The sequence below is a fragment of the Brassica napus genome, chromosome A9, assembly GCF_020379485.1.
Source record: "Brassica napus cultivar Da-Ae chromosome A9, Da-Ae, whole genome shotgun sequence".
Lineage (NCBI taxonomy): Eukaryota > Viridiplantae > Streptophyta > Magnoliopsida > Brassicales > Brassicaceae > Brassica > Brassica napus.
This window is the reverse complement of record NC_063442.1, coordinates 44,032,145-44,099,606: the sequence shown is the minus strand read 5'-3', so window position 1 is coordinate 44,099,606 and position 67,462 is coordinate 44,032,145. Positions and strand designations below refer to the sequence as shown.

At 35.2% G+C, this 67,462-nt stretch overlaps 13 protein-coding genes and 4 pseudogenes across 15 annotated transcripts; 3 read left to right on the top strand and 14 right to left on the bottom strand.

Annotated features, from left to right (window-relative positions):
* The window catches only part of LOC106369233, a 2,894-nt pseudogene extending 2,207 nt beyond the window's left edge, over positions 1–687 (bottom strand).
* Positions 688–2,610: 1,923 nt separating this feature from the next.
* Positions 2,611–5,186, bottom strand: LOC106369232 (receptor-like protein 54). Its single transcript, XM_013809354.3, has one exon. It carries the CDS (start codon positions 5,184–5,186, stop codon positions 3,468–3,470), a length of 1,719 nt encoding a protein of 572 aa, XP_013664808.2. The 3' UTR covers positions 2,611–3,467.
* On the bottom strand, positions 2,611–5,245 carry LOC106420048 (receptor-like protein 54). The gene has a single exon (XM_048741954.1). The coding sequence runs from the start codon at positions 3,447–3,449 to the stop codon at positions 2,829–2,831; it is 621 nt and encodes a 206-aa protein (XP_048597911.1). The 5' UTR covers positions 3,450–5,245; the 3' UTR covers positions 2,611–2,828.
* Positions 2,611–6,939, bottom strand: LOC111200791 (annotated as a pseudogene).
* A 7,457-nt stretch (positions 6,940–14,396) lies between these two features.
* On the bottom strand, positions 14,397–15,924 carry LOC106363855 (glycine-rich cell wall structural protein 1-like). Its single transcript, XM_022692159.2, has one exon. It carries the CDS (start codon positions 15,717–15,719, stop codon positions 14,601–14,603), a length of 1,119 nt encoding a protein of 372 aa, XP_022547880.2. The 5' UTR covers positions 15,720–15,924; the 3' UTR covers positions 14,397–14,600.
* A 656-nt stretch (positions 15,925–16,580) lies between these two features.
* On the bottom strand, positions 16,581–19,942 carry LOC106369231 (annotated as a pseudogene).
* Positions 19,943–20,382: 440 nt separating this feature from the next.
* Positions 20,383–22,010, bottom strand: LOC106420053 (50S ribosomal protein L6, chloroplastic-like). Its single transcript, XM_022708480.2, has 3 exons — positions 21,783–22,010; positions 21,256–21,558; positions 20,383–20,916 (listed from the first exon to the last, which is right to left on the bottom strand). Exons 1-3 carry the CDS (start codon positions 21,815–21,817, stop codon positions 20,580–20,582), a joined length of 675 nt encoding a protein of 224 aa, XP_022564201.2. The 5' UTR covers positions 21,818–22,010; the 3' UTR covers positions 20,383–20,579.
* Positions 22,011–22,708: 698 nt separating this feature from the next.
* Positions 22,709–26,944, top strand: LOC106369228 (glutamate receptor 3.4). Of its 2 annotated transcripts, XM_048741952.1 has the most exons (6): positions 22,709–22,957; positions 23,504–23,602; positions 23,689–24,059; positions 24,131–25,449; positions 25,520–25,829; positions 25,896–26,944. In XM_048741952.1, exons 3-6 carry the CDS (start codon positions 23,753–23,755, stop codon positions 26,780–26,782), a joined length of 2,823 nt encoding a protein of 940 aa, XP_048597909.1. In that variant the 5' UTR covers positions 22,709–22,957; positions 23,504–23,602; positions 23,689–23,752; the 3' UTR covers positions 26,783–26,944. The 2 variants fall into 2 exon arrangements, with proteins under 2 accessions (XP_048597909.1, XP_048597910.1); XM_048741953.1 differs by lacking the exon at positions 23,504–23,602 and having other exon boundaries at positions 22,711–22,957.
* Positions 26,945–26,988: 44 nt separating this feature from the next.
* LOC106369229 lies at positions 26,989–27,972 on the bottom strand. Its single transcript, XM_013809350.3, has 3 exons — positions 27,724–27,972; positions 27,377–27,456; positions 26,989–27,213 (listed from the first exon to the last, which is right to left on the bottom strand). The coding sequence occupies exons 1-3, from the start codon at positions 27,832–27,834 to the stop codon at positions 27,138–27,140; spliced, it is 267 nt and encodes an 88-aa protein (XP_013664804.2). The 5' UTR covers positions 27,835–27,972; the 3' UTR covers positions 26,989–27,137.
* A 398-nt stretch (positions 27,973–28,370) lies between these two features.
* On the bottom strand, positions 28,371–34,352 carry LOC106369226 (homeobox-leucine zipper protein HDG2). 2 transcript variants are annotated; one of them, XM_013809342.3, is made up of 11 exons: positions 34,101–34,335; positions 33,702–33,756; positions 32,395–32,672; positions 32,171–32,288; positions 31,245–31,433; positions 30,597–31,007; positions 30,412–30,513; positions 29,945–30,320; positions 29,585–29,856; positions 29,171–29,266; positions 28,371–29,092 (listed from the first exon to the last, which is right to left on the bottom strand). In XM_013809342.3, the coding sequence occupies exons 3-11, from the start codon at positions 32,640–32,642 to the stop codon at positions 28,745–28,747; spliced, it is 2,160 nt and encodes a 719-aa protein (XP_013664796.2). In that variant the 5' UTR covers positions 32,643–32,672; positions 33,702–33,756; positions 34,101–34,335; the 3' UTR covers positions 28,371–28,744. The 2 variants fall into 2 exon arrangements, with proteins under 2 accessions (XP_013664796.2, XP_013664795.2); XM_013809341.3 differs by lacking the exon at positions 33,702–33,756 and having other exon boundaries at positions 34,101–34,352.
* A 2,405-nt stretch (positions 34,353–36,757) lies between these two features.
* On the top strand, positions 36,758–38,503 carry LOC106420046 (peroxidase 1-like). The gene is made up of 4 exons (XM_013860881.3): positions 36,758–37,105; positions 37,182–37,367; positions 37,680–37,839; positions 37,914–38,503. Exons 1-4 carry the CDS (start codon positions 36,770–36,772, stop codon positions 38,318–38,320), a joined length of 1,089 nt encoding a protein of 362 aa, XP_013716335.2. The 5' UTR covers positions 36,758–36,769; the 3' UTR covers positions 38,321–38,503.
* A 1,829-nt stretch (positions 38,504–40,332) lies between these two features.
* Positions 40,333–42,117, bottom strand: LOC106420072 (annotated as a pseudogene).
* A 1,601-nt stretch (positions 42,118–43,718) lies between these two features.
* LOC106420069 (peroxidase 1) lies at positions 43,719–45,336 on the bottom strand. Its single transcript, XM_013860900.3, is given in 5 exon segments — positions 43,719–44,321; positions 44,434–44,593; positions 44,689–44,816; positions 44,819–44,873; positions 45,019–45,336. Coding segments are annotated over 5 exon segments (1,008 nt in total). The 5' UTR covers positions 45,277–45,336; the 3' UTR covers positions 43,719–43,914.
* Positions 45,337–48,158: 2,822 nt separating this feature from the next.
* Positions 48,159–49,804, top strand: LOC106420000 (peroxidase 3). Its single transcript, XM_013860837.3, has 4 exons — positions 48,159–48,446; positions 48,530–48,718; positions 48,802–48,964; positions 49,232–49,804. Exons 1-4 carry the CDS (start codon positions 48,234–48,236, stop codon positions 49,645–49,647), a joined length of 981 nt encoding a protein of 326 aa, XP_013716291.1. The 5' UTR covers positions 48,159–48,233; the 3' UTR covers positions 49,648–49,804.
* An 81-nt stretch (positions 49,805–49,885) lies between these two features.
* LOC106419791 (traB domain-containing protein-like) lies at positions 49,886–52,568 on the bottom strand. The gene is made up of 9 exons (XM_013860624.3): positions 52,084–52,568; positions 51,524–51,571; positions 51,383–51,442; positions 51,190–51,273; positions 50,998–51,102; positions 50,767–50,880; positions 50,555–50,655; positions 50,278–50,389; positions 49,886–50,194 (listed from the first exon to the last, which is right to left on the bottom strand). The coding sequence occupies exons 1-9, from the start codon at positions 52,450–52,452 to the stop codon at positions 50,066–50,068; spliced, it is 1,122 nt and encodes a 373-aa protein (XP_013716078.2). The 5' UTR covers positions 52,453–52,568; the 3' UTR covers positions 49,886–50,065.
* A 795-nt stretch (positions 52,569–53,363) lies between these two features.
* Positions 53,364–56,038, bottom strand: LOC106419792 (traB domain-containing protein-like). The gene is made up of 9 exons (XM_013860625.3): positions 55,588–56,038; positions 55,230–55,277; positions 55,087–55,146; positions 54,605–54,688; positions 54,418–54,522; positions 54,194–54,307; positions 54,007–54,107; positions 53,791–53,902; positions 53,364–53,709 (listed from the first exon to the last, which is right to left on the bottom strand). Exons 1-9 carry the CDS (start codon positions 55,936–55,938, stop codon positions 53,581–53,583), a joined length of 1,104 nt encoding a protein of 367 aa, XP_013716079.2. The 5' UTR covers positions 55,939–56,038; the 3' UTR covers positions 53,364–53,580.
* Positions 56,039–56,276: 238 nt separating this feature from the next.
* Positions 56,277–60,217, bottom strand: LOC106420068. The gene is made up of 5 exons (XM_022708251.2): positions 58,836–60,217; positions 57,747–58,158; positions 57,399–57,635; positions 56,849–57,142; positions 56,277–56,652 (listed from the first exon to the last, which is right to left on the bottom strand). Exons 1-5 carry the CDS (start codon positions 59,234–59,236, stop codon positions 56,533–56,535), a joined length of 1,464 nt encoding a protein of 487 aa, XP_022563972.1. The 5' UTR covers positions 59,237–60,217; the 3' UTR covers positions 56,277–56,532.
* Positions 60,218–67,462: the final 7,245 nt, after the last annotated feature.

The following is a 67,462-nucleotide window of genomic DNA, read 5'->3' as shown; positions in this document are numbered from 1 at the left end:
GGCTACTATTGGCACTGAGTCTGCCACTGAGACATGCACCACTTAGGTCTAGATTCGTCACTACACCAGTCTCGTTCGTTATCAAATACAACTCCATCAAAGGACTTAACGTCTTTGCTGGTCCAAGATTTTGTCTTGGGTTCTGAGAAAGGTATCTTTCTGAAGTCGCATTTGAGGGTTGGAAACTCGTTCTTAAGCGCCATAAGGATTTCAATTTGGTCTTGACGAGGAAAGGGTAGAGAAACAAGAGTGTTTACAAAGAAGCTGAAGACAAAGAGACAACAGAAGTAAGAGGAGACTGAAGAAACATGGAAGCTTGGTTTCACCATTTTGAAGATAAAGATATTGAAGAAGAGAAACTTGGTATATATGAATTGGTTTTGCAGACAAAACAACTTAATAATATATAGAGTATAACGCATAACGATGATAAGAGTTAAAGTTACGTTGCTTGACTTTTCAATTGTGGAAGTTTAGTTCCACTGTGTGGCTCACAATCTTTATACTGAAGAACGATATTTAGCTAATAGAGATAAAAACATGGAAGATATATGAAGAAGAATTTGATTCGACCCAGCAAGGAAGAAAACAACGGAGGAGTCATACACATTTTTGGAATCCTGCTGACAAATTGGATGTGAATAGTCTTAGATGGAACGACCCGGAGAAGGGCTTACCATGGCTAAGACGTGTTTCTTTCGTCCATTTAGCCAGACGTGATTCTTACGTTCATTTAGCCAGACGTGACTCTTACGTCAGTATCTCTCTTAAAGGGAATGACTTATGACGGTGAATGCTCTCGCAACCAAGACATTTGCGTAAGCTCTCAATCTCTCATGTCTCATGGTCGTCGGACTCGGAAACCTTTTTTTTTTTTATATGGATCATAATTTAATTTTAAAATTATTTTAAAATAATACTAATCTCATATATACTCTTTTGCCATTATGGCCATCCGACTCCAATAGAAACACTGCAAACTAATTAAAAAAACTTTTTGTCATACAAAACTACATCAACCTTTTTAGCAAACATTAAAAATTGTTACAATCTTACAGCACAATCTGATACCATTACAAGATCTTAAGGGTTCTATTTACCGCTTCATTGACTCCATGTTAGGCCTAAACAGATCTTTGCCTTTCGTTCTTATGTCATCAGCCTACCAGAAACAAAATGATAACATTCAAGAGCAGTCAAGCGAGTTTACATGTGTGAATCTAAAATATTTATCTATGAACAAAGAAACATCTGCAATCTTACATTACGCATGTTCCAAAAACCAAAGTGGCTGATCCAAAGACGATAACAGTAGCAGGTGCAGATGCTATTCCAACTGCAGAAACCAGAAAACCAAAGGGCTCAAAGGTTAGGCAATAAAATAGGTTTACGATTCATACCAAAGCTCAGCTCTGTTCCTATACAAGCAAGAACAAACACCAAGGCTTTGCTCTCTAGACATACCAGAGGCACATAAAGATACTCCCAACTAATAAAACTATAACCAAAATTGCCTGATGTAAGTTTTGAAAGCCTGAAAGTAATGTCGGTTATCTCGTTAACCGGTGAGTCAAGCTTGAGAACCCGAATAAAAGGACTCTCTCACAATTATTTCTCCCACTAAACCGAGTATTCTGACACACCAACCAATATTATCTTAATAGGATTTCCACATACAAAAACAAGACATATATTGGAGTACAAGCAAAACTTTACCATTTCAATCCTTCTCACATGCATTGCTCTTGCTTTGTACCTCGCAATTTTCCTCGACCGTTCCATCAAAACGTTCTGCTACATTGCTTTCATCTAATCATAAAAATAGAAAACAAGGAGAGAGAACTACTATGGAACTTACCGTGCACGGACCTTGTTAGCTTTCTTGATGTGTCTTTTCAAAAGATCCTTCCCTGATAATTCCTTCATAGACTCCTCGTCCTAAGAGTTGAAACAAGCATCGGTTAGTAACTGTTCATGAGCTTGGATTAATGTGTTCTGTTCTGCTCTGAGAGAACTTTATGGTTCTTGAAGAGAAAACACAAACCTCTTTATCTTCATCAGTTGGTTCTTTAGCAGGATCACTTGGCGCAGCTGCTTCCATCACATCCAGAGGTAACGGCTTTGGTAACGTTTTCAGTGTCTCGCTCCTTTGCGACTGTCAACAGAGAAACTACAAGTTAGAGTAGTAGTCCCACTAACGCTGAGATTATAAGACCCAAAAGTACAACCCATGATTTTTTAACGTCAATAGGAAACATCTAAGAAACTTAAAGAGTAGAACACAAAGTGATGGCGAACCTGAATTCCTTCATGGGCACCATTTCTCAACCAAGATCGACTAAGGGAATAAAGAGAAGCTCCGTCAGTGATTCTAACCTGGAGAAAAACAGCAAGGTAGCTAAGTTTCTCTAACAAACTTGACAAATGTCTTTTCCACATTTTCAATCTAACAAACAGTTCAAAAGAAAATGAAAAACAGAGATTAAGTAGTAGGCATCCCGCTTTCTAATAACATGGAAAACAAAAACAGCAAGGTAGCTAAGTTTCTCTTCGATACTATCCGTGAAACAGAGAGAGAGAGATAGATAATATCAAAGTAGAGAAATTAAATGTTTCAACTGGTGTTTTTATTCCTTGGGGGAGGGGCAACCTACGTACCAAAATTTACAAAAATTATAAAACATATCACATACATATCTATGTTGATATCACTCACTCACACACATACATATCTTTCTTTTTAGAACACACACATACATATCCATGTCGAAACGGTTACAAAAACCCTTACAACTTATTTCAATAAAACCGAAGGCATAAACTTCACTTCAGAGACGAAACAACTTGTAGAACAACACCGGTTTGTACGCATAAAAGAAATGTCCAATCGCGAGTCCAAACAAGACTCCAGGGCCATATCCCATTACTGCTGCTTTCCAGTTCAACACTTGTTCTTTCTTTGGAGGTTCTGGCTCTTGTGCCTCTGGTGTTGATGGTGCCTTGTCGCCGAAGCAACTCTCCTCAAGAGGAGGACCACAAAGATTGAGATTCCCTTCAAAAGATGATTTAGGCTGTCCTCCCATCTGTGTGCCCTGTGGTATCTGTCCCGTGAGTTTGTTATGTGAAACGTTGATGTACTCCAAGAACGAGAGAGTTGCTAGCTCCTGAGGGATTTTTCCAGTAAGTTGGTTCCGAGATAGGTCCAGTGACTCGAGCCTTGTGAGATTAGCCCAAGAGGATGGAATTTGACCAGTGAAATCATTGTTGGATAGGTTGAGCACAATAAGCGACTTCAAGAGGCCTATAGATTCTGGAATCTGTCCTCCAAATTTGTTTTCGGAGAAATCAATGGCTGCGTAGGTCACAAGGATCTTTTCCAGCTCCATTTCTATTCCTTTGTTTCTCAAATACATGGAAGGGTAATTATTGTCTCCGTAACTAGATGACATGTACAGTGGTTCTGTTCCTTACTCTTCGGAAATACTGATCAAGGGTGTACTCCAATTGACAAAGTAATCATGTGGTAGACTTCCGGTGAATTGGTTACGCGATATGTCAACCATCCGCAGTTGTGGAAATGATAGAGGATGTTGAGGAGAATAGATTGGACCATGGAACATGTTTGATCGTAGGACAATTACTTTTAGGTTTGGTAGATCCTTCAGCCAAAAGGGAAAGGTGTCAGCGATTCTATTGCCCTCCATCTTTAGAACCTCTAGGTTTTTGCAATTGGTAAGAGACCTTGGAAGCTTCCCAGTTATTTGATTGTGGCTAACGTCAAGTGTTGTAAGTGAGCCACTTTTGTTGAGTATCTCGGGAAGTCTCCCAATGAGATTATTGTTTCGGAGATCCAAATGTTCTACTGATTTACTCAAGCATTTGGGAATTGAACCACTGAAGTTGTTGTGCCCTAAATCAAGGACACGTAGGGAGCTTTGATTGCACAATGAAAGAGGTATGTCTCCTGTGAAACTGTTATTTGATGCAAGCAGGGATTCCAACGTCGGTGGAAAAACAGGAAGAGATCCTCGAAAAGCGTTGGAACTCAGATCTAATAGGATAAGCGACAAACTAAGAAGCCTTATTGGCGAGCTTTCAAAGCTGTCAAGGGAATTGTCAGACATATACAATGCATTCAAAGAAGGCAGACTCCATAACCATTTAGGCACCTCTCCTTTGATTCTATTGTTTCGCATGTACAATACCTCCAGATTCTGTAGGTTTTTAATAAATGTGGGGAACTCGTTGAGGCTGCAGTTATTCAAGTGTAGTTCCCACAAATTTGGTGGTCCGATATTAAGCCTTGATATAGCATTTCCCGAAAGATCCAATATCTCTAAAGATTTGAAGCCCAAAGAGACGAAGTTGAATGAGTCGGTTGTGTTCTGAAAAGATAGGTACAGGTACGTGAGGTTGGTTAATTTTGAGAGAGGCTCAACGATTCTACCACTGAGACGGTTATTGCTAAGGTCTAACCATTGAAGCTTAGGTGATGAAGAGCAATTTATGGTTTCAAGAGAGTCGATGAGATGGTTTTGTCCCAAACCAAGATATGACAGGAAAGGCAGGGTGAGTAAAGAACAAGGAAAGTATCCAGAAAAGTGATTATCGGAAAGATCTAAATGAGAGAGCTTTGATAGATTGAGTAGAGGTGCAAAACTGCCGAAGAACTCGTTACGTAAAAGGATCAAGTCCGTTAAACGGTTTAGGCTACTGAATGAGGATGGAATTTCACCGACTAAGCCCATATTATAAAGATTCAAGTACTCTAAGTTTGTGAGTTTGGCAAGTTCGGGGAGGAATGAGGAGGAATCAAAGTGGTTGAAAGAGAGATCAAGGTACCTGAGGTGGTGTAATCTGAAAAGGCTACTATTAGCACTGAGACTGCCACTGAGACATGCACCTTCTAGGTCTAGTTTCGTCACTACACCAGTCTTGTTATCAAATTCAACCCCATCAAAGGAGTTAACGTCTTTGCTGGTCCAATATTTTGTCTTTTGATCTGAGTTAGGCCACTCTAAGCTGCATTTGAGGATTGGAAACTCGTTCTTAAATGCCATAAGGATCTCAATTTGGTCAGGACGAGGAGAGGGGAGAGACACAAGACTGCTGACAAAGAAGCTGGAGACCAAGAGACAGAAGAAGAAAGAGGAGATGGAATCAACATGGAGACACGGTTTCACCATTTGGAAAATAAAGATTTGAAACAAAACAAAGATATTGAAGAAGAAACTTTGGTACGTATGATTTGGTTTTGTAGCCAACGAAGTTAGTATATATATAGAGTATAAAGCATAACGATGATAAGAGTTAAAGTTACGTTGCTTGACTCTTCAATTGTGGAAATTTCCACTGTGTGGCTCACAATCTATATTCCGAACAAGATAGGTAGCGCTTACTAGGGGCAAAACACGGACCATTTAATTGTGTGTAGAGAAGTCAGTGGTCAACATATAAATACAAATGTGGCAACCGACAACTATTCAAAACCAGAGTCTTTTGCATCACTGAGTCAATCAACTTTGATCTCTTGGTTTTTAAGTTTCAAAGAAGCTAACTTTGGACGTGGATTGTTTGACAGAAGTATACATCTTTAGACTAAGTCTGATGAAGTATTACTAGGAAGATTCCATTTGCAGAATTTAAGATTTGTTGGTTCCCAAAATTCTCGAAAGCTCCTTAAAGATCGGTTTCTCCTTAATAGTATGCCATTGTTACTCTCAATATGCCACTTCTTCGACATGTCTTTCGGGTTTAGTATTAATGATTATGACCCTAACTCTGTTGCAAACATATGATGATGCAAATTAAGCATCTGTTTTAAAGCATTTACCCGAGTTCTTAAGGGTTCTACTTTCCATCTGTTTGCAGTAGGCATTGATCATCACATTGCCAGTGAGAGAACATTAGGTTGGTGTTATCTCTTGATGCCAATCACTTTGAATGTGTTCTTTTTGCCTCCTTAAAGTTAACCTTATTTGGAGTAACTATTGATCAAATTAGTATAAGTATCACGTCTCTATCAATCATCCTGAACGATCACTGCTTTGCCTTTAACAAACTTGTGAAGTTATTATAACTAAAGACATCAGCTTGAAACCACTTCTTCTCCATCACATTATAAATCCTCAATGCATCATCAAACTGTTGAATACCACTTGAGTGATGTTAAGTCCACCGCTCTACATCTCTTTAACCAGTATCACAGCTGCACTAATGCCTTAACGCAAACGCAACGGCGTCGTCCCATGTTGAAAGTTGAATTATTATTTATTTACGTCAACAAGAAAACTTTATAAGAGAATCGACTAATTACGTTTTTAGTCAAATCCGACGAGATAACCATTACATTTTATTTTATTTTGCTAATTAACCCAGTACATTTGTTCTTCAACTGAAAAAATATAGACGATGAACTAAAGCTGGATGTAAAATATCGATTAACGCACGCTCTATCATCTTATAAACATCTAAGTATTGAGAAGAGAATTAAAAAAATTGGATAAACCCTACATTAATGTATATTATGTGTAGTAGATATACATATGTGATATATATCTCTGTGGTTAAGAAAACAAAGAAATAGATATAAAAGTGTTTAGAGAAACTAATTATCTGACTTTTTCCTCATCGCTTATTATGCAAAGGATTTGATCCCGTCTTCACCTTCCGTTTCTCCGGTAAGATATCTCCGGCGCCGACGACCGGCAGGGTGGGTTGAGAAGGAAGAAACCCTCTTTCTTGGGTAGAAAAAGGTTTGGAGGAGAAACATCTTCTTTCAACGTGAATTCTTGAAGCTTCAGATGAGACAACGAGGAAGATAAAACCAATGAAACAAAGAAGACGTCCTGGATTCATATTCTAACTTTTTCTTATTATGAGAGAGATAGAGGGAGTATGATTATGAGAAACAAGAAGCTGTGATGCACAAACTTCCATATGTGTTGTTAAGAGCGTTTATGTTTTGCCTTTTATTTACGGAACTAGGTGTGTAAACATACAAGGTCCACTTCATAAAGTTTCTTCTTTGTCAACATTAATTTGTATAAGTAATATTTAATGCGAACTACTAAATTTTCTTTATTTTTTCCCACAACATTCATTTTACTATTTGTTTTATCTCACAAGCATTCTACCTAGGGCTGGACAAATAAACCGAATCCGAAAATCCGAACCGAACCCAATACGATAAAAATGAATCCATTTAAAATCACAAAAAGAACTTCTACCAAATATGATCTTAATTCTTAATATGTATCCAAAATATTTTAAAAATATTATTAAACTTCTAAAATAATTGTCTATTACATGAAAGTTGAAGGTGGAATGTGACGGTTGAAGCCTGAAGTTTTTAAATTTTGGTTTTGGTTTCATTGAATAATGTTTTTTATTTCATGAGAACTTAGTTTTTGTTTTATGATTTCATTTATCTGGTTTTATTTCTATCACTAACTATGTTTATCTTTCTCTTGATTTTGAATCGATTTTACTTATGTATTTTAAATCCGAAGAACCGATTTCATGTATGTTTTAGTTACAAAATATGTACAAATCATATATTTTTAAATCGAAGAACCGATTGAGACCTGAACCCGAAAATACAATGGATTATACCGGTTCTTTGAAGATTTACTAACTCCGACCCGAACCTGATAGAACCCGAACAGATCCCGAACCAAACTTTTATATAACCCGAATGGGACTGATTTTAATAAACTCAAAAAACTAAAACCCGAATAGATAAAACCGAAACCCGATTGGGACCCCGAACGCCATGCCTAATTCTACCCTAGCAAAGTCTATGTTAACGTGTCTTTTACCTTTTTTGTAACCATAGTTTTAACCAAAGATAGAATATAATGTCAATTAGTATCATTTTAGCTTTACTAAAACTAGAAAAAAAAATTAGATTGGTTTATACATCAATATTTACAGTTGTATATACAATTTACACTCAGATAATCGATATGTATATCCGGATAAACAAACAACATGCCATATGTGCGAGTAGTATACGTTGATCTATAAACCAATCTAATATTCTACAATATTATTATTCTTATTTTAAGAGGACAAATATTTGTGGAACTGACAGTAATTTGTAATGGAGAGGATATGATAAATACAATGGTGAACGATGAACCCCACTTCCCACCTAAAAATGGCCGGTTTTAAAAGTGAGTATTGATTATAGATGCAACGATTTGAAATTCAACTCAAAAGGAAAAAAATATCACCAGTACGTGGCCATAAATGTGGAAGTGCCACAAATATAGTGATCCCTATTGATTTCTTATTAATTTTCGCATGTGAAACGTAAAAAATTTCTTTAAACATATCAGACTTTGCTACTTACGCGTGAGTACAATGTAGCTTTAAGGTGAAAAGTGTTCGTATGCAGAATGATGAAGCTTTGAATAGCGACATGATTTTGTGTAAATATCATAATCAAGATATCAAATACAAAGAGACAAAGTGACTTACAAAGTTTAATTTTTCTATTGACCTTTTGAGAAACGAGACCGGAAAATAACCTGCCTTCTTTTTCTTCAAAGACTTAATTCAAAGTCATGATTATCACTTATAAAATATAACCTATCTACGATTTTAAATCGCTTTTACTTGTGAAAACGACCTTGGTCTAGTGGCATAGTATATTTACAGCCTAATATATCTTATGTTTATATCAAAATTCACAACATCTCATCATGTCAAATATTGAAGTGTTCGTGATGGTTAGTTATACTGTGAATTAAATGTCTATTTTCATAGTTTGCGGTTGATTTAATATTATTTTATGATTATTGAATGTTGCCAACCATGAATGAGTTGAGTATATGACACTGGACCAATCTAGTGGATTTGGGGATGTAAGAAATCTGGCCCATCCAATCCAAACCTGAACCGGATATTAGTAACCTAATCCAAACCTAAACCGACTCAGTAAGTGATGACATATAAACAGTTGCAAAAAAATTACTGTTGGAGCACGCTTTGTCAATTAACTCTGGTACAGGCTCAATCGAAACGAGATAAATTGATAATAAACACCTGATCTGTTGGGAATTTCAGCCATTCCGACCAAAAAAATATATTTTATAGTTCAAAGTAGCGAGCTCTGAATATATGACTAAGACCATCATTATCGGGAATCCTTAATGGAGTCCTTAGATAAAATTGATGATTTAATTAAATCAAAATAAATAGTATTATTTGAAAGACTGAGGCTCTCTCTCTCTTTTCTTTAGAGAGAGATAATTCTCTCTTTCTTTCCCTGTTCACAAACTCATATCTTTCACAGGGAAAAAGAGATATGCCTTATGTTTTAATATAAAATAACTCTTCGATCGAAAGATCGATTTGTTTTGTTCGCTTAGGCGATTATGTTTTCCGATTAGCGGATCAGTCTTCGCTTTGGCGATTTTGATGTTTCGCATAGGCGATTTTTGTTGTGTCTCCAAACTCAAAATCAAAGCTGTTCTTCATGGATGTTCTCTTTTCTTTGATTTTTTGGGTTCAGTTTTAAATAAAACTCTCCTCTTTCGCAAACTATTTCATATCCCGTTTTGTTTAGCGTTGGGTTATCTTCTTCTTCTCAGATACGCACCAACTCCTTTTATGGGAATCAACCTTCACCCTCCTTTGAGGTGGGGCCAGTAGATCGGCTTGGAGTGAAGTACCCTTTACGAAAGGAATATGTGGTAGTGGATTAATCTCAGTTGTTTTAGTTGGAGATTTAGAAAAGTCAGCATCTTTTATAGTGAAGATGGTCTGATAAGGTCTCCTCTTGAAGCATCTGAGTTCTTCCCAGTTTTATCATCTGATGGTGGATAGAAATTCTGACCAAACGAAACGGCTTGGGCGAAAGTTAGGAGCTTTGGAGTCGGTGAATGGGGCATCTACGTCCATTACAGTGAGGCTTTCAACCTTTACGGCGGTGGAGAGACAGAGATGGAGGAGCGGTTACAGAGAGAATTGCGGCAGTGAAGCTTCTCGGCGGCCGTGATTGCCGTTCAATGCATGAACGACACGTGTGAGAGACGTGTTATTGTTTTGTGCGTTCTGAAGCTTCGATTAAGATACGTGGAAGACAAAGCTTTTCTGGATCGCTTCTTTTATTTAAGTATGATGTTGGGCCTTTCTCATATTTCTGTATGGGCTTAAATTATGTTTGTAAACCGATCCAATTTGTCCTGTTGGACTAATGAAATGAACAAGTTGACAAAAAAAAAAAAATTAAATCAAAATAAAAGAAAAGGGTTGTTATCGATCCTTAATGGGGTATTTTGGTGACCGGTTTTAAGTGTGGTTTTTCAACCACGTGTCAACACCATATTTTCTTCTTCTTTTTTTTCATTTTTTTCTTTCTCTCTGCTTTGGTCATCGTCTTCTTGTTTTCTCCGTTGGAGCTCTCCTCCACGATCCTCCGTCTTCAGGTCGTCTCCGTGGCTGAGCTCAAGTGGTGGTATCTTGTCCCGAAGCTCCAGAGTCGTCGCTTCTCCGTTACCAGCTCGCCGTCGCGTCTCACATCCGCCTTGGGTCTTCTTCATCCTTGTCGACTCAGGCTTGGCTCGTGGTGGTGATTGAGTTCGTCTTCAGGCCAGCAGCACCGGACTCGCCCTCTGCAACTCCGGTCGTCATCTCCGGCCCTCTTTTTCTTCGTCGGCTGCTGCTACCAACTCTGAGACAATATAGGTACGACTTCAACATAAATTCTCAGCTTGAGCATCTTCAAGCTAAATATGTTGGAACTGGTCATGCTGATTTGAGCAGATTGTGAGTTTATCTTAATCTTCACTTTTGTTTTTTTTTTAGATTTTATTTTCTGGGTTATGTAAAATCTAAAATGTCTTCTTTAAAGAAAATTGTGGGCAGAGAGTGGGCTGTGAACATTAAACGTGATAGCTATGCTTCGTACATTGGCCACTACCCAATGCTTGCTTACTTTGCTATCGCTGAGAACGAGTCCATTGGTCGCGAACGCTACAACTTCATGCAGGTTTGCTCCTTTTTGTTCTGTTCTTGTTACTAGGGAATCATATTCCTAAAGTTTTGTGTTTATTTTGCTCATTTTTCCTGTTTTCATTCTCTTAGTGATTCAAGGATTTGAATTTATGATTCTGTGGCCATGTTGTTTAGGAATGTATCATTTGGTTTATCTCTTTCATTTTCTTTAGGTTTCAAGACTTATCGGTGTCTTACTTGTGTTGTCGTTGTGTTATTTTGATCAGAAATCGTTAGTGTTATTATATGGCCTCACAAGCATTTGGTTATGTGATAGTGAACTAGTATATATATTTATATATATCGTTTTTATTTTGGAATAATCCAAAAGCTTAATAACGGAGAAGTGAAGAACAAATACTGATTCATGTCTGGTATGCATTGGAATATATATGATCGAGTTTGTATATGATAGGGTTTATGGGATTTGTGTCTGTAGAAGTATGAATATGTTAGAGTTCTTTTCGTGTGGTTTGTGTAAAGTGTTTGTTTTTAACTGTGGTTTGAATATGTTAATCTGAGAGGAGGAGGCTTTGGCAATCAAGGCAGCAGGGAAGGCGTGGTAGCAGACTATGATCTCCGACAGTGACTACACCGAGTTTGAGAGTTGAGGTAATCGATCAAAACTTTACTCTTCTTCAACTCTTTCTTTTTTATTTACTGCTCTTGTTAATAAATGCTTGTTTGAGTTAGGTTGTGGTTAGGGAAAACGTGTTTGAGTTAGGTTGTGGTTAGGATTGTTTGCTTGGTAATAAATATGTTAGATTCATGTCAAAATGTTAGGATTGCTTGCTTGTTTGAGTTAGGTTGTGGTTAGGATTTTTATTTTAAGAATCCTTAATTAAGAAACTCCCATTGGAGGCACAAAATCGAATAGTTTCTTAAGTAAAGTTCTTAAGTCCACTAAAGTACATTTATATACTTAAATAACCCTTAAGAAACACAAATGGGTTTCTGTGGATAATCATGCTCTAACAACCAAGATCCAATCAACTCGCGGTCAAAACCACATACACAAATAATGAAAAACTATAAGTATTGGTACTTTTCACAGAGATTGGAAAGATATCTTAAACCCATATATTCCAGCTTAACTAATTCATTCTTTATTTTCTTATACCTACGTGGACTATACAGCAATATTATTATTTTTGCATTTGTAAATACATCAATCTTATCTTGAAATAGAAAGGCTAACATATTTGCAAGTTTTGGTTTTAAAAAAAAAACATCTTTCTTTACAAGACGGAAAAAATCAATGTTTCTATAGTTTACATCGTTAAAATAATTTTTGGTCAGTCCTCCATTTGTTTAGATATATGAGTTCACATTACTAATCTTACACATGAAAAAATGTTCCACACGTTGTTCCTTTCTCCAAATGGCCTCCTCCTTTCAATCGATGAAAGATTTAGCATTTGATTTGGTTGATGTTCTTACTGTTGGAAGTAACCATGAGGTGTTATTTCATGTGTGAGTGTTAGTCTTTAAGTATTGGAAGAGAAGAAGAAAGACATGTACAGGCGGTTGAAGCATGATGACATAGATATATCAAAAGGCCAAAAACACCACTAAAATATATTATCTTGAGGTTACCACCCCGTGGATTGGCTTCAGGATTTGATTTCTAAATATCATCGAGGACAACAACGGGTCATAGATATGAACCCAAATAGTTTAACAACAAAAGAGTTATTTCATGCATGATTTATAAGGAAGTTTACATGTGTTACGTTGTGAACGTTAGACATGTTGATCTCGACCAAAATCGGATTTCGTGCAGTAAATTGACTAAATATTGGTAGCCATGTGGCTATAAAAGTTAAGTTTCGGATAATGTTGGTTTTTTTTTTTTTTTTTTTGAACAAACCTTACTTGCATTTCAAACTCAAACAGAGTTAACAAAGTTCAACAGAGCTCCCTTAGCTAAGGCATCAGCATCCATATTACTGAGCCGGGGAACGTAATGAAAAGAAACAGCATAAAATAGAGTACTTAAATGAAAGATATCATGCATCACGCCTTGAGCTTCGATCCTTCTCTCATGTGATGAGATTGCTGTGATGAGAGACTGTGAATCTGACCATACAGCCAGCGTTCGTAGTCCCAAGTTAACTGCTTCCACGAGTGCAGTTTTAATCGCTATAGCTTCTGCAGTGAAAGCAGAGCCGACATAGCAGCGATTTGAAGAAAATTGGGCGAGGGTCACCGTGTTGGAATAGTTCCTGAAGATACACCCGAAACCTCCTCCCCTTGTAGTTGCATTCCATGCAGCATCAACAAAGCAGTGAGTGGTCTCGCTAGAGAAAGCCTTCTCCACTGCCACAGTTCTATTTTTCGGCACTAGCTTCTGTTGTTTTTCCCCTTGAGCAGCCTGCCATATTCTTGCCTCTTTCACTGCCAGCGTGGCTACCTCCTGTTCATTTAGGACCTGGTTGTCAAAAAGAAGTTTGTTCCGGGCTGACCATAAGTACCAGAGGACCCACGGATATAGTGCAGTAGAGCTAAGGCCTGTAGGAGGAAGGTTTATGATACGGGTACAGGATAGGAGCAGTGACGCTGGTGTGGAGATCGAGTTAGGGGTAGGTTTAAGGGATGCAGGTATTAGTTCCCAGACCCGTGTTGCAAATGGACATTGCATGAAGATATGTCTCTCTGTTTCCAGCACTCCACATCTCATGCATCTCCCATCCACTGCCATTCCCCTGCGCAACAGATTCTCTCCAAGCGACAGCGCCAAATTTTTGATTTTCCATAGGAAATGCCTGAGCTTGGGAGACGTATTAACGTTCCACACATTCTTCTTCCAATCAAAAGTCAAGTCCGCAGGTCCATCGTTTAGTTTGCAGAGGGCATAACCCGATTTCGTTGAATAAGAACCTGACTTTTCAGGTAACCAGACGATCTCATCCTGCATCTGGAATTGACTAGGAGTCAAAGTTCTGATCTGGACCTCATACTGAGGTAGGTGTTCTCGAATAGCTTCTACATTCCATTCCATTGAATTCGCCTTAAGAAGATCTGAGACACGAAAATCCTTATTGTGTGCAGTAGGAGGACCAATGGGGACCACAGGTGATTCAGTTGATAACCAAGGTTCTGTCCATATGTTGATGTTTGTACCTGAGCCCACTATCCAGCCAAGTCCCTTAAACAAAACCTCTCTACCCGCCAAGATGTTGGTTAGGTGGAGATATATCTGACGATAGGACCTCAAATCTGAAGAAGATGGGCCTATCTACATGTAAAACGAGTTTATTCATTGTAAAGTCGTATATTACTTCGGAGAGAAATAAATTGTGGAAAAATGTTTGATGTGTTCCGTTTAGAAACTAGGCCAAAAATGCTGTTCCTATTATAATACTTCGTATTTGCTGTAAAAACAAAAAAGATTAATCCATATTCAATATTTTTATTGGTTTTCCCAAAACATTCTTACACAAAAATAAAAGAAAACACATCTTGAAATGAAAAATGATTTAGCATACATTTTGCTTTGTTTTCATGCATGACAAAAGTAGAATCACAAGTACGTCGACGTCGTAGTAGTTGAACTGTCGAGTGCACTAAAACGCGAGTGTTAATAAGAGCTCTGATTAACGGTGTCCGCCACCGGCACTACCGCTTCCGCTGCCAAACCCTTGACCGGAGCCTCCACCAACCCCAACACCGATTCCTATTCCAATCCCAAAGCCTCCTCCTCCGCCATGTCCTATCCCATGACCTCCACCAGCGCCGCCACCACCACCTAGACCACCGCCTCCCCCAACTCCTCCCGCTCCACCACCAACTCCCCCTCCAGCTCCAAAACCACCACCATGACCAGATCCACCACCAGCACCACCGCCGCCTCCACCGCCGCCACCACCTCCACCACCACCGATTCCTCCTCCCGCTCCAAATCCACCACCATGGCCGGATCCTCCCCCAACACCACCGCCTCCACCCCCGCCAGCTCCTCCACCACCACCAACTCCTCCACCTGCACCAACCCCACCACCAACACCTCCACCTGCTCCAAATCCACCGCCGTGACCGGAACCACCGCCAATACCTCCGCCTCCACCAGCACCACCTCCACCCCCGATTCCTCCTCCAGCTCCGCCACCAATTCCTCCTCCAGCTCCAAATCCGCCACCATGGCCGGAACCACCTCCAACACCTCCTCCTCCACCACCACCAGCTCCACCTCCACCACCTAATCCTCCACCGGCTCCGCCACCAACTCCTCCTCCAGCTCCAAACCCACCACCATGGCCGGAACCTCCTCCAGTACCCCCACCTCCACCGCCACCAGCTCCACCTCCACCACCAATTCCCCCACCAGCTCCTCCACCAACTCCTCCTCCCGCTCCAAATCCTCCGCCATGACCTGAGCCACCACCAATACCTCCTCCTCCACCGCCACCAGCTCCACCTCCACCACCAACTCCCCCTCCCGCTCCGCCACCAATTCCACCGCCAGCTCCAAAACCTCCACCGTTCCCTGCACCACCCCCAATTCCGCCACCACCACCTCTACCTCCACCTCCTCCAAAACCTCCACCACCACCGCGTCCAAACCGGCCACGTCCACCACACCTCCGACCCCACCTACAATCATCGTCCCTATACCTCACAGGACCCACCACAGACCCATCCCCAAGAACACATTCCACACTCAAGTTAAGCAAAACTAAAAAAAGAATCAAACATGTAACACTCTCGAGTTCCATCCCTAAGAGAAAGAAACTGTAATGTCTCCTCTCTTTTTTTTTCCTGTAGTATCAGGTACTGGAACTAAACATTGCCTTTTATAGTAGATAGATGAATCTTAAGAGTGGTAAACATTAATAAGCAAGTGGATGAAGAAGCCATTAATATGGATCCCCATGCATGTTACGTTCTACGCGTTTGGGGCCGTTGGGCCATTGCCGGGAACCATTTAATAAAAATTGTGTTCTCTATAGTCAAAGTAGACCTACACCTACTATACTTAGTTCAAACTCAGACTCTCATCAGTAGCTTTCGATTTCTAATTTTGCTCATTAATTACTTTTCTATATTATCCAAAACTTGTTGACATTTCAAACCATATTATTTGACACTTGACAGTTGATGACCCTAATATCCGAGAAGTGCTAATCCTTATATTACAGGAAATAGTATAAAACCAGAACTAGTCTCTTTTGGAATTTTTCTGATGTGGTAGTTAATAACTCTAATGTTATGGTTTCTTACTTTTGTTATTTTGTTTATTTTTTTAAATAGTGCTTTGTTTTCACTCACATTTACCATGGGTAATGTGAATATTACAGCCATGATGTATGGTCATGGGAAAGTTAAATTTAGGACAACTAGTAAGAGTCCACGATGCCGACAAAGTCAACGGTAAAATCTAGAGAGAAATTAAATATCTCTCACATGCATTTGTAAGGTGTACATGTCTAAACCTTACTATAGATATTTAATGTTTACTATTTCCCCAACTAAAGCCACCAACCAGTATTCACTTCCAATTAATCATATATGTAAATTGTATACATACATGCATGCTTGAATATATGCTTACATCTTAATGAAATGTTGTAATCTCAATGGGAAAAGAGAGAACCTAAATCGGATAAGCTTTAGGCACATAAATCCAAAATCAAATAACAAAAAGAACCGAACCAAACCAATTAGTTTTCTCACGTCTCTCATCTGATATGCTAAAACAACATTACGCACTCTCTTTTCAACAGTTTGTATCTAAAAAGATATAATAAAACTAACGAGTGAAGATATTCTACAGTGTCAATAACTGAGACTTGTGATCAATGCCATTGAAGATGTACGTCCCCAACATCGGAACAAACTGTTTTGTGACAAGCTGCAACACAGAGAAAGACAGATACACACACACACACACACACATACCAACAAGTTCAATTATCTCTTAGAGCTAGTGCTTTTAAGCAATTAAGTTCAGGGCAATAAGAAGGAAATATGAACCTTAATGACTTCTTGAGATGTGATGCCTCCAATAAAGGCAGCAACCACATGAAGCTCTGAGGCACCAAAGCGACACATCTCATTGATAAGGTCATCAGGCAGCACTGAGCCGTTACAGACCAAGTCGGTAAGAAGACTCAAGGCAGTAGTTTTTAACCGAGAAATATCCTCATCCATTCCTCTACAGAAAATAATATTGCATATTAATGATAGCTAAACAAAGACCAATATTCAGAAATAGGATTTAGCTTGTTTCCATAATGAGTTTCTTACCCATCAAACTGGCCAGGAAACTTGTTATAGTTGGCAGCGAATCTGTCCACAGCTCTAAGAAGAACATAAAATCCCATTGCACCACTGCCACAGTAAACAATATTAGCATAAGAGCTACATAGAAAGGTAATCTTTCAAAATTTGATGCTTTTGTGTTCATATGAAAAGGACTTGGCACCTGTAATCCTCGTCGGCTAAACACTTTTGAATTTCGGTTACAGAAGGATTGCTGAACTCGTCTTCTACCATACGATATCTGCATACCTACAAAGCACATATGGCAGCTAATATTTTAGTCAAAATGTTTATGATCCTGATTCAACAGCAAAAATAAACAAGTAATAGGTAGACCATTGGCATTAGAATACATATTAAGTTCGTCAGGAAGTTTAGTATTCTCACTTTAAGTTTTCTTACATTCTTGCAGAAGCTCTTGATTGCTGGTTTTGATATGCTGCTCGGATCTCGACCGATTTTCTTTAAAATATTTTTAACTCGTTTCTCCATGACAAGAAAGTCAGCCTCAGCTTTCGCTTGATAGATCTTCTGCAAATTGATATAGTGTCTGCAACAATGCAGCTACATTATTAGCAATCTGAAATATAGACTGCGGATAAAACTCAGTGCTATCGAAGGAGTTGCACTAACTCTGTTGAAGATGTCATATCTGGTATAGAGCCTTCAAGGGGCGCCTCTCCATCACCTTCGTTTGAGATAAACTCCTGCAGGTGGTGATGTATAAGTATTATGAACAAATCAACATGAGTTGCAATGAAGGAAACACAGATTCATTGAAGTAGAACTCCGAACTATTTATCAACCCTAAGTACTTGCAATTCTTAAAAGAACATGAAAGTATGAGTTCCGCAGAGCAATTTTGCTAGTTTCAAACCTTCAGAGCCGCTACCATCACCCAAAAATCTGAGGAATTTGAACTCAGTTCAGCACAAGTATCATTGCAAATTTGTTGAATCTCAGAGCCTGTAACAGAAACCAAGAATACTGTGATTTGAGACCCACAGCAAAGTTTTTGTTAGTTAGCACACCACACGAGATATCAACTTACTGATTCCACGAGGAGCAAAAACTTTGAAAGCGGCTTCAATAGCTTCTTTGTAGTTATCCTCATCCATAGATATCATCTTGGACTTAACCAAATCCTATGTTTTGAAGGATAAATATAGATTAGAAAAGCAAGCTAGTTAATGAATTTGCAAAGTGGCAATAAAAGAGCTAAACCTTAAACTCTTTCTTCTCTTCCCTGGTAGAGGGAAGATTACCACTATGGGACTTGAGCCCACTCATCAGCCATCTTCACAAGAATGACAACGTATGGAATGTGCTTATGCGCAACGGGATCTGATACATTTAGATCAATAGTCTCCACAAAACTGCAGTTCAACGAATAATTGAGAATGTCACATCACACAGTCGTTAAAGGATGCCCAAAAAAACGTAATGAACGAGAATATGAAAGCAGTGAACCTCTTGAGTTCAGGCCATGGATTATTCAAGCGAAGGTCATCAAGAAAATGATCAGGCTTCGAGTCAATTACGGTGTGCTCCTAACAAACAAGGAAACAAAAATTAAAAATAGAAATACAACTTAGCATATTTTCAATTGGGCAATCTCCTAACCATTGGCAATACTCATAGTAATCAGTTAGTTTCATTAGAAAATATTGGGTGAAGAAAGGTAGTTTATCTTAACAGAGACACGAAGAAAGCCAGAAAGGCCATAAGAGCGAGCAAAAACCAACATGACGTTTGCTTCTCGACAGATTCTATCAAGCTTCACCATTGAATCTTCCACCAGCTACACACAAGGCATGACAAAAAAAAAAAAGACTAAAGCTTTGCCTGGAAAGGCACATAGGTAAAATCTAAAAACATTGAATAGAAGGCATCATGAGTCATATCTAACAGTTCCCCCAAGGAAACAAATAAAGATTAAGGCTTTGGCTGGTGAATACTAAGACATGACAAGTAGAATACTCAATAGTGTACCTGTGTAGCTATAACAAGAGTGAACTGAGAGAAGAAAGATGCGTTCGTGGTTATCAAAGTATCTGGATTCTCCTCAATAAACGTGGCCTTAACAGAATCATTAAGCTCTTGAAGAAACGCACAAACAGACTTAGCTTTTGATTGACCAACACTCCTCTCATCAACTTTCACATGAAACCAAAAACAAAATCAACATAAGCTACAGGAAACTCAAAGAGTGGCTATAAATAGTAAAATCGAATACCCATGAAGTTGTTTCCAAGGTCACCAAGCTCGACTTTAGATCCATCAACGACGGTGAAGCTCCCAACTCCACCGAGGACGAGATTCTTCAAGGCTTCGGAGCCGGTGGGGCCGCAATGGAGCAAACAGATGCTCGCTTCTTCCAGAGCAGCTTGCCCTAGCTCACCCCATATCCTGCGGTTTTTCGAAAAGATTACTTCTTCTCATGAGAAGAAGCCTTCGACGAGTGATTTGAGGAGGAGGGGTAGTGTGTGTACCTGAGTTGACGATCGTACTTGGTTTTAGGCTCTGACATTGTTGCCTCTTCCTTCTTCATCGGAGGCATGGTGGTTCGCTTCGCAGCTACGCAGAGAAGGAGTTTGTTTGCCTCCGGTTAAACTGATTCCTAATCGGTTTATAAGCCATTGTTATATTTGGAATTAGAGCGGGTACCGGTTCATTTGGTTTTCAGTTTTCCGTATTTAAAAGAATTTACTCGGTTGCAGTTCAGTTATTTCGATTAGGTTCTAGCTCAGTTATTTCGATTTTTGGTTCAACCAAGCTAATTTTGAGTTTAATTTCGGTTCTAATTTTTTGGTTAATTAAGGTTAAATATCAGATATTTTTTTTAATTTTTGGATATTTCAATAAAAAAGTTTTCGATAATTTGATTTGTAAAGAGTATTTTTTTTCAAGTATTTGATTATTTAAAAATAAATATAGTTGATATAGGTAGGCATAAAGAGTATATTATATAAATTTAGTATCCATTCAATTTTTGGTTCGATTTAGGTTTTTTCGCTTTAAACATATAAAATCCACTCGGATAATTTATAGTATCTAAACCCAAACCAAACTTCACTTTTTTGTTTGGTTCTTAGGTTCGAAATAAAACATGTGTCATTCAGTTCAAGATGTTAATAAATTGATTGGCCATCTTTCAGTAGGTCATACACATAAGTAACTCTTCACAATTCAGTTTAAAAAATCACCAGAATCCCAAAACAACACATCTTCAATCTTCTAAGCAAATTTTGAGCAATACACACATCAACATTGAAAAGAGACAAGACGTAAAACTGTAAATACATAAAACAAGATCACTTCTTCTTTCCAGCTTTGCCTTCTTTCCTCCTCACAATCTCATCTGAGTACTTCACTCCCTTACCCTTGTACGGCTCCGGAGGCCTCCACTTCCTCACCGTCGCAGCAAACTGCCCTATCTCACTCTTATCGTACCCACTCACCGTGATTCTCGTGTTCTCCTCCACTTTCACTTTCAGACTCTCTGGTATCTGCATCTTAACCGGGTGTGAAAACCCCAAATTCAAAACCAACTCTTTCCCTTCCACGGTAGCACGGTAACCAACGCCCACTACTATCAACTTCTTCTCAAATCCCTTTGATACTCCCACTACCATGTTATCCGTAAGCGTCCTAACACAACAGTTACAAAGGGCTAAGCAACAAGCACAAAGTTCAAGGTTTATAATAGGGCGAACCAAACTAACCAAAATTTTCAAACCAAACTAACGACGTAATCGAACTAACCAAATTTAACCAAACCTATTCGGATTTATAACAAAATTTGACCAAAATATAACCGGAATCAAAAAAACTTCTGTACAATTTTCAAAAGCCAAACTAACCACCAAACCGAACTATCTTTCGGGTTAATTCGGTAAAATTTATGTTGAATAAAAAAAACGAACTACCTGAACTCACAGGCCTACTTTGTAACCAATTAATATAATAAAGGTTAGAAACTTTGCCAACCTGAAAAGGCCGTGCATTTGGTTAGCTCTTCTAGTTTCGACTGTTTTCTTGACTCTCAAGAAACCGGAGTCTTCTTTGAGGAGCTCAACTTCGCGTGGGTAAGTTAAAGCCAGCTCTCCTAATGGGCCTTTGACTTTCAAGTCTTGACCTTCTAATGCGATGGTTACATTGGATGGTACAGAGATAGGTTGCTTTCCTATTCTTGATTCCTTGCACTCGATGGTCTTGCTGGAGAAACCCACTTGAGTAAATGGTGGTGTTGTTGAGACCTTGAACGCGTTTCTATCTCCCAAAAATGATGACCTAAACAAAGGCAAAGTATTCTATCTTTCTTCAGACAAAACCAAAACCAAAACATTTCTAGAAAGGTAATAGCTCTACCAGATATCTAAATCATAAATGAACTGAATTGGAACCAGGATAATGTAAGATTAAGGCAGAGATACATTCTAATAAACTTTCAATTTCCACCCTAGCGAAATGAAGTAATCATAGTCAGCATAATGATTTTAGTATGTCGGCATTACCTGGGTTGAAAAGAGGATACGACTGAGGACGCCATTGCTGGGATTGATGAGAGACGGAGCTCTGCTCCAGAGGAGAAGAGTGTTATTTATCCACAATGACTGATCCACCGTTCTATTTGTTTGTACATTTTTGAAATGATTGCTCTTACGGCCCATTAGAAGACCTTTAAAATCATTTGGGCCCATTATCAACAGCTAAGCCCAATCAAGGTGGATGTGAGATGAATTGAAGTCGATAAACATAGACATGGCTGTACTCTAACTAGACAAATAAAACACGAGGAAGATAGAAGAAGATGATGATAAGGGCCCTCACACTCGTAAAAATCCAAACAACAACTTGAGAAAATTTGACTAAAAGTAGGAAAATCTAACTATATATTCTACTGGTCTAGATTTCTTTTCGCCAAATGCTTTTTGTCATCTCTGAACAGAAATGTTCTGTTGGGGTTCAATAGTTTGTTAACTAATAACAAACTAAATTTAATATTTCAACTAATTACAGATGCATATCTGCTTTATAATATTCCTTTATGATTTATGAACTATATACTAAAGACAAAGAATACTCGCGTCCATGTGCTTCATGCACCTTTTTAACGTATGAAAAAATTCTGGTCCTAAAACCAGTTGTATAACTAACTTTATCAATAATGGGTGAGAATATCTCTTGTTTGACCAAGGCTGCCCCTCCAACTAGGTTGTTACATTGACACTTATAAAAGTTTTTGCCATGTGGGTTAGCTTGATATCAATATGGAAAACATGGTTTAACACGTACGGCCTAACAGAAGAAAAGAACGGATCAAAATGAGAAGGGCAAACAATTAACAAAATTAAAATTAAAAATACAATTTGATTCTTCAATAGCATGAATAAATTATATGGGATACCCCACATCTTGGCCTACTTCTACTAGACTACTACACTGACCACACAGAAAAAACATTGATAACAAAAAAAAAATTAATAAAATAGAAGAAGAAAATGAGATAATATTTTAATTATTCTTTGCGTGAGCTTGAGTAAACAGTTCTTCTACTCCTGCTGCGCTTCTTCTTCCTCTTTTCTTTGTCTCTCTTTTTTCATGCTCCAGTCGAGTGCTAACTCACTCGTTTACTCCAGAATAATATATCGATTTCCGATTCAAGCTTGTTGCTCGCACTTGTTCCAAGGTTGCTTCTTCTTTTCTTTGTTACAATTGCATTATTGTTCATTTATTTTTGTTCTACATATATTTATTCACAAGAAGAAACTATACTTCAGCTGGTTAGAAGTACTTGAATTTGAGGATTTTATTTTTTTGCAAAGATCTCAAAGAAATCTTCTTTAAAGTATTTTGAAATTTAACATAATTTTTTTCATATACAAATTTAGTTAAGTTTAATTCAATAAAGAAAATCGTCTAAATTCAGATATTTACATGTATGTACTTTTGACATCATTCGTTCTTCAACCACTCACTGGCCACTGCCATGTTCTGCAGAATTAAAATCTTTTTATTTTATTCAAGTTGGAATATAACCGCTATTATTAGTTACTTTATGTTCCCTTAATTATTTGGTTTGTGTGAAGAATAATCTTTAATTAGTTGACATATCACTGCCATCACCGTATTTATCCTCTGTTCACTGAATTAATCACACTTTTTTGCTTCTTTTTCCTTTTTGCAAACCATCTTTAAGATGGCCCTCTTACACTTCTTTTATTTTCCATTCTAGTTTCACATGTAAGCACCTGTCTCTACAGAATCCAAAAGCTTCATACAGACACAAGTGTGTATCCACCAATCTCTACAGAATCTAACTCCTGATTTCTTGGTTTGTTTGCCTTCTTTCACTAGATTTTCTGAACCATTTTATCCCTTTTGTGTATGTTAAATCTCAAGTTTTGATTCATGCTCCAGGTGTCATTTCAAATAAACAAATGGTTACATAAGCTCAAGGGAAGAAACAATCAGTGCTTTTTTCATGATGACAAGAGGAGTTTCCATTGCGTTGTTATGTGTTTCTGTCTTGCTGGTCGTTACACAGGAATGTGCTGGTGAAAGTGTTCTCTCAAGAAACTCTTCTACTTCACCACCACTACCTCAGAGGCCAAGCTCTGTAAACGTTGGAGCTCTGTTTACTTATGATTCCTTCATCGGAAGAGCGGCTAAACCTGCGTTTAAAGCCGCAATGAACGATGTAAACGCTGACCAGACCGTCCTCAAGGGTACCAAGCTCAATATCGTCTTTCAAGACTCCAACTGCAGTGGATTTATAGGCACTATGGGAGGTAATAAAACTACTTCTCCTCTCTTAAAACTTGTAACAAAAATAATCATGTTTCTTTTTCATGGTTTGTAGCTTTGCAGCTGATGGAAACACAAGTGGTAGCAGCCATCGGTCCACAATCTTCAGGAATCGCTCACATGATTTCCTACGTAGCCAACGAGCTTCACGTACCTCTCTTATCATTCGCAGCAACGGATCCAACTCTCTCCTCTCTACAATACCCTTACTTCCTCCGCACCACTCAGAACGACTACTTCCAGATGCACGCCGTCGCAGACTTCATATCCTACTCCGGATGGAGACAAGTCATTGCCATATACGTCGACGACGAGTACGGTCGTAACGGTATATCTATCCTAAGCGAAGCATTGGCCAAGAAACGCTCCAAGATCTCTTACAAAGCTGCGATCACGCCCGGCGCGGAGTCCACCTCCATAGAAAGCCTTTTGGTCTCTGTTAACCTGAAGGCCTCTCGTGTTTACGTTGTCCATGTGAATCCTGACTCTGGTTTAAACGTTTTCACGGTGGCTAAGTCGCTTGGGATGATGGGAAACGGTTATGTGTGGATCGCGACGGACTGGCTACCAACATCTTTGGATTCTATGGAGCCTGTGGGCTCGGAGACGATGGATCTCTTGCAAGGAGTGGTTGCTTTTCGCCATTACACAACCGAGAGTAATATGAAAAGAGAGCTTAAAGGGAGATGGAAGAATGGCTTCAACTCATATGCATTGTATGCTTATGATTCTGTGTGGTTGATTGCTCGGGCCCTCGATGTTTTCTTTAAAGAACACAATACAATAACATTCTCCAACGATCAGAACCTGACCAAAACAAGTGATAGCAGCATTCAGTTATCAGCACTAAGCGTGTTCAACGAAGGGGAGAAGATTCTTGAGATCATTCTTGGGATGAATCATACTGGCTTGACGGGACGAATCCAGTTTGATGCAGAGAGAAACAGAGTAAACCCTGCTTACGAAGTCCTTAACATAGCAGGCACAGGTCCGCGGAGAGTGGGTTACTGGTCTAATCATTCAGGTCTCTCAGTGGTGACTCCAGAGACATTGTACTCTAAGCCTCCAAACACATCTACAGCTAACCAGCGTCTTTATGGAATCATATGGCCGGGTGAAGTGACTAAGCCTCCTCGCGGTTGGGTGTTTCCTAACAACGGAAAGCCGCTGAAAATCGCGGTGCCTAACCGTGTGAGCTATAAAGATTACGTCTCTAAAGACAAGAATCCGCCTGGTGTTAGAGGCTACTGTGTAGATGTCTTTGAAGCTGCGTTAGAGTTGCTTCCCTATCCTGTTCCTAGAAACTATATACTGTATGGAGATGGGAAGAAGAATCCTTCTTACAACAATCTAATCAATGAAGTTGTTACAGAAGTGAGTAAGCTATACAATATCAAGACCGCATGTTTCAAAAGATGTTAACCTGTCTTTTTTCTCTTTTCAGAACTTTGATGTAGCAGTAGGAGATATCACGATTACTACAAACAGGACAAGGTTTGTGGATTTCACACAGCCGTTTATAGAGTCAGGGCTTGTGGTGGTGGCTCCGGTTAAGGCGGCCAAGTCTAGTCCTTGGTCATTCCTGAAACCATTCACTATAGAGATGTGGGCTGTCACTGGAGCTTTCTTTCTCCTTGTGGGAGCTATCGTCTGGATTCTTGAACACAGATTCAACCAGGAGTTCAGAGGCCCTCCTAAGCGTCAACTCATCACCATCTTCTGGTTTAGCTTCTCCACCATGTTCTTCTCTCATAGTAAGTATACTCTTACTTCTTTGTTCCCTGAGAGGATCAGTGGATTCACACCTTTTGATCTTTCAGGAGAGAACACTGTGAGCACATTAGGGAGGCTGGTGTTAATCATATGGTTATTCGTGGTTCTCATCATCAACTCAAGCTACACAGCTAGCCTCACTTCGATCCTAACCGTTCAGCAGCTGACATCTCGGATTGAAGGAATAGATAGCTTGATACAAAGCAATGAACCAATAGGTGTTCAAGACGGCACTTTCGCTAGAAACTATCTTGTCAACGAGCTTAACATATCTCCTCACAGGATTGTTCCACTAAGAGACGAAGAACACTACCTCTCTGCTCTCCAACTCGGTCCCAAAGCCGGCGGCGTTGCAGCCATTGTAGACGAGCTTCCTTACGTCGAAGTCCTTTTGACAAACAGTAACTGCAAGTACCGTACAGTGGGACAAGTGTTCACACGCACAGGCTGGGGTTTCGCATTCCAGAGAGACTCCCCTTTAGCGGTAGACATGTCTACTGCTATCCTGCAGCTCTCTGAAGAGGGGGAGCTTGAGAAGATACACAGGAAATGGCTTAACTACAAGCACGAATGCTCTATGCAGATATCGAACGGCGAGAACTCTGAGCTTTCGCTCAAGAGTTTCTGGGGACTCTTTCTTATCTGTGGCATCACTTGCTTTGTAGCACTCACTGTTTTCTTCTGGAGGGTCTTCTGGCAGTACCAGAGGTTATTGCCAGATAGTGGGGATGAAGAGGAAAGGGCATGTGAAGTGAGTGAGTCGTCTCGATCAGGGAGAGGTTTACGAGCGCCGAGTTTCAAGGAGTTGATCAAAGTTGTGGATACGAAGGAGGCAGAGATCAAGGAGATGCTGAAAGAGAAGAGTGGTAAGAAACTCAAGAGTAGCCAAAGTGGAGCTGGGAGTTCACATTCACAACGTAGTGACATTCCTTGAAACGGATAAGATTCAGCGATTCATATAAATGACTCTGAACATACTTAGAGGATAGAAGAAACTATCATAAGATTTTGTAATAGAAAAGTGCAAGGAACCAAAAGCCAGAGATAAACTGTAAAGCTTTACCCTGATACGTAATGAAAACTCATCTTTCTTTAACTCATCATCAGAAGTAACAGAATCATCACAAGATAAAACTGAAATGAAACTCAAATATTAATTTTATTGGCATCATGATAAAGTCAGAAGATGTTGCTGATACATGAATGAAAACTTAAAATCACTATCTTAGCATTAGCGCTTACATGGTCAGATAAAAAGCTGCAAGGTAAATAAAAAAGGAGTGGGTAGTTCACTTTTCTTCAAGTTTTGCTTGTCTCTTTGGAGGTTCCAGGTCAAGGTATGTGAATGGCTCTGTTGGTTCCTCTCTGAAATAAACAAACAAGATGAATGGTGCAGAGCCTAATGATTTAAGAGCGAAGAGAAAAGGCTTAAAGGTAAACACTTTATGACCCTGTAGCCTTATTGTCAACAACAACAACAAGACTATGATCGATCATGGTAAGAGTATGAGATTGCACACATACATACCCTGGCTTAGAGCGCATGCAACGGTAGAATAGTTTAAAAGGTCCTGGAACTGTCTTAAATGGGTTTCCCTCGAAAAACGCCTGCCAAAAGATTTTAGCATATACGAGAATCATGTTCAGTGGCAAGCAAATTCAATTCCTTTAATGCATAAAAACACTATGTAAGGATCACAACAATTCCAATAGTTGCTACAAGTTGTCATCTTTCATCAATTTAAATCTCACTGACCATTTCTGGTTCGATTCGAATTAAGAGAAGCCTATAAATATCAGATTATATTGAATCTCAACAGCAAATCTTAGGAGAATACTTTGAGAGAGAGAGATCCAAAGGAAAGAATGAAAAACCTGGACGACGTCCTCGACGCGATCGTTGCAGCGGTGAGCTTTGGGCTCACGGTGACCTTCCGGTAAACCCCACGGGCTTTCTCTCCTCGGCACTGGTCTCGTCTCGCTCATCCTTTCTCTCTTACTCTGTCTTTGCTCAGCTGTTAGAAAAATTAATATTCAATACTTAACTTGACTGAACCGGAAAGAAAGACGATTTAACTGAACCGGAGATTTCCTTACGGTTTGTTAGTTCGGTTAAGTAGACCAACAGTTAGCAAAGCAGTTACATTTTTGGATATTGTATTTTTTTTTTTTGGATGTTGCATCTTTTTTTCTCATATTATTTTTGTGAATCTTTAGGCTGCTGAGCTTTGGGGAAATGATATGTTCAGGGAATGTGTCTCATTCGACCGAAAGATCCCTTGTTTTGACAAGAAGAAAGTTTGTTTGAGGGGTGAGTTTCTCATTTGATTTAGTCCTTTTTTCATCTCTTTTCTTTATGTCACAGAGTATTAATGATACTTTTCCTTGGTTGGTATCAGATTCATGATATATCTTTGGTGCAGTTTAAGCTGAAACCATAATAACCTAAAGTGTGAGCTTTCTGATAAACCAACTTTAATAGGCTTACAAAGCAATAAGCAAAGACACATAAAAAGTTTAAGAGAAATAAAACAATACTTTCAATATAAACAAAATTTAAACCCAAAAGAATACAAACTTCAAATTCTTGATTAAGGTCTTTCTAACCAAAAGCTTTGAAAGAAGTGACACAAAAAAAAAAACAAGTTGAAAAGCATCTCTGACCAAGTATGTTGCAAGGGAAGTCAATTCCCGAACCTCTTTACACCATTTGCATTGTCACTCTCAAGTAAAAAGTTTTGTCACTGCTTATAGTTTCAACAAATAAGCAGAGCAAAACTTAACACTACAATCCATAACCTTACTCAATGGTATATCTTGTAAGGTTCGCTCTTGACTCCTCCCCCTTTCAACACCAAAAAACTCTCTTCAACCGAATCATCCTCTCTGTGTTTCTTCAAGCAGTCTCACAAGACATGGAAGCTTTGATCCTCTCAACAGTGCAAGCAATCAAATTGTTCACAGTTGCAACAGATCCAAGAGACAGCTTAGCCGTTGGAACCGAGTCAACCAGAATCTGAAAAGCAACCGTCAACAACGACCCTCCTTCTCCTCCACCATTCGCATTACCATCAGGAAGTATAGCAAAACCTGATGGAAGAAGAGCTACATAGTCTGGATCACCTCCATTAAGCACTATGTTCATCGCTACAATATCCACTGGTGCATAGATCACAAATGAAGCTGTAGGGTCAGTGCAACTCTCTTGTAGAATCAGCATGTTGCTCTGGCTAGAGTTTGCACTCTGTGACATAAGATAAATATTCAAAATCATTAGCCTTGATAATATGAGTTATAACAAGAGTTCACATAATCTACTCACATTTACACGAAGGAGGGAAACACAGTTTCCTGTTTCTCTCCCATTAGCAATATGTGCCATCTCTTGTACAACTCCACCATTTGACAGAATATCCCACTGCAATGTCTCAGAAAAAATTTAAATACAGTGTTTTTAAATCCGGACCAAACCGGTGCTCAAACCAGATTTAACCGTGAAGCCGGAACAAATTCAGGTTAGATGGATAAAAACTGGATTTATTTGTAATTTGTTATCAAAATTAGTTTCATTGGTTATTTTTGTCTTTTAAATCATACAAATATTATTCAATTTTTAATTTTTTATATTTCACGGTAATAGTTAAAATTAGAATATTAACTATTAATTATATATTTGATTTTCATTTGGGTTGTAAAATTTTATTTCATAAGAGTTGTTAGAAACTAAAAGAGTTACCTCATTTCTTGAATTCTCATCTCTGAGGAAGTCAAAAACTCTCTTTGGAGGAACAGGGATCCCAAACGAAGTAGCTGCACTAAGAACAATACCCGGAGGCCTTCCAGGATCATCCACACTTTTTCTAGTCATCACTCTAACATCTTCAGCTCCTGTACCAGACAATGTAGTCCAAGTGTGAGCTGTTGAAGCACTCACTCCTGCACAAAAGCTTATAACCATCCTCTCCGCCAGTTTCAGCATACTCCTCCTCCCTTCTTGGTTAGTTATCACTGTACATTCATCAGTATAGTACACTATAACTCTGCTTCTAAATTTTATTATGAGAGATTACTTGTGAAACAAGGGATATGTTTATACCGCCAACTTCTCCTGAAGAAATGTTTGTAGCCATGACGCTAGCTAACCTCTCGCATTGGCGGTCTAGAATAGCTACCCAGCGTTTAGCACCAAAGGCGTGACCAGTACTAACCATGTGTTTATACAAATCATGAACTCCTCTGTCATCAACTTCCACATGTTCCACCCAAGTCAGCTTGGAGTATCCATTAGGCATTTCTTGAATCAAACACCCTGAAGCTCGCCGCCTGCACCTAACCGGTGGATTTGGCTGGAGACTATCCAAGGAAATATCCACAACAGCCCATGAACCATCTGCTTGTTGTTTACAGTAACGTGCGAAATACGTTTCCCTGGTCGGTACTAACGGTGTTGGAACTTGAAACTCTGCAGTCATCTGACAAAACAAAGTGGTTACTTGACTTCCAAGTCTTTGTTTAGTTTTAGGTTTACATTATTACAGCAGAGTTAAGACAAAATAAATTTACCACTTGAAGAGCTCCATTATAGTTTCCTGCAACTCCAGTCGATAAAACAGCTAACGTCATCGCTCTAGAAACCATCCCCGCAAACACCATTGACCATTGATTCTGCATTACCGTACCAATGTTAAAAAAAGAACTCTTACGTATAGAAGATTTTTTATAACATGTAAAATGAAATTGAGTATTACCACATCCATGAGAATCTCAACGATATTAATATGATTCATGATCACAACCACGCTTTCTCGTGAGGCTTCGGATCTAAATCCAGCTGGTTTAGGTCCGATTCCTCTAGGAAACGTCCGTGCATATTCTTCTTCGTCGAAAACCAAACTATTCCACAATGGCTCGTCCACTTGAACCATCCTAATGAGCTCTTCCATTGCAGCCACGGCTAAGTCGATGATCACTGGTTTATCAGATTCTGTTGGTGCAGTGATGCACTTGAACTGATCTGTTGGGTTGTTTCCATAAACATCTCCAAAATTTCCCATGGCGAGTTCTAGAGGACGTGGTGGAAGAGGAGGTGGAGACATGAGAGGATAGTTTGAGACTGGCTTTCCTACGTACTTGGCTGCTATGGCTGATATTCGATCGATCTAGATGACAAAACAAGAAGATAATATGCTTCATATATAAGTTTTGTGTCACAAAAAAAACTAACATTATTAGTTATCTAATAACTTTTCCTATTATCAAACTTTCTTTATTTCTGTAAGCTAATATGTTATAAGATTAGATATTTTCCCACAGAAATATATATTTAAACTTTTCTTGAAAAGTAAATATGCTTCAGTTCTTGATCAATATTTATTTTTGTTGATTAATTCACATACCTCTTCTCTTAATCGAGCATTTTCGAGACGGAGTTGGTGTTCGTCGAAGGACATTTCTCCAATGGCAGTTGGACCACCACAATTAGGACAAGAAGCGTTTGCAAGAGCCTCTCGATATCTAAGGTTGTCTCCTCGAAGCTTCTCGTTTTCCGCCCGAAGATGCGAGTTCTCATGTCGCTCGTGGTGATTCTGCATGCGAGAATAAATTCATTTTCTGTTGTCTCCATATTATTTTTATATAATTAATTGGTTTCTCCTTTGCTTTTGTTGCTGTTAATCATGTATAATTAAATTAGAAAACTATAGTTTCTAATTTAAGAAAAACGAAGCAACAAATGATTTTTACTAAAAGAGGAAAAATATAGGTATTATACATACATAAATCGGTAGCACAAACAAAAACATATACATAATACGCTTGTGTACACGTATTGTGTTTCCCCATATTTGCATAACGTAAGCACATGATTCCAAAACGTTTCAAATGGTTCTAACTTAGTTATTAAATGGGCAAGTTTTTTTTTAACTAAAGAGCTTTATATGGCTGAATACGCCAAGGATATAGTTTAGCGAAGAAAAACTTTTCAATTGAAAAAAGTACTTGAGAAAAAGTATACAAAAGTCAATTGTTTGGTGAACAAAAAAAAGGGCAATTGTTTTAACTAACTACATTTTAAATCTGCCAAAGTTCTGCCAGAATCAATGTAGTAAATTCTATATCAACCACCAAAGATTTTCTCATTCGTTAATTAGGCCTATATTATATATCATGATATTCCCTAATTATATACTAAAATTGAGTGTGATAGAGATCAGATGCATAGGTCTGACGTCTAAAGCATAAACATAAGCTTTTCAATATATATACATCAAAATTATCTTATGTATATCCAGAAATGTATGTGGACATAAGAGTATATATATACCTTCATTTGGGTGCGTTTGTTTTGGAACCAGAACTTGACCTGAAGAGGTTCCAAACCCAATTCACGGCTCAGTTGTTTCCTTTGCTTGTCATCCGGGTGAGGACACTCTTTGAAGAATCTATTTATCCACCAAAATAATAATATTAAATTAATTGTCAAAAATGAAAAACGTTTTTTTCGAATAAGTAAAACATGAAATTTATGAGTGAATAATATGCATATACGCTTCCATCTCCTGGATCTGAAGTTGTGTGTGTCTATGATATCGTTTCTTCTTATTGGGATGAAGAGGATCTTGATCATTTCCTGATCCTCCTTCTTGATTCTCACTTCCCGATTTAGTATTCGCACTGTCGAATTCATCGTCCCGAAGAAATCCTTCATTGTTATTGTTGTTGACTTCATGGTTGTAGTTGTGGTTATTGCTATCTTCGTTGTTCATAGCTGCAAGCAACATATTTGGCTCGAACATCTTGTTTATGCTGGAAACTGAAAGCAAACCCTATAAAAACAAAAGTAGCAGAACGTTTTGTGAGATGTCAAAAAATTAGGGTTTCTTCTTAGGTACGAGTCGAGTCAAGTCAAGAAGAAGATAAATTTCACCAATATTGTGAAAAATGTATGGCAATACTTTATCCACGTGAACAATTATAATATTTTGGAGTTTTCTATCTTCCTCTTGAAGATGTTACAAAAGGATATAGGCAAATTGAAAAACGAAGAAATTGCAGATGCTTGTAGGAAACAAAGGACCCACTAATTGAAAGCAAAAGAAGGAAGAGCCTTTCAGAAAAAAAAAACAAAAATAAAACATCACACTCATATATTAATATGCTATTAAATAACCAACCAAAAATAATGAATTTCACAAATTCCAAATTATTCAAACCTCCCCATTTTTTTGCGTTCTAGAAAAAACTAACCAGCAGGTTAAAACTATAACTTTAAAACGGACTAAGAATTGTATGTAGTAGTGTACATGAAAAATCACTTAATAATTCAATTTTGATGTATAATGATTTGTGTTGTTCAAAAAAAAAAGATGTATAATGATTTGTAATATTTGATTTAGAGTAAACCATTTAAATTCCATTTTTATAATAGAATATTGATTATTTAGGAGAGAGGAAAGAGAAAGCTAAAAGAGAAATTTTGGACTCATTTGTTAGCAAGCATATTGTAATCATTAGCAGGTTTTGAAATTGTTGTTCAAATAAAAATCTCTTTTTGCAACTTTTAGAACTTTTTTTTGCTTAAATATTTTTTAAGAACCTGAAATGAAAAATATAATTATGTGCACGGTGCGAGGGACCAACATAGAAGTTATTATACAACTTACAGCCAACGTGACATAAGGCCTGGGTGATTTATTGAATTTCTCCAGCTATATTTTAGTATCATCATCGTATATATATAACATTTTTATTTTACACATAAGTGATAAATATATGTATGCATATAATCTATATACACGTTTTATATATGATAACAAACGTATGGTATAAAGATGACATACAAAGAGAATACAAACCTTTAACCTCAATTCTTCCTCTTTAATGTTGTTGAGAAATTCATATGCAAATGAACTAAAACAAAAAAAAAACAGATATTTGAAAGCCAGAAAACAAGACAAGAGATGAATTGCAATAATATTGGCGTATTTCATCTTTAAAACAATAATTTAGTAATCAATTAATGTTAAAGAATGAAAATTAAGACGGAAAATAAATGACTAACTCTAAACAATCAACACATACGCGATATATTTGATTGTAAAATCATCATGAAAATGAGAGTCTTATGAAGAGGCTGATAAATTTTAGTGGAATGATCCAACCCGTTAGACAAAGTAAAAAAAAAGATTATATTCAAATATTACGATAAACTACCTAAATATCACCAGAGAAATGATGAGGTGCTCGAAACATACACTGCGAGGAAGAAGCGAAGAAACCCTAGAGGGAGAGAGAGAGGAGTGAATCGATATCGATATCGATGTCTGGTCCGAGATTTGTTTGCCGGAAAACCAGTGATGGTTTTGTGAAGCGGTTTTTGGCGAAGTGTTTGAAAGGTAGGTACAAATCTTAGAGAGAGAGAGAGAGGAAAGTGAGAGAGAAGTAATGGCAGAGGGTATTGAGAGAGAAGTAATGGCAGAGGGTATTGAGAGGGTGCGATGAAATTAAATGGTGAGAGAGGGACACTTAATTATCCTACACGCTTTTAGAGAGAGAGCGCGATCGAACGGAGATAGATAATGTTACAATCGGAATTTCTTATTTAATTAATAAATTTTAGGACATTTAAATTTTATAATAAATATATATATATGGATAAATTTTTTTTTTTGTAAAACATAAGTTAAACTAGTTATACTAAAGCGTGCAGTTATGCTCTTTAAATACAAATCATCGGACCCATTAAAAAGTGATCATTTATAATTTTAACTCATGCATTATGTAGTTACGCTCTTTATCACGCGAAGATAAATAAAGATACTGCGTGTTTACTTCATTATCCAGTAGGCAGTAAGCTATTACACACAAGTTTACGCTCATTTCCATGTCAAACGAGTTTAAATATATAAACTTACCAAGACAAATACTATAGCTAATTTCTGATTTGTATCACGCGTATATAGATGGAGCTGAACATATATGATGATAGGGTGGCGAGTAGTTTCTTAGCATTAAATGTTAACACAGAGGCTGCATGGCTTGGCCCATTTACTGCTCCCATGCCTCTCTTGCACTTAACCTCCTCTTCCTTCGTACTCCCCTCCCTACTAGGGGTGGGCACTTTACCCGATATCCGAAGTGGCACTCGAACCCGATCCGAAAAACCCGAACCGAAATCCGAACCGAAGTAGCAAAATACCCGAACGGGTATTGAATAAGGAGAGATTGGATACCCGAACCCGAACGGATAATATCCGAACCCGAATGGATATCCGAAGATAACCGAACATATATTTAATTAACCTTATATTTCTAGTTTATATCTCTCTTTTTATATAAAATATTTATATTGATACTACACATACTTTAAGTTCATATGATATACATACAATTTCGGAAAAAAATGATTTGCTACTCACTTAAAATGTATGTCAAGTTTTTTATCTCAAAAATTAACAAAAAGTTACATCCAAAATTAAAAAAAAAGTAACTAAATTAATGTCTTTTTAGTTTTAAAATGTTATGTCCAAATCTATTAACCATTCAATCTATTAAAAATAAAAAATTAGTTAACTGAAAGTTATATTTTAAATACAACAAACTTGAGAAATGAAAATTTTAATTTTTTTTTTTCAAAATCTAAATATCCGAACCCGATCCGAAATAACCGAATCCGAACTAAAAATACCCGAACCCGACCCGAAGTACAGAAATACCCGAACGGGTTCTAGACCTCTATACCGAAATACCCGAAAATCCGAAATACCCGATCCGAACCCGAACGGGTACCCGAACGCCCACCCCTACTCCCTACTAACAAAAACTAATAATTCAATGCCTAACATTTGCGTTTTTTTTTCCTGTTACTTTTATAAATGTTAAATTCAAAAGAACTGCTACATATACATATACAAAAACTGCTATAAGGTCAGCGCAGAAAAAATGATACGTAATAGATGTTGGAAGCGATCATCACGAATATAATAGATCGTTTGAATTTTTTTTTTTTTTTTTTTTGAAAATAGATCGTTTGAATTTTGAACTGAGGCTATCGATGTTTTGTTTGCTCATCGTGTATTCGTGTGAACATGTTTACTGTTTTGGTGTTATGCTATATTAATTTTTCAGCGTGGTAAAATAGACAATTCTCACATATATATGTATCATACATAATACATGTCTTTAAAAAATGGAAATATGATCTAAGGTTTTTTTTTTGAAAAAAATTATATTAAGAAAACCATAGTGGTTTATATATCTCTTTTTTTCCTTGCAGCATCCTTCTGGTCAATCAAACGGGTAGAATGTTTTTTGGATTTAGCTAATTTTTGTTGGTGGAAAAAGGATGGTTTTGAAATAAATTAAAAAATCGTGGTTAATTTTGTATTCTGCTTTCTAGATGGGCCACAAGACCGAAATAAGTTTTAGGCCCGTCATATTTTATAGAAAGGATCCACAATCACAACTAGCAAGTTCCGGACAGTCTTTAGGTTGTTACTTGTCCCACAAGAGAGTGCAATGCATTAAGCCATATGAGTTTCCAATTACTAAATATAGCAACTTGGAAGATTTTCTAAATAATGTAAGAACGTGGATTCCACATACGATAAGTATTTTTCAACTCTGAGAGCTAAGGACAATAAAATACCTCCTTCTAACTACATGTTGTCCAAAGTCAATAGCTTTTCAAAGTGCAAAAGATTATTTGAACACTTCTTAGTCGTTGCATGATTTTGAGTTGTTCTTGTTTTTGTGAAAATTTAATATTCAACCACAAACAAAAATAGAAAAGATAGTGGAGTCCGTGCAATGTCCTCCTCCTTCTATGTTTTTCAAATCTAAATTAAGAAAGAGAGGAATACTGCAAATGGGTTTAACTAAATCCCACTTGACACTTCTCCATGGAAGTTTTCAATGTCTCTGGATGATCTATAAAAGGCTTACGAGTCTCTCATTCATCTTCATCTCCAAGCTAGCTAGTTCTTACCTTTCTTCTGTAATACTCAACAAAACAAACGAGCTAAGAAAGAGGAGGAGAGATAGAGTAATGGCGATCAAGAACCTTCTTGTCCTTGCGGTTCTTCTGAGCGTTATTGGAGTTTCAGTTGCTAACCCTAAGGGTCTTGACCTTAACTACTACAAACACCGGTGTCCTGATGCAGAAGCCATTGTACGTCGTACCACAGTTCAGTATGTTTCTCGCCAGACGAGCCTTGCTGCCGCACTTCTAAGGATGCATTTTCATGATTGTTTCGTCAGAGTAAGCTTACTTCACTTCTCTGCTTTTTGAAACTATATATATGAAAAACAATGCTAACTCTTGTTATGTTCTATAGGGATGTGATGGTTCCATTCTTCTGAAATCTCCAACCAAGGATGCAGAAAGAGATGCTATCCCTAACTTGTCTGTTAGAGGCTACGAAGTGGTCGATGCTGCCAAGGCAGCCCTAGAGAAGAAGTGTCCCGGTGTGGTTTCTTGTGCTGATGTTCTTGCCTTAGTCGCCAGAGACGCAGTCTTAGTGGTAACATTTTTTTGCACTTGGAATGAGTTGTAGCTTTATATAATTTAATTTAGAACTAATGTATAATTTTTTGTTGTAGAAATTTGGTTGTGAATTTGAAAAGATTTAATTATTTACCAGAAAATTTTCTAAAATCAAAACATGAGTGTTCTAGGTATTTTGATTTCTAAAGCTAAAAGAAAAAAAAAAATCTGTAGCTTTAAAAAAATATTTCTAAACCGTGATTAGAAGAGATTTGTGCTTTCGCAAGTATTTTGGCTGCAGAAATATTTTACTCACACTTCTAAAACAATTTTAATGCTCCTTTTACAGATCAACGGACCATGGTGGCCGGTTCCATTGGGCAGGAGGGATGGACGCATCTCAAGAAAATCTGAGGTTAATTTACCATCCCCATTCGCCGGAATAGCTGCATTGAAAAAGAACTTCTTCGACAAGGGTCTTAACACTAAAGACCTAGTCGTTCTCTCAGGTATATACATTTTTCCTTGAAGTTGACAATCTGATGTCACCATGAAAGCTGAATTATAATGGTTTCTCGCGCAGGAGCTCACACCATTGGGATATCAAACTGCGGTCTCATTAACAGCCGTATCTACAACTTCACCGGGAAAGGCGATTTTGATCCTTCAATGAACCCTAGCTACGTTAGGGCATTGAAGAAAAGGTGCAAGCCAACTGATTTCAGGACCTCATTGGAGATGGACCCAGGCAGTGTCAAGAAGTTTGACTCTCACTACTTTAACATTGTGGCTCAGAAGAAGGGTTTGTTTACATCTGACTCAACACTTCTTGATGACGCTGAGACCAAAACGTACATTGACACGCAAGTTTCTACTGCTGGATCCTCATTCAACAAAGATTTCTCCGAGTCAATGGTTAAACTCGGGTTCGTTGAAATCCTCACCGGGAACAAGGGAGAGATCAGGAGGAAATGTGCCTTCGTGAACTGAGTTTCATCAACATAATATAAGAGCTCTCTCTCTCTTTTGATGATTGATTCAAAATTTTCTCAATAATTATTTGTATCGTATGTTTTTTCCTTCCTTCAAGTCTGTTTTCAGGACAAGAGTATTTCATTTTTCTTTGTATGATGTTTTGGAATCTCAAGTTTCTTTGAATATTTTTTTTTTTTTTTTTTTTGGTCAAAAAGTTTCTTTGAATATTCATATTCTCTTATAAGTTGCTTAATCATTTCGCTACAAACAACCAGAAATCTTTCCTTCTCGTTGATATTATCATATCAAATCTTCTTCTTTTTTGTAACAGATATCAAATATTTAAAGCCAAATATACATTTTCCCTCCATTAGGTTGGTACTAATTAAATAGGCGTCATGAGGAAAGCCATTTTGCCGTCTTAATCTTTCCTTATGAGTTCTCATGGTTCCAAAACTTTCTGGTGTGAAGGGTGTGTGAAATGTCACTTGAGTTAAGTCCTTATCCCTTATATATTAAAGGAGAAGCATTGTAATAAATGCATTCACACTATAATAGACACGTGGCAGCCTCACAATGATTTGATAATAAGTATGCTAACGCGTTCACACTATATTCATAAATGTGTTCACACTATGTATTTTGTGTTTTTTTTAATATAAAACTCACATACATGGTTCTAATAAAACTCTGGATTTTTTGGTTCGAATAAAAATAGATAACGAATCAAAAGCCAAATTGTATATATATATATATTATTTTTATTGTTTACGGATAAAGTTGAGCAAAATATTCATAAATTTTGATTCGATTTGTTATCAGTTTTGATTTGAACCAAAAAATCAGGATATTCGTAACTCTACGAAACAAATCAAATACTAATATTTTTAGGAACATATATCTAATTCGATCTGTTATATGCATATATATACATATGTGTTATATATTATACTTTATATCAGTTTTACAATATTTTTATGAATAAAATTTATTATATTAGGTACTAGAATTTAAAAGTTAAATAATGTTTTAATTTTGTAATAAAATGTTATTATTAAAATTTTCAGTTCTTTTTAAAATTTTATTTTATTTACGGATAAATCGGAAATTCTTTAAAATTCTAAAATATTTTGGATATCCGAGTCACTAAATATCTAGGTGGCTAAAGATCGAATCGACACGAATGCTTCCAAATACCCAGATATTCGATATGTGTCCACCCCTATTTACGGATACAATTTTATTTTCTTTATATAAAAAATGACTAATGTCAAGGCCTTTTTATTTTAAATTAATTTTAATTTTATCTTTCATGTACTATTTTCAATAAAAATATCATTTAATAATAATTAACAATATCTTTATATATTTGTCAACTATTTTTATATACTTTTTACATACACATACATGTGCACCTTGATCTGAGCACCTGGTAACTAAGTATTCACCACAACTGAATCATCTAATTTTTTTGAAAGTTGAATTATTTTTTCTTAATGCTTCTTTCACTACTGACCAAATTGTAGTGAAATGATTTGTTTTAATAATTTTTTTTTCTTAAATTATTATCTGTTTAGAAACTATAATATGAAACTATTGGTTCGACATGACGACTATCTAAAATTCATAACATGAAAATAAATAAATAATATTAATTTTTGGTTTTTACTGAAAAAATAAAAAAAATCAAACATTTTAACGGAATAAACTAAAATGAATAATAATTTATAATAATAGTTATATTTTAGAAGATTAAATTAAAAAAAAAACTTAAAACCGAATCAAAATCAAGATTAAACAGATTTAATGTATTTTTATTAAAAATAACAAAACTCATAATCACATCCCGCGCAAGGCGCGGGTTATTACCTAGTTCCCATGTAAATAAAAGGTTGAAACCATTGTGTAACATTGATACGTGGTTTGGCTCTATTTTGCTTCAAATTCGGTTTTCTAATAAAAGTGTATTTCTAATATATACCTTTTCGATATCTGGTTATCAATATCAAGCCAAAGAGAAACAAACATTTTCACACAAACGATTATTGTTACTCATTATAGATAAGGAAGAAATACATGACTTATTCTAAAATTCAAAGACAACAAACGTCCATGGGAAAACGACTTGATGAAAGAAATAAAGAACAGAGCAAGCAGATAGCGTTTTAGAACATCAATCATCAGAAAATCTCTGATCATTGATTCAAAAACAAAGAACTTCCGTCCAAAAAGTGCTTAAATGAAGAAATAAAGGAACATCATAAGCAGAAAGCGTTTTAGGGTTTCAATCATCTAAAGAAAACCGATAACCATCCAAATTAGTTAACGCGATCGCATTGGTTCCTGATCTCACCCTGATCCCCGGTAAGAACACCGACGAAACCGAGTTTAACCATTGAGTCGGAGAAATCTTTGTTGAAGTAAAACCCATTTAACAACACCTGCTTCTGAATGTAGAGGTTGGTTTCCCAGTCATCGAGAAGTGTTGAATCAGATATGAACAAACCCTTCTTCTCAGCCACAGCGTTAAAGTAGTGAGAGTCAAATTTATCGACACTCGTTGGGTCCATATCCACGCTGGTCGTAACATCTGTTGGCTGGCACCTTTTCTTCAGTTCCGCAACGTAGTTAGGGTTCATCGCTGGGTCAGAATCGCCCTTACCCGTGAAGTTATAGATACGACTGCTGATGAGACCGCAAGAAGATACACCAATGGTGTGAGCCCCTGCTCAAGAAATAATTTATAGTCAGCTTATCACATCCTTGAGAGCCCTAAAAGAATATTTGTATAGAAATACCTGAGAGGACGACAAGGTCTTTAGTGTTAAGACCCTTGTCGGCGAAGTTCTTCTTCAGTGTCGTTACGTTGGCAAAAGGAGATGGTAAGTTAGCCTCGGAAATATTCGAGACGCGTCCGTCCCTCCTCCCCAATGGAACAGGCCACCATGGTCCTTTTATCTAACAATAAAGGAAAAAACCAATGAATTAGCAAAATAAGTTAGAACGTACAACAATGTTATGGTTTTAGCAAGATTTAGGAAGTAATAAACATTTTAGTTAAAAGAATCAACAATTTTGAGACTATGCAACAACGTATAATTGTCCTTAAATATTTTTAAATTATATTTACGGCGAATGCTGTATTCGGTTATGTCAAGAACCAGCTATGGGTTTTGGGACGAGAATATCAAGTAGAATACAAAAATGTTACCGCTAAAACAGCATCTCTAGCAACCAAGGCAAGAATATCAGCGCAAGAAACAACACCAGGACACTCGCTCTCGAGCACTGACTTGACAGTGTCGACCACTTCGTAGCCTCTCAGTGACAAGTTGGGGATAGCGTCTCTTTCGGCATCATTGTTTGGTGATTTAATAAGAACAGAACCATCACATCCCTATTAAGGCACATGAATGAAAAAAGAAGAAAAGAGTTGGCACGGTCTCTTATTCATAAACAAACACTACGATAAAAAGGATTGGATGTGAGTCTATCCACCCATGACTCCTCTCTTACTCTGACAAAACAGTCGTGAAAATGCATCCTCAGAAGCGCAGCAGCAAGAGTTGGGTCCTTATAGATATAGTGATATGTGACATTGCGGACAATGTCTTCCATTTGTGGACAGTTGTTGTAGCGGTAGTAGCCTTCGTATAGATCACCGCCAAAGGAAACTCCAACAACGCCAAGAAGAACCACAAGGGCAAGTAAGTTCTTGAGTGCCATTGCTGTCTCTCTTCTTTGTTGAGTAATAGGCCGAGTTTAGGGATGAAGAAAAAGAAGAAAGTCTCACGCATTTTATAGATCACTGGAGGGCGTTTGAAAAAATTCAATTGCCATATTAATATGTTTCTTTTAACCAAAAAAATGAAAAAAAAACATCGGTTTCTTGGTAGAATTTGACGAACATTGCAGGCCTCCACGATGTTTCCCATTCTTGTTTGAATTATATTTTGCTCTCTATTGACTTTTTTTAGTTAAGTTCTGTTTTTCATTAGTAGAATAGTATTCTTAAACCAATGATATGTTTTAAACCTCAAATAATATATAATACTAAATGTAAAACTTGAAAATAATATTATCTTGCTTGTCATGTGTGTTACACACGTTCACATTCGTCGCCTGCATATCTTTTTTTCATCTCTTCCATCATCTGCCTCCACCATCCTCTTTAGTTACCCATCAACTTTAATCTTCAACAATCAATATTCCTAACGGTAAATATCTGAAATTTATATTCTTGTTTTTAAGATCAAATACAATAAAATAAAATCTCTCAAAATCTTAGAGCATAAACCAAAATTGAAGCAGAGACAAATCATTTGAGTTTCGATCAGCCCACATAAATGACATTTTCTCATACAAAACCACATTTTGTGGACTCAAGGTCACATTTATCAAATTTTTGTTACCTATCTAGCTAGACTTTCACAATAATGGCAATCACATAAGTTCATCTAATTATAGTCACAATTTTTTTTTGGAGTGTGAAAGTTAAGTTATAGCTGTGATTTAAATTGGTTCTAAACTGGTGTCATGAGAAAAGTCATTTTCCCCTCTTAAAACATCTTCAACAAGAATCATCAATTTAAAAATGGTTGATCTTCGATATAAAGATCTGAGAACGGGTTGCTCCAACAAATAGAAAACTGTAGAAATATATCTTTGACTTTTTCGTATTTTAAATTTAATCTTCAACCTTAATAATAATTAATTATAAGATTTAATTTTTTATAAATAAAGTAAAAATGCAAAACACAATATTTTTAATTCATCAATGGACATTTTTGTTTCACCAAAATGACAAAATCAAAATTTTAAAAAAGAAAATACATCAAATAGAGAGAAAACTTACGAAATTGTCTAATTGTGTATGCATAATATTTATAATTTACATAATATAATTTATATTAATGATTCTGATTTAATTTTAAGATATTTATAAGTTTTTATGTACTAATATATATATATATATATATATATATATTGAATATTAAGTGAAGTATAATTATAAGGATTAATTAAAGTGATACAAAAGTTAGTATTAATAGAATTATATATAAATTACATAATTATAGAGTAACATGAAAATTAAATAGTGTTTTGAATAATGTTAAACTATTTAGAACCTTAAAGTTTGTATTTGAGAGTTTGAAGTTAGCCAAAATCTCAAATTTTGAATGTTTCATGGGAGATACTCTAAGTATAAGCTTCCTTCAAAAAAATGAGGCAACAAAAAAAACTCAAATCGGTACAGTCCATGTCACTTCAGTTACGTCATTTGTTTCGGAGGCAAATAAAAAAGGTTAAAACCAACTATGTGCGACACTATTTAAGATGCATGGTTCGGCTCAGTTTCTAATAAATATCTGGTTATTAGTATCAACTCAAAGAGAAATAAACAGCATCACTCTACAGACAATGATTGTTATTCATTATAGAAAACATTATGAAAGGAAGAAATACATGAGTTACATAAAACTAAATCCGAAATTCAAAGATATAGAACTTCCGTGGAAAAAGGACTTGGTGAAATAAATAAAAGAACATAATAAGCAGAAAGCGTTTTAGGGTTTCAATCATATGAGAAAAACCGAAACCCATCCAAATTACTTAACGAGATCGCATCTGCTCCTGACCTCACCCTGATCCCCGGTAAGAATCCCGACGAAACCGAGCTTAACCATTGATTCTGCAAAATCTCTGTTGAAGGAAGCTCCACGGGTCCACACCTGCGTCTTAATGTATAGCTTGGTCTCCCAGTCATTGAGAAGTGCTGAATCAGATATGAACAAACCCTTCCTCTGATCCACAGCGTCGAAGTAGTGAGAGTCAAATTTATCGACACTCCCTGGGTCCATATCCACTATGGTCTTGACATCTGTTGGCTGGCACCTTTTCTTCAACTCCATAACGTAGTTAGGGTTCATCGCTGGGTCGAAATCGCCTCTGCCCGTGAAGTTATAGATACGACTGCTGATGAGACCGCAAGAAGATACACCAATGGTGTGAGCCCCTGTTCAAGAAATTATTTATACTCAGCTGATCATATCCTTTTTTTTTGGTAAAAAGCTGATCATATCCTTAAGAACTCCAAAGGTTTTAAATTCAACTTTATATAGAAATACCTGAAAGGACGACTAGGTCTTTAGTGTTAAGACCTTTGTCGGAGAAGTTCTTTTTCAGTGTATCAACGTTGGCAAAAGGAGATGGTAAGTTAGCCTCGGAAATTCTCGAGATGCGTCCGTCCCTCCGCCCTAATGGAACAGGCCACCATGGTCCTCTTATCTAAAAAGGAAACCAACAAATTAAACAAGTTAGTACGTACAATAATGTTATAATGTTTTTGGAACGAGAATATCAAGTAGAATGCAAAATGATACCACTAAAACAGCGTCTCTAGCGACCAAGGCAAGAACATCAGCGCAAGAAACAACACCAGGACACGCGATCTCGAGAGCTGACTTGACCGCATCGACCACTTCGTAGCCTTTCAATGTCAAGTTGGGGGAGCGTCTCTTTCCGCATCATTGTTTGGTGATTTAATAAGAATGGAACCATCACATCCCTAATTTGATTAATACACATGAATACAAAAAAAAAAGTTTTAGCACCGTCTCTTATTCATAAACAACCACTAGCTAGGATATAAAGGATGTGAGACTGTCCACTCACGATTCTTCACATATTACTAAAACATGTCATTAACTTACTCTGACAAAACAGTCGTGAAAATGCATCCTCAGAAGCGCAGCAGCAAGAGTTGGCTTGGGAGAGACATATTGAATTGTGACACGGCGGACAATGTCTTCCATTTGTGGACATTTGTAGCGGTAGTAGTCGAGGTCAAGATTACCCATCGTGCCTGGGTTACTTTGTGACTTCCTAAATGGGTTCTCATATGGGCTTGCAACGGAAACTCCAACAACGCCAAGAAGAACCACAAGAGCAAGTAAGTTCTTGAGCGCCATTGTTGTCTCTCTTCTTTGATGAGTATTAAGCCGAGTTTAGGGATGAAGAAAAATGAGAAACTCTCGGGCATTTTATAGTTCATTGGAGGGAGATTTGAAAAATATTGCCAACTAAGATAATACCTATTTTCAAATATTAATATGTTTCTTGGTGGAATTTGAAGAACATTGCAGGCTTCCACGATCTTTCTCATTCTTGTTTGATGCTTAAATTTTAAATTCCCAGGGATAATATAAACTCAAAATATTGACTCTTTTAGTTAAGCTCGGAATTTTCATTAATAAAATAATATTCTCAAATCAATACTATGTTCAACCCTCAAAATAATTATATTACTACTAAATGCAATCTGTAAAACTTGAAAATAATATTTATATTGCTTGTCATTTGTGTTACACACGTTCTCGCATTCGTCATCATCTTTTTTTCTTATCTTCTATCATCTCATCAAACTCCACCAGCCTCCAGCATCCTCCAAATCTTCTGGTATTTACAATTATTACAGCATATATTTCCATATTTTTACACAAAAATCCCAGTTTCTCAAATCTTTTGATGTTTTTTTTTAACATAAGATCTTTTGATGTTTACAAAAATGCCTGTAACTTAATATTTATCAATCTCCCACAGATCTTCTAGTACTTACGGAAGTGCCACATATCATTATATACTTTACAAAACTGCACAAGAACTATTGATACTGATAAAACTGCCCTTAATCTTTTTGAGAAGATGCCAACGTTTGACCGACTTTAGAAATAAATTGGTGTGGGAATCAGACGAAAAGCCCTCCTTTAGCAGTTAAAGTTTTTATTATTTTTTTGGTCTAAATTAAAGTTTTTATTATATTAATTCCCTCGTCGGTTTACTTATAATTTAGTTCTGTAGAGCAGTACTTGTGTGAAGTTCTAATTTGCTCTACACTTCTCCGTATAATACAATGTTTCTAAATCGCATGTTACCAAGAAAGATAGGCTCAAGATATAAACAACAATAGTTAAGGACAAAACAAAAATTCCAAATAAGAATGTACGTGGTAAAGTTGGAATATTCATAGTTCTATACATTAAAATATGATATATTGGCGCATATGAAATCGATGAAGCGTTAGCTATTAGATCGGCTCTTCTCAACGCCCTCGAAGCTGGATTCACAAGAATCTGTATCAAAACAGATTGTCAAGCACTTGTTGCTATCATCAACTCGAAGAATCACCCGAAGGATCTCTACGGAATCTCACGGGACATCGAGCACCTATCCCTCTCCTTTGATTGTATTGTCTTTTCTTATATACCAAGAAACTCAAACTCCTTGGCTGATTCACTTGCTAAATCAGCTCTGTACTTGGCTACCACCAACTATTCTTAGTTGGGCTGCAGACTTTTAATTTATATGATGTGTTGTGTTCAAAAAAAAAAAAGAAATCGATATCGCATACCAAATCCCTTAATTAATCTTATGTACTAAGACCTTAAGGAATTATAGAAATATTAAATAACGATTGTAATCGTGGAATACTCTCTTGCCTGTTAGTAATTTGTTCGTTGCGGTTCTCCTAGCTGTATTAGTAGGGGGATTAGGTGAGTACTGTAAATATGGCATAAAGAAAGATCAGTGGACTCACGAAATGAACAACTCGTTTCAAAAGACAAATTATATTTAAAATACTATATTAACTCAAAATTATATTGTTCAACTAGGGTATTAACTAAGTTCAAAAAAAAACCTAGGATATTAACTGAAAAAAAAAACAAATTATATTCAAAATCGCAAATTAATTAGCTTTGTTTTTGTTGATTATGACATTATAACGCTAAAAACAATCAACGACGTTTTGCTCGACTTTTATATGTTACTTACAACTTACTCTAGTTCCATTTATGGACCAAACATTCACCCTCATTTTACCATATCTAATCCTTACTTTATCACTATAAATAGATATAGTTAGTCACATGATTTGGAATTCACGTTTTAATAATTAGTCACTAAAAATGTATTCACAAATAAGAAAAATAGAAAATAAGAATAAAAGGGAATTACATTCAATTCTCCTAATTAACCACAAGACCAAAGTGTTATAAAAAACATCATGAACGAGGAAAATAAATTTATCCACATATCCTCGTATTGTAATAAAAAAAATATATATATATATATATATATATATATATATAAGTACTGTATCAAAGTTAACTACAAAGTTAATCCAAAATATTATGATATTTTTGAAATATCAAAAGTTAAATACCATCTTTTCAAAAAAACATTTAATCAAAAATATCATAATATTTTAGATTTAGGATTTAATGATTATTCTTTAGGGTTTATCTTAATATTTAGGAAGTGAGGTTGAGTTTGTAACCTCTATAAATGTTTAATAAATGATGGTTAAACATTTATAAATGATTTAAGAGGATTAATATAGTATTTTCATCACAAATTAAAGTTATTTATGAAAATAGTTATCTTTTAAAAGTAAATTTAAAAATAGTATCAAGTTTTTGGTCAAATTAGAATTTTCCTAAAAGTGTTTTTGAGAAGAAAAAAACCCAAATAGTACATTGGCACATCTGTGAAATGAGACAAAAGTTCTATTGTCCAAACATAAAAAGAAATCATTTAAATCTTTTCTAAGGACTTATATACATTGAGACGAAACATGATATACTCTTTTTCCTTTTTGTCGCAACATTTATATATTTATGGGTTCAAAACTTCAGAATTTTTATTGTGAGTGGCGCTGATTAGGAATCAGAAAATAACAAAAAAGAAAATAAAAACCGACAACTCAGCACATGTTAGTTAGCTTAGATGGACCCATGCACCCAGCCACACATTACCAAACATTCAAACTTCTATATAAACAACGTCCAACGTCCCAAGACACCACACATTGAACATAATCCTCCCCCAAAAAATAGATTGTGTCTAAGAAAAAACCAGAAATATAAAGATGAATTGCTTGAAAACTATTGCTCTTTCACTCTCTCTGTTTCTTGTGGGATTGGTCGGACCAATCCAAGCTCAGTTGCAGATGAACTTCTATGCAAACACTTGTCCTAACGCCGAAAAGATTGTTCAAGATTTTGTTTCAAACCACATTTCTAACGCTCCTTCTCTTGCCGCTGCTCTCTTGAGGATGCATTTCCACGATTGTTTTGTTCGGGTAAACTATTTTTCATATTTTTATAGAATTAACATTCTATTTGGCTACTGAGTTAATGAAAATATATGTACATGTCCATGTAGGGTTGTGATGGATCAGTGCTGATAAACTCAACGTCAGGAAATGCAGAGAGAGATGCAACTCCTAACCTAACGGTTAGAGGGTTTGGCTTCATCGAGGCAATCAAAACTGTGCTTGAAGCTCAGTGTCCCGGAATCGTCTCTTGCGCTGATATTATCGCTCTAGCATCTCGAGACGCCGTCGTTTTCACCGTTAGCATTATATAATATTCACAAAACATTATTGTAAATTACTAGGTATAGTATTTCATATTGTAAATTTTGGTATGTTGTAGGGAGGACCAAGCTGGAGTGTACCGACCGGAAGAAGAGATGGGAGGATATCGAACGCATCAGAGGCATTAGCTAACATCCCTCCTCCTACGAGTAACTTCACCAATCTTCAGACACTCTTTGCAAACCAAGGACTTGATCTTAAGGACCTTGTCTTACTCTCTGGTAAAGTCTAAGCACTAATGTTAAAAAAAATCATTAGGATATAAGTAATAACTTGGCGATTTATAGGATTTAGTGCCTACACAGGAAGCTAAATTTATTTTCCTCGTCCATGATGTTTTTTTTTTTAAATTGTTTTAGAAAAATCGTTTCTGCCCTATTTGCCACTTTTATGCGTCACATAAGCCGATTACGTTCTTTTTTTGTGTAAAATATTTTAGCATACATTTCAAGCTTTTTCGTTAAAAATTGTGTTTTGTTTTATGCCAGGAGCTCACACTATCGGTGTATCTCACTGCTCGTCTTTCACAAACCGTCTCTACAACTTCACTGGTCGTGGAGACCAAGATCCAGCCTTAGACAGCCAATACGCAGCCAATCTCAAGTCTAGAAAATGCCCTAGCCTCAACGATAACACGACCATAGTGGAGATGGATCCAGGGAGCCGTAAAACGTTTGATCTTAGTTATTACCAGCTCGTCCTCAAGCGTAGGGGTCTGTTTCAGTCAGACTCTGCTCTCACCACCAACCCCACAACGCTCTCAAACATAAACCAGCTCTTGAAGGGGTCGGTGGAGAGCTTCTTCTCTGAGTTTGCCAAGTCGATGGAGAAAATGGGTCGGATCAATGTCAAGACTGGGTCAGCTGGAGTGGTTAGAAGGCAATGCTCCGTTGCAAATAGTTAAGTGGTGCAAATTTTTAGTGTGTGGGAGTTTTGTGTGTTTTCGTTAAAAATAATAAGGATGATGATAATGATTGTGATGTGACCTTTTCGGATTTGTGTGTCTGCATTTGGTTTTAAACTTGGCCAATAAAGAAATAAAAAGTATATTAGTTTTTCTTTCTTGTCTTGTAAGAATCATGACACTGAAGTTGGTTTGAGTACATTGCCATTTTGTTGGTAGAGTTATATGCAAACGAGAAGATCCAAAAGAATTAAAGAAGTTATTATGTGAAACATAACCATTGTATCAGCCGACAGAAAAAGAGAAATTATTATGTGGAAATATAACCATTATGGTATAAAGTTTGTATCATTCCTTTGTAGGGCTCACTCACTCAGTAGAATGAAGAGAAAAAACTCTGCCCTCATCACAGTCTACTTCATCTTCTTCTTGCAAGAAGTATGCCAGTAAATATAGCTGTTCCTGCTACTGCAATCGCCACTGATGATACTATCCTCTTCACTGTAAACACTGACCCATCGCCTGGTATCTCCATAAGATCCTCTATCTGTAAATTCCATGAAAGTATAAAATAAACCACAGCCCGAAAAGGAAATAAGACTGTCAACGATAAGTTTCACAAGAACGAACCGATACAGGTTGTTTCCAATTCTTCTTGATTCCATTAATATGCCCATTACCGATAACTGCCACAACCAAGTTGCACCCACTTGCAATATCCAGCAAAGCGGTTGCCATGTACCTGAGAGTTTCATTTATGTTGCCCACCAGTCAATCATTAATCATCTCTCTATTTAATTTGTTAATACCAACACGTCTATTTCAGTTATCAGATGATGAATAATGACAAGCCAAGCTTATAGAATCAGAGAAACTACATCGTAGAGAGTGATAAGAGAATACTAACCGGTCTCGCTCATACACAAGTGTTTCTATGAGGGATGGAAACTCCTTGCTCAGTTCTTCGATCAACAGAGTCATCGAATCGGCAGTTTCCATTTCTTGCGGCTGAAGCGATTTAAATTTATCATAGATTGAGATATATTAGATATGATTAATCACAGTACATTACATATGTAGAAAGAAACAAAAAAAAAACATGTATACAGTAAGACTTACCCTTTTGCCGTGTTCTTCAGAGCTTGGCAAAAAGACATCTTGAAACATCAAGGTGTATACAAACTTTACCTTGTGCCACAGAGGCATCTTGGCCCATGTTCTTTTTAGCGTGATCTGCATCGGAAATATATTTGAAATAAAATGAGTAATATACTACTATGTGAGAGAATGCGACTCCATGTTATATAATGCATAACAATACTAAATGAATGTTTTTGAAACTGTAGTAACCTGTATGGGACGATCAACAAGCATCACCTTTCCCCCATACTTACAAGCCTCTTCATAGGCCACACGAAACTCAGAACCAGGAAAAACCCCAAACTCACTGGCAATCTAACACAAGGACATGATGTTAAATTTTTTGGTTCAGAAAGTTGAAGCTTTCCATTAAAAGAATAATATTGATTAAGGGAAACTTGCCTTTGCAAGAAACCACTCATAAAGTATTCCAAATATGTTCTGTTTCTGCTTCAAACTTTCAATCATTTCCCACATGGTTGGAATCTAGGGAAACAAAACATAGTAATATAAGCAAAAGGGTTAGAAGAGTGTTGGAATTTATTAAATCCATGTCCAACTCTATATAGCAGAATCACAAGTGCGAAAAGCACACCTTGAGAGTCTGCGGTTGAAGGAGAGATACTCTGCTTGAGCACAACTCCACGAGGACAGCCTATTAATCATCACCAGCCACGTGGTTAAGACCAAAACTTAAAAGATATCAAACTTCACCACATATTTAAAAGAGACGAACCTCAGGTTTCAAGTAGCTGATCACTGCTTTAACTACTCGACAAGATTCCTGAAAACCAAAACGATATTGCAGGATTACCCCATGATGAATGATTGAATCAGAGTCACTCATAGACCAAACCGGATGAAACATTGCCTCTCGTGCCTTTAAATTTTTTGAAAATATTTATATATAAATAGGTTTCCAAATTTGTAAAAGAAATTTAAATCCTCCAAACTATAGAAATCCTTCTTAAACCATCTATAAACCCCAAAATCTCAAGAGCCGCATTCGATTAAATGCTACTTTATCACAGTCTTATACAAAAAAAAAAACAAAGAGCTAAGCTCAGATCAAAGTTCTAAACCCCTCCAAAAAACATATCTGCAAAAGATCCCTGATAGGAGGTTTCTTGAAATTCACATACAGTCTCAAGTTTCTACAAATCAAATAAGAAAACGATTTACTAAAAAACCGGTTTAGTCCCCGGTTAAACAATAATAATAATGTATAAGGCACCTAACTACAGCCTAGCCATTTTTAGAACATTGAATCAATTCAATCCTAGTTTCAGAGAATACCTCTGATACATGAGAAGTACCGATCAACAACACATAGCAAGATCCGGTTTCGGCAGTGGAATCGCACGTCAGCATCGCACCGCTTTTCACCAACTCCTCCAGTAGCTCCAACACCTCCGGTGAGCACTCACCATCTCCATCATCACCAGCTGCTGGTGCATCGCCGCCGCTAACCACGGAATCGGAGTCGTCGTGTGCTTCCTCCACCACCGCGTCGTCGTCGAGCAGGTCCTCCTTCTCCACATTCACTATGCTCTCGCTTGACGACATGTCGCCGGTAGGCTTGGAGTCTTCTTCGCCGTGAACGAAGTCCTCGCTGGAGTGAACCTCCGTCTCCGACGGCGGCGATTGAGTCGGTTCCATCGACATCGAGGAGGTGGATGTTAGAGATGTAATTCCGAGGAGTCTGAGATCAACGCAGTGCTTACTAGTTAAGGCAAGGTGGTCTGGTGGGAAAGTGTAGAAAGTCGTATATAAAATTATAAATAAATATATATAAAGTTTCATTTCCTTAATTAAAAACTTAATTAACATTTAATCAATTTTATTCCCAACAATGGGCTTGTATTGGGCCTCCGTTTAATTGTCTATAGTACGCTAGGTTTTCAGGGGCTTATTCTGAAACAAAATTGTTGGATTCTTTTCTTGTTACACAAGTAAAATATCATTCTTCAAACATTTCTTTTCAGATAGAATAATTTAGGTGAATAATCGATCATTTGTATTTGTCAAAAGTGTTTTTAACTGATTATTTCCTATCATCCAAATCACTTCTCTCCCATTCTCGTAACTTTTAAGTATATTTACATAATAATCTTTTGTTGCATGTTCATAGGTTCTCTATAGCATACTTCAATAGCCATGTTCTTTTCATTAACGCACGACCAGCGGCTGCGACACCTATTCTAAAGAGAAAGAGGGAAGAAAATTGAACGGAATTAGTTTTTAAATGCAGAGGAGAGACGCAGAAGAGAGACGCAGAGGAGAGAGAATGAAGGTAATTGGACGCTGTTATTTTTGGCGTCAACGGAATTTGCCAAATCCGTGTAGTTTTTGATCGCTGCGTCTTTCCTCCTCCCTCCGAGCAACCATTAAATATAAAAACAATGAAGAAATTTCAGTCACTGGTCGCAACCGCCGCGAGAATGAAACGAACATGGCTAATATATGGGAGTTTGTGTGTATTCGTGAAAAATAATATGGATGATGACTGATGATTATTGATGATGATTGTGATGTGACCTTTTCAGATTTTTTTTGTTCTCGTCTTGTACGAATCATGACATTGAAATTGGTTTGAGTACATTGCCATTTTGTAGATAAGAGTTATCCGCAAACGAGAGGATCCAAAAGCATTTAAAAATTTGATTCATTTTGACTGTTTAAAAGAAAAGTAACGGCTGACAAAAAAAAAGAGAGAGTAAAGTTTGTATCATTCCTTTGTATGATGGCTCAGGAGAATGAAGAGAAAAGCTCTGCTCTTCATCACAACCTTTTTCACCTTCTTCTTGAAAGAAGTATGCCAGTAAATATAGCTGTTCCTGCTACTGCAATCGCCACTGATGATACTATCCTCTTCACTGTAAAGACTGAGTTGTCGCTCGGTATCTCCATTAGATCTTTCATCTGTAAATTCCATGAAATGAAATGAAATAAGCTCATTCCTTGATTCAGAGACTGTCAACGACAAGTTATACAGCAACAAACCGTTATAGGCTGCTTCCAGTTCTTCTTGATTCCATTAATATGTCCTCTGCCGATAACTGCCACAACCGAGTTGTGCTCACTTGCAACTCTCAGCAAAGAGGATGCCATGTACCTGATAATTTCATTTATGTTGCCACCAATCATCATTAATCCTCTCTATAAGCCATGATTAACGAATCGGAGAAGCTACATAAAGAGGGACTAGAGAATACTAACTGGTCTCGCTCATGCACAAGTGTTTCCATGAGAGATGGAAACTCCTTGCTCATTTCTTGAATCACCAGTGTCACCATATCCACATTGTCCATTTCTTTCAGCTGAATCGATTCAAACTTATCAAAGATTGAGATATACTATAGATATTATGAACCACAGTAAAAAACATGTATACAGTAAGACTTACCATTCTGTCGAGTTCTTCAGCGCTCGGTAAGAAGACCGCTTGAAACATCAAGGAGTATATAAACTTCACCTTGTGCCACAGAGGCATCTTTGCCCATGTTCTCTTTAAAGTGATCTGCACGGAAAAATGTTAAATCAAATGAGTATATACTGGGACTATGTGAGAGAATGCGACTCCATGTTATAAGCTGCATAACAATACTGAGAGAATGCCAAAAATATAACCTGTACGGGACGATCACCTAGTATCACACTGCCCCCATATTTAAGAGCCTCTTCATATGCCACACGAAACTCAGTACCAGGAAAAACCTCAAGCTGACTGGCGATCTAACAGAAGTACAGGATGCAAAGTTTTAGCTCAGAAAGTTAAAGCTTCGATAGAAAGAGTTTACCGATTAAGGAAACTTGCCTTTGCAAGAAACCAGCCATAAAGTATTCCGAACGTGTTCTGTTTCTGCTTCCAACTTTCAATCATGTCCGACATGGTTGGAATCTAGAGGAGAAAAACATAGTACATTTCAGAATAAGTAAAAGTGTTGGAAAGGCTAGAAACGTGTATAAGTGAATGGATATCTGATATATCATCAACAAAGCATAGCATATAAAACTAGTGAAGTACATTCTATAGGCAAACTCTTTTCCAGCAAACAACACAGACCTCATGCATCACTTGATTAATGAAATCCTCTGTTTTTGCAATTAATAAAAGAATTTTGGCATCCCTCTCTATTGTTAGACATCGACAGGAGAAAAAAAACTATCATCTTCCACCAAAAGCAACAGCAATACCCAATCTTTTTCAGAATCTCAGACAATGATATATGTCAATAACATGTGAAAAGTAAACCAAATAGCAAAGAAGACGCAGAATCACAACTCTGAAAAGCAAACCTTCAGAGACTGAGGTTGGAGGATAGACACTCGGCTTGAACACAACTCCACGAAGACAGCCTATTAACCATCACCCACGTGATTAGACCAAAACACAAGATATCAACCTTCAGCTCTCGGTAAACATATGTAAAGAGACGAACCTCAGGTTTCAAGAAGCTGATTATTTCTTTAACTTCACGACAAGACTCCTGAAAACCAACAAAATTTCAGGATCATCCCATATGATCAATTGATTGAATGCTACTCTATCACAGTCTAATAATCAAAAACAAAGAGAGCTAGGCTAATATCAAGCTCTAAATTCATATCTTTCTTGATTTAGACTAGCTCCATTTAACCAAAAGATTCTTGTAATTCACATGCAATTCAACTTTCTCCAAATCACTCGATCCTAGTTTGAATTCAACTAACATGCAATCAAAGAGTCTCCAAATCAATTCAATCCTACTTTCAATTCCAAATCAGCTCTAATCGCAAAACGAATCCGAACGAGAATACCTTCGATACATGAGCAGTCCCGATCAAATACACATCGCAAGATCCGCTTTCCCCATTGGACTCGCACGTCAGGATCACAACGCTTTTCGCCAGTTCCTCCGGTAGCTCCACTTTCGCCGATGAACACTCGCCTTCTCCATCACCACCGCCGACGCTAACAACGGAATCGGAGTCTTCTTTGTGCTCTTCTTCTTCCTCCTCCTCCTCAACCGCGTCCTCCTTCTCCACATTCACTATGCTGTCGCTTAAAGAGAAATCGCCGGTAGGCTTGGAGTGTTCTTCGATGTGAACGAAGTCCTCGCCGGAGTGAACCGCCGGCTCCGATTCCGACGGCGATTGCGTCGGTTCCATATCGAATCGAGGAGGTGGATGGCAGAGATGTAATTTCGTGGGATTACGGAGGGCGAAAGTTTAAGATTAGGATCACGCAATGCTTAAATGGTGGGAAAGTCGTATATAAATATAAGTTCCATTTTCATTAATTAAAACTTTAATTAACACTTAATCATTTTATTCCCCAACAATGGGCTTCTATTTAAGCCCATGTTTAAAACAAATTGTTGGATTCTTTTCGTGTGACAGAAGTAAAATATCATTCTTAACACATTTTTATGTTTTCAGAGAGAATAATTTAGTACCCTTTAGGTGAATAATCGATCATTTATATTTGAAAAAGTGTTTTTTACTGATTCTTTTCCTACCTTTCAAATCTCTTCTCATAACTCTAAGTATATTTACTTAACCTTTTGTTGCATATTCATAGCTAGGTTCTGTATCTTGTTAATGTTATAGCTGGCTGGTGAATATATCAAAAATAGTTAACTGCAAAAATTCAAAGTTAAGAGGCAACAAGCTGATTAACAGTATAATATTCAGTTTAGAAAATAGCTAAAAACTAATTTGCAAAGATATATGATAGTATATTAGGTACGTTGCTACTTGCTACTAGGGATGAATGTAAATAAACTCATCCTCTTTGCATTCTCGAATCCCAATTTCCATTACTTTTCCACCGGTGGAAGAAGTTGGTAAAATATCACAACACTGTCTTCTGGGAGCCTTCAACTACCACATCCATATAAAATAAATTAATTAAGATCACAAACTTAAATTAAATAGGAAAGGTAAGGTTGTATTTTTATGGTGTTATTATATTTAAGACTTTATATTATTTAACAAATAATCATCCTAATATCAATACAGAAAAAAAAATTATTTGAAAAAAGTTTCCAAAATTGTAAGATAAGGCAGATTGACTTACTTGTCTTATATCAGGATCAAGTCTTGTAGAAAACACTCTAATCTCTTCTAGTTTGCGAGGCGATGAAATGGGATCATACGTGCAATTCTCGTAAGCTTGTTTATACACACTTTTAATAGTTTCATCACCGGGAGAAGATGAAACATGTTCCATGAAGAATGTGACTGGTCTTTGGCAAGGATCAGGATGAACCTCTCTTGTGTTGAATGTGTACACACTTGCCAACCCGCCTGATGGTTTCCACGTTTCTTGTGTTTTCAAAACATCCCGTAAATACAAATGTCTACCCTCAATCTAACGTTTGAAACAACAAATTAATTTGATTTAATGACATTAATTTACTATATAGTATTATATATAGTTTAATCTATTATTTGAAAGATAAAAATATGGTTTTCAAATTAAGTTCCGGATCAGTGGATGTTGCATGCAAAATCATATGTATATCTAGGACAAAGCTCTTAAACTCAATAAACCAAAGAACAATAATCTAGCCAGATCTATATGGATGTTAAGATTTCTTATAAAACAAAAAATAATAATAGCTAACCTGAACAGTGTAGCCCCAAGAGACAGAGATGGTCCAAGAGTACCAACGGTCGTAGCAAACGGAGAGTTGAAGTATACGGAGAGGATCAACTTCGACGGCGGAAAAGAGGTGGCGGAAGGCGGTGAAAGTCGTTGAGTTAGGGAAAATTGGGTCAATGTGGGGCACGTGGTGTAGAGACACCAACGGTCTCGTTGAATGTGATGCCAATATTCCCAATGCATTTCCTTTCACATCAAACTGCTTATATAAATAAATAAAAATGAATACGTTTGATCAAGTTTTTTAAAATAAAAATGATAGATCAATATTTTTTTTTAAATAATCGTGTTATTTAAAATTTTATAAAACCTGATGGAAGCCAGACTCATGAGTCAATCCAACTCCGAGCTCAAGCACACAAGCATGAATCCTAGAGTCCCCTCCGTACAAATGTGGATACCGTTCGATACAAGAATCAAAGTTTTTAGCTAAAACGTTAGCCAACGAGCTACTTAAAGCGAACCCTCCACCGCCAAACGCCATGTCGTGTCCGAACTTGGAGTTCTGGTGATAAATCTCTGAGTTTGCTCCTATGTAATACCATGATGTGTGGTCGTATTTAGAGAGCGTTCTTGCGAGGTTTTCCGGGACGAACATCGTGTTGTCGTATCCAAAGACGTACCATCTTACTTCCTCTGAGGAAGTATTAAACATCCTTACGGTTTCTAACACGCTCCTCGCGATTCGAATCGCGTTTCTGTCACCACCTCTCCAAGTGTATCTGTAAGGCATGCATGATCAATAGTTCTATAGGCTAATTCGATTTAGTTATACCTTTTTTTGGTCAAACCATTATACTATATATAAAGGTTAAATTCAAGTAATAAAGTAGGTATATAACAAAATTGCTAATTTCAAGTTACTGAAATTCTAAATTGTTAAAAGAACAAACTTACCAAAGCTCCCTTTTATGGTTAACATTGTTTTGGTAGTTCTGAAAATACGACTTTGGAGAATTTCTCATTATATTTTGGGTATGCTTAGGTTATGTGCAATTACAGTAACATCGGTGGAGTTTAAGTTGAGTCTCCAAACTCCTAACTAAGTTGAGATTTGTATATAATCTAGCTACTTGAAATAACAAATCTTAGATATAATTAACAAGTCTTTCTAAAAACCAGTGCATTTGAATTATTGTTTCATATAGTTTTTGTTTATATAATATTAATTTAAATTACGGAAAAATCTCATAAAACACAAAAAATAGAAGCTATATACTATTAAATTAAATTAAAAAAATTAAACTCATTTCATATAGTATAATTTTGAGTTTGTCAAGAGCTTGTACTAATAAATAAACAATAGGCGTTACAACATAAGGCCCCTTGAATTGTTTAATAAACCAAAAAATGGCTCCTACTTTTGATTAATGACTATTTTAATGATTTGCTTAGTTACCTGAACCGTGAAGTATCTTCGGAAACACAAATCGGAGGAAGGAGATGAGAATCTGTGTGATTCTCCAAAGACGACAAGGGACGGTCAACAAAGACACACCCTCTCATTCTCCTAGCATCCCACCAAAGCTTAACGTATTCTCTACGTGTAGGCCACCACTTCGTGCTCGATCCGATCCCAAAGACAATGTGATCAATCTCTGTTAGGCTCTGAGCTTGATCTTGAGCAGATATGAAGTAGGCTCTAATAGTGTCTTTAGATTGAAGCGTTGGTACCGAGAGAGAGACGAGAAGATAGACCAAGGAAATCAAAATAGAAAGTATTATGCAATTTATCATACGAGCCGAGATAGTTGAAGAAGAGGAAGGATGAGTTTTCGAAACGGGTCGAAAGAGACGCATTTCCTTGTGCTTAGGGGTTGAAAGAGAACAAAAATAATACAAAGAATAATAAATCTTGGTTTATTACGTTTATCTATAGAAAAATAGATGGAAGTATCTAAGAATGTATATGTTAATACGACGGTGGCTATATATTTATGTGTTGGTCATGGTGGAGATAGACTGTTGTAGAGGCGGTGGAAGAGGAAGGTTGATCATAGGGAGAGTAATGTAAAAAAGGTTTCTTAATGTAAGGAGTTAGTGCAGCCTGACTGTTTAAGGCGTAGACAAAGAAAGGAGACTTATATATTAGATTATTTGTTTTATTTCCTTAATATATCATTTTAGCGTGGGAGCCTTTTTGGACTCGTACGTTAGGTCTTTCTCCACTTTATAAAATTTGTCAAGATTGTATTTTCATAGTCAAACTAATCTCCATAAGTTTTAGTTGGCATACAATCTTTTCTTCATGGTAGTGAAGATATGTGTATCTAAGGGAACTCAGTTTCCATAACAACAGAATTTTTTTTTGTTCTGCTAGATTGATGATGGTATACTAATTAGATGTTTGTTGACCAATGTTAAATTATTTAGATGTCTAATTAAGCTTAGATCGTTCATAATTTTATTTGATGTTAAGATTACAAATCGAACTAGTTCAATAAATACTTGGTTTTGATTTGTCATGTATGTGTGTTTTTACTGATTTTATTGTTAGCATATAAGATCTATTCTATTAAAAGGGAAGCATTCTTGATAAATCTACTTATAAAGGTTGTTTGGACCTTTCCTTTTTTTTTATTTTTTGGTCTTCTTTATATATTATATGTTATCCCTATTTAATCTCACTTTGTTATCAGCAAAACAAATATTATTAATTTGGCTTTGGGTGTTTAACTTAAAAAAGATAATTTAACTGATACAACTCATTCAGAAAAAAAAAATATAAATCCAATTAACTTTTGTTACAGAAAAAAAAATTAACCAAATTAACTTTAGACCCTTTTTTTTACAAAATCTCAAATTATGAAGACCATTTTATACATAAATACATATAAATGTAACATTATTTAAATTGTATGGATTTCTAATAATAAAATATTTGTCATAAACTGATTTTTTTTTTGAAAAAATTGATAATAGTTTGATAGAAAATTAAAAAAGGAAAAAAAATAATACTTGCTTCACTATTTTGGTAGATTGATAATTAATATATTTATAAATAAACTTAACAATATTTGTTAAAAGAAATTTCTTATACAAGTCAAATATATATTAATATACCAAAAATTTATAAAACAAAAAAAAATTATATTTTTTCTCAGTGGGTTAATAACGGTCTTTTTGATTTTCAAATACTTTTACTATATTCATTTTATTATATTTTTTCCACTATATATGAGTTATTAGATCTTACGGTTTGACCACAAGTCCGATTTGGATATGAAAACTCAATGAAAACATTGTACCCGACAGAAATAATAATAATAAAACAGTTTTAAATATTTTAGATATCTAATAATAAACATAAATTCATTTAATATTTGAGTTTACTGTCACCAAAAAAATACCCGCGCTTCTTAAACGCGGATCAAAATCTAGTTACACATTAAAATATCGAGAAGAGGCGAAACAAGCAACGTTTAGTAACATAAATTTTGATGCCTTCAACATGTGCAATGTCACAAGATCCGAACCATACGGAATATTTAATAACTTTTTTAGGAAATAGTTGAATTTGCTTTCGTGAAAAATGATTAAAGAACTTGGCAGGGCTGTAGGTCTAAGTTGCACGGAAGATTCATCGAATGTCCGCTTTCCGCTTCGGAACTGGAATCGGAATCAGAAGCTTATGGAAGTTTACAGAATCTCGCTTCCAAAACGCTTTTAAAATATTCTCTTTAAAAACACGTTGAAAGCTTACGATTCCGTTTTGGGATCACGCTTCCATTCTTAAAAAAAAAAAACACAATGTCTTCTACCAATAAGAATATAAAATTATAGTTTTTAATTTATATAAAATCTAAATTTTAATAGTATTTAATAGAGAGAATAGAAAATACAAATATTAAAACTAATACTATAATTATCTTTATGCATTGACGTTTTTATTAAAGATAAATCATATAATCAAATATATTATGTCAATTAATTATAAAGAATTAAAAATAAATATAATAATTTATTTTAATTTTAATTTAAGTGTATTTTTACAGTGTAATATGAAATCATTTCAAAATTATTATAAATGAATAAATACTTTATTTTAAATTTAAATCATATGATTTTTAGTTATAGATTTTTTTTAAAAAAAATCTTACATATGTATATATATATACACACATATGGATACGCTTTCAACACGTACTCGCTTCCTAATTTTTTTAAAAATCTCACTTATGTGCTTTCATACGCTTCCGCTTCCACGTACCCGCTTAAGTTTCCATGTAACATAACTGTAGGTAAACTTAAAATACCATGAATATGTATTATTAATCTGCAAAAGAAGCGGTTTACGTAGTTTCTAGATATAAACGTAATCCCTTATATATTAATTGAGAAATATTACAACGTTATTTTGTAGCCACGTGTCACCATGAGAATGAAATTCAGAATTCTTAGATGAGTATTTTTAAGAATTTTTCATCAATAGGTTGTATTTTTAAATAATTTTCTTAAAAACTGTTATTTTTGAAAAGTTTTCATTTTCTTGAGAAATATTGTAGATTTGGGTTTGTGTGTAAGAAATTAGGATACCAAGAATATTTGTGGATAGATGAGTATTTTGTAAGAATTTTTCATCAATAGGATGTATTTTTAAATTATTCTCTTAAAAACTGCTATTTTTGGAAAGTTTTCATTTTTTTGAGAAATATTGTAGATTTGGGTTTGTGATTTATAAATTAGGATAACAAGAATACTTGTGGATAGATGAGTATTCTTTAAGAATTTTTCATCAATATGTTGTATTTTTAAATAATTTTCTTAAAAAACTGCTATTTTTAGTAAGTTTTCATTTTCTTGAGAAATATTGTAGATTTGAGATTGTTATTTATAAATTAGGATAACAAGAATATTTGTGGATAGATGAGTATTCTTTAAAAAAAATTCATCAATATTTTGTATTTATAAATTATTTTCTTAAAGACTGCAATTTTTGGAAAGTTTTCATTTTCTTGAGAAATATTGTAGATTTGGGATTCTGATTTATAAATTAGGATAACAAGAATCTTTGTGGATAGATGAGTGTTCTTTAAGAATTATTCATTAATAGATTGTATTTTTAAATAATTTTCTTAAAAACTGCTATTTAGAAAAGTTTTTATTTTTTTGAGAAATATTGTAGATTTGAGTTTGTGATTTATAAATTAGGATAACAAGAATACTTGTGGATAGATGAGTATTCTTTAAGAATTTATCATCAATAGGTTGTATTTTTAAATAATTTTCTTAAAAACTGCTATTTTTGGAAAGTTTTCATTTTCTTGAGAAATATTGTAGATTTAGGATTGTGATTTTTAAATTAGGATAACAAGATTATTTGTGGATAGATGAATATTATTTAAGAATTATTCATCAATAGATTTTATTTTTAAATATTTTTATTAAAAACTGCTATTTTTGGAAAGTTTTCAATTTTTTGAGAAATATTGTAGATTTGGGATTGTGATTTATAAATTAGGATAACAAGAATATTTGTGGATAGATGAGTATTCTTTAAGAATTTTTCATCAATATTTTGTATTTTTAAATAATTTTCTTAAGGACTGCTATTTTTGGAAAGTTTTCATTTTCTTGAGAAATATTGTAGATTTGGGATTGTGATTTCAAAATTAGGATAACATGAATATTTGTGGATAGGTGAGTATTGTTTAAGAATTTTTCATCAATAGGTTGTATTTTTAAATAATTTTCTTAAAAACTGCTATTTTGGGAAAGTTTTCATTTTCTTGAGAAAGATTGTAGATTTGGGATTGTTATTTATAAATTAGGATAACAAGAATATTTTTGGATATATGAGTATTCTTTAAGAATTTTTCATCAATAGGTTGTATTTTAAAATAATTTTCTTAAAAACTACTATTTTTGGAAAGTTTTTATTTTCTTGAGAAATATTATAGATTTGGGATTGTAATTTACAAATTAGGATAACAAGAATATTTGTGAATAGATGAGTATTCTTTAAGAATTTTTCATCAAAACGTTGTATTTTCATATAATTTTCTTAAAAACTGATATTTTTGGAAAGTTTTCATTTTCTTGAGAAATATTGTAGATTAGTGATTCTGATTTATAAATTAGGATAACAAGAATATTTATGGATAGATGAGTATTAATTATTCATCAATAGATTGTATTTTTAAATAATTTTCTTAAAAACTGCTATTTTTGGAAAGTTTTCATTTTTTTGAGAAATATTGTAGATTTGGGTTAGTGATTTATAAATTAAGATAACAAGAATAATTGTGGATAGATGAGTATTCTTTAAGAATTTTTCATCAATAGGTTGTATTTTTAAATAATTTTCTTAAAAAAATGCTATTTTTGGAAAGTTTTTATTTTCTTGAGAAATATTGTAGATTTGGGATTGTGATTTTTAAATTAGGATAACATTGAATATTTGTGGATAGATGAGTATTGTTTAAAAAAATTTCATCAATAGGTTGTATTTTTAAATAATTTTCTTAAAAACTGCTATTTTGAAAAAGTTTTCATTTTTTTTAGAAATATTGTAGATTTGGGATTGTTATATATAAATTAGGATAACAAGAATATTTGTGGATATATGAGTATTCTTTATGAATTTTTCATCAATAGGTTGTATTTTTAAATAATTTTCTTAAAAACTACTATTTTTGGAAAGTTTTTATTTTTTTGAGAAATATTGTAAATTTGGGTTTGTAATTTATAAATTAGGATAACAAGAATATTTGTGGATAGATGCGTATTTTTAAGAATTTTTCATCAATAGGTTGTATTTTTAAATAATTTTCTTAAAAACTGTTATTTTGGAAAAGTTTTCATTTTCTTGAGAAATATTGTAGATTTGGGATTGTGATTTTTAAATTAGGATAACAATAATATTTGTGGATATATGAGTATTCTTTAAGAATTATTCATCAATAGATTGTATTTTTAAATAATTTTCTTAAAAACTGCTATTTTTGGAAAGTTTTCATTTTTTTGAGAAATATTGTAGATTTGGGTTTATGATTTATAAACGGATAACAAGAATATTTGTGGATAGATGAGTATTCTTAATGAAATTTTCATCAATAGGTTGTATTTTTAAATAATTTTCTTAAAAACTGCTATTTTTGGAAAGTTTTCATTTTCTTGAGAAATATTGTTGATTTGAGATTGTGATTTATAAATTAGGATAACAAGAATATTTGTGGATAGATGATTATTTTTTAAGAATTTTTCATCAATAAGTTGTATATTTAAATAATTTTCTTAAAAACTGCTATTTTGGAGAAAGTTTTCATTTTCTTGAGAAATATTGTAGATTTGGGATTGTGATTTTTAAATTAGGATAACAAGAATATTTGTGGATAGAAGAGTATTCTTTAAGAACTATTAATCAGTAGATTGTATTTTAAAATAATTTTCTTAAAAACTGCTATTTTTGGAAAGTTTTCGTTTTCTTGAGAAATATTGTAGATTTGGGATTATGATTTTTAAATGAGGATAACAAGAATATTTGTGGATAGATGAGTATTCTTTAAGAATTATTCATCAATAGATTGTATTTTAAAATAATTTTCTTAAAAACTTCTATTTTTTGAAAGTTTTCATTTTCTTGAGAAATATTGTAGATTTGGGATTGTGATTTATAAATTAGGATAACAAGAATATTTGTGGATAGATGAGTATTCTTTAAGAATTTTTCATCAACATATTGTATTTTTAAATAATTTTCTTAAAAACTGCTATTTTGGAGAAAGTTTTCATTTTCTTGAGAAATATTGTAGATTTGGGATTGTTATTTATAAATTAGGATAACAAGAATATTTTTGGATAGATGAGTATTCTTTAAGAATTTTTCATCAATAGACTGTATTTTTAAATAATTTTCTTAAAAACTGCTATTTTTGGAAAGTTTTCATTTTCTTGAAAAATATTGTAGATTTGGGATTGTGATTTATAAATTAGGAAAAAGAATATTTGTGGATAGATGAGTATTCTTTAAGAATTTTTCATCAATATTTTGTATTTTTAAATAATTTTCTTAAGGACTGCTATTTTTGGAAAGTTTTCATTTTCTTGATAAATATTGTAGATTTGGGATTCTGATTTATAAATTAGGATAACAAGAATATTTGTGGATAGATGGGTGTTCTTTAAGAATTATTCATTAATAGATTGTATTTTTAAATAATTTTCTTAAAAACTGCTATTTTGGGAAAGTTTTCATTTTCTTGAGAAATATTGTAGATTTGGGATTGTTATTTATAAATTAGGATAACAAGAATATTTGTGGATATATGAGTATTCTTTAAGAATTTTTCATCAATAGGTTGTATTTTAAAATAATTTTCTTAAAAACTGCTATTTTTGGAAAGTTTTCATTTTCTTGAGAAATATTGTAGATTAGTGATTCTGATTTATAAATTAGGATAACAAGAATATTTGTGGATAGATGAGTATTAATTATTCATCAATATATTGTATTTTTAAATAATTTTCTTAAAAACTGCTATTTTTGGAAAGTTTTCATTTTTTTGAGAAATATTGTAGATTTGGGTTTGTGATTTATAAATTAAGATAACAAAAATAATTGTGGATAGATGAGTATTCTTTAAGAATTTTTCATCAATAGGTTGTACTTTTAAATAATTTTCTTAAAAAATACTATTTTGGAAAGTTTTCATTTTCTTGAGAAATATTGTAGATTTGAGATTGTGATTTTTAAATTAGGATAACATGAATATTTGTGGATAGATGAGTATTGTTTAAAAAAATTTCATCAATAGGTTGTATTTTTAAATAATTTTCTTAAAAACTGCTATTTTGGAAAAGTTTTCATTTTTTTGAGAAATATTGTAGATTTGGGATTGTTATTTATAAATTAGGATAACAAGAATATTTGTGGATATATGAGTATTCTTTATGAATTTTTCATCAATAGGTTGTATTTTTAAATAATTTTCTTAAAAACTACTATTTTTGGAAAGTTTTTATTTTTTTGAGAAATATTGTAAATTTGGGTTTGTAATTTATAAATTAGGATAACAATAATATTTGTGGATAGATGAGTATTCTTTAAGAATTTTTCATCAATAGGTTGTATTTTTAAATAATGTTTTTAAAAACTGCTATTTTGGAGAAAGTTTTCATTTTCTTAAGAAATATTGTAGATTTGGGATTGTGATTTTTAAATTAGGATAACAAGAATATTTGTGGATAGAAGAGTATTCTTTAAGAATTATTCATCAGTAGATTGTATTTTAAAATAATTTTCTTAAAAACTACTATTTTTGGAAAGTTTTCATTTTCTTGAGAAATGTTGTAGATTTGGGATTATGATTTTTAAATTAGGATAACAAGAATATTTGTGGATAGATGAGTATTCTTTAAGATTTATTAATCAATAGATTGTATTTTAAAATAATTTTCTTAAAAACTTCTATTTTAGGAAAGTTTTCATTTTCTTGAGAAATATTGTAGATTTGGGATTGTGATTTATAAATTAGGATAACAAGAATATTTGAGGATAGATGAGTATTCTTTAAGAATTTTTCATCAATATTTTGTATTTTTAAATAATTTTATTAAAGACTGCTATTTTGGGAAAGTTTTCATTTTCTTGAGAAATATTGTAGATTTGAGATTCTGATTTATAAATTAGGATAAAAAGAATATTTGTGGATAGATGGCGGTTCTTTAAGAATTATACATTAATATATTGTATTTTTAAATAATTTTCTTATTAACTGCTATTTTTGAAAAGTTTTCATTTTTTTTTAGAAATATTGTAGATTTGGGTTTGTGATTTATAAATTAGGATAACAAGAATACTTGTGGATAGATGAGTATTCTTTAAGAATTTTTCATCAATAGGTTGTATTTTTAAATAATTTTCTTAAAAACTGCTATTTTTGGAAAGTTTTCATTTTCTTGAAAAATATTGTAGATTTAGGATTGTGATTTTTAAAATAGGATAACAAGATTATTTGTGGATAGATGAATATTATTTAAGAATTATTCATCAATAGATTGTATTTTTAAATATTTTTCTTAAAA

What these genes read in the sequence shown, in the direction of transcription:
- LOC106369228 (XM_048741952.1), top strand. Translation starts at nt 23,753, where the DNA reads ATGATGACAAGAGGAGTTTCCATTGCGTTGTTATGTGTTTCTGTCTTG. An exon ending in ATTTATAGGCACTATGGGAG is followed by an intron (nt 24,060 to 24,130) that starts GTAATAAAACTA and finishes CATGGTTTGTAG; the next exon opens with CTTTGCAGCTGATGGAAACA. An exon ending in CACCATGTTCTTCTCTCATA is followed by an intron (nt 25,830 to 25,895) that starts GTAAGTATACTC and finishes TTGATCTTTCAG; the next exon opens with GAGAGAACACTGTGAGCACA.
- LOC106419792 (XM_013860625.3), bottom strand. Translation starts at nt 55,938, where the DNA reads ATGGAACCGACGCAATCGCCGTCGGAATCGGAGCCGGCGGTTCACTCC. An exon ending in GGACTGCTCATGTATCGAAG is followed by an intron (nt 55,278 to 55,587) that starts GTATTCTCGTTC and finishes GTTGGTTTTCAG; the next exon opens with GAGTCTTGTCGTGAAGTTAA. An exon ending in TAGGTGATCGTCCCGTACAG is followed by an intron (nt 54,308 to 54,417) that starts GTTATATTTTTG and finishes TTTTCCGTGCAG; the next exon opens with ATCACTTTAAAGAGAACATG.
- LOC106369226 (XM_013809341.3), bottom strand. Translation starts at nt 32,642, where the DNA reads ATGTTCGAGCCAAATATGTTGCTTGCAGCTATGAACAACGAAGATAGC. An exon ending in ACAAACGCACCCAAATGAAG is followed by an intron (nt 31,434 to 32,170) that starts GTATATATATAC and finishes TCTCGCATGCAG; the next exon opens with AATCACCACGAGCGACATGA. An exon ending in ATGAGAATTCAAGAAATGAG is followed by an intron (nt 29,267 to 29,584) that starts GTAACTCTTTTA and finishes GAGACATTGCAG; the next exon opens with TGGGATATTCTGTCAAATGG.
- LOC106420000 (XM_013860837.3), top strand. Translation starts at nt 48,234, where the DNA reads ATGAATTGCTTGAAAACTATTGCTCTTTCACTCTCTCTGTTTCTTGTG. An exon ending in TCCACGATTGTTTTGTTCGG is followed by an intron (nt 48,447 to 48,529) that starts GTAAACTATTTT and finishes ATGTCCATGTAG; the next exon opens with GGTTGTGATGGATCAGTGCT. An exon ending in GAGACGCCGTCGTTTTCACC is followed by an intron (nt 48,719 to 48,801) that starts GTTAGCATTATA and finishes GGTATGTTGTAG; the next exon opens with GGAGGACCAAGCTGGAGTGT.
- LOC106420046 (XM_013860881.3), top strand. Translation starts at nt 36,770, where the DNA reads ATGATCTATAAAAGGCTTACGAGTCTCTCATTCATCTTCATCTCCAAG. An exon ending in CCAGAGACGCAGTCTTAGTG is followed by an intron (nt 37,368 to 37,679) that starts GTAACATTTTTT and finishes CTCCTTTTACAG; the next exon opens with ATCAACGGACCATGGTGGCC. An exon ending in AGACCTAGTCGTTCTCTCAG is followed by an intron (nt 37,840 to 37,913) that starts GTATATACATTT and finishes TTTCTCGCGCAG; the next exon opens with GAGCTCACACCATTGGGATA.
- LOC106419791 (XM_013860624.3), bottom strand. Translation starts at nt 52,452, where the DNA reads ATGTCGATGGAACCGACTCAATCGCCGCCGTCGGAGACGGAGGTTCAC. An exon ending in GTACTTCTCATGTATCAGAG is followed by an intron (nt 51,572 to 52,083) that starts GTATTCTCTGAA and finishes TTTGGTTTTCAG; the next exon opens with GAATCTTGTCGAGTAGTTAA. An exon ending in CTGAAGAACACGGCAAAAGG is followed by an intron (nt 50,656 to 50,766) that starts GTAAGTCTTACT and finishes AAATCGCTTCAG; the next exon opens with CCGCAAGAAATGGAAACTGC.
- LOC106420048 (XM_048741954.1), bottom strand. Translation starts at nt 3,449, where the DNA reads ATGTCATCTAGTTACGGAGACAATAATTACCCTTCCATGTATTTGAGA.
- LOC106369229 (XM_013809350.3), bottom strand. Translation starts at nt 27,834, where the DNA reads ATGAGCGAGACGAGACCAGTGCCGAGGAGAGAAAGCCCGTGGGGTTTA. An exon ending in GCGTCGAGGACGTCGTCCAG is followed by an intron (nt 27,457 to 27,723) that starts GTTTTTCATTCT and finishes ATCTTTTGGCAG; the next exon opens with GCGTTTTTCGAGGGAAACCC. An exon ending in TGCATGCGCTCTAAGCCAGG is followed by an intron (nt 27,214 to 27,376) that starts GTATGTATGTGT and finishes TGTTTATTTCAG; the next exon opens with AGAGGAACCAACAGAGCCAT.
- LOC106363855 (XM_022692159.2), bottom strand. Translation starts at nt 15,719, where the DNA reads ATGGAACTCGAGAGTGTTACATGTTTGATTCTTTTTTTAGTTTTGCTT.
- LOC106420053 (XM_022708480.2), bottom strand. Translation starts at nt 21,817, where the DNA reads ATGGCGTCCTCAGTCGTATCCTCTTTTCAACCCAG. An exon ending in GTATCCTCTTTTCAACCCAG is followed by an intron (nt 21,559 to 21,782) that starts GTAATGCCGACA and finishes GCCTTTGTTTAG; the next exon opens with GTCATCATTTTTGGGAGATA. An exon ending in CAAATGCACGGCCTTTTCAG is followed by an intron (nt 20,917 to 21,255) that starts GTTGGCAAAGTT and finishes CTGTTGTGTTAG; the next exon opens with GACGCTTACGGATAACATGG.
- LOC106420068 (XM_022708251.2), bottom strand. Translation starts at nt 59,236, where the DNA reads ATGCGTCTCTTTCGACCCGTTTCGAAAACTCATCCTTCCTCTTCTTCA. An exon ending in ATGAGTCTGGCTTCCATCAG is followed by an intron (nt 57,636 to 57,746) that starts GTTTTATAAAAT and finishes TTATATAAGCAG; the next exon opens with TTTGATGTGAAAGGAAATGC. An exon ending in CTTGGGGCTACACTGTTCAG is followed by an intron (nt 57,143 to 57,398) that starts GTTAGCTATTAT and finishes TTCAAACGTTAG; the next exon opens with ATTGAGGGTAGACATTTGTA.
- LOC106369232 (XM_013809354.3), bottom strand. Translation starts at nt 5,186, where the DNA reads ATGGTGAAACCGTGTCTCCATGTTGATTCCATCTCCTCTTTCTTCTTC.